This window comes from Oncorhynchus nerka, linkage group LG14 (genome assembly GCF_034236695.1).
Source record: "Oncorhynchus nerka isolate Pitt River linkage group LG14, Oner_Uvic_2.0, whole genome shotgun sequence".
NCBI classification, from domain to species: domain Eukaryota; kingdom Metazoa; phylum Chordata; class Actinopteri; order Salmoniformes; family Salmonidae; genus Oncorhynchus; species Oncorhynchus nerka.
In genome coordinates this window covers 50,258,608-50,330,696 of record NC_088409.1, presented here as the reverse complement: position 1 = coordinate 50,330,696, position 72,089 = coordinate 50,258,608, and the positions used below count along the sequence as shown (strand labels likewise).

Here is a 72,089-nt window from a genome sequence, read left to right as displayed (position 1 = left end):
TAAAAATAATAGGTTTCCCTCCCAAAGGTAGGGAGCTATTTCTAAATATTGGTGTTTGGGTATGCTATTGCACTTTCCAATTACCCAGTTCTTCGATTTGTTGCCAGGTATATATTGTGTGGGAGATTATTGGTCCTAACTGAGTACGGCACAATTTAGGAGATGAGGAAGAGAATAGTATCTCTCAGTCTGACTGGTGACACTATATTTTCCTCAATTTCCAACCAAGAAAGACATTTATCTTGATCAAATGTGTCAAGAGGGCTTCATAAAGAAAAACTAACAGGTCTGTGAGAGCCGTAATTCGTACTGGTTGGTAGGTGATCAAATACTTATGTCATGCAATAAAATGCAAATGATTTACTTAAAAATCATACAATGTGATTTTCTGGATTTTTGTTTTAGATTCCGTCTCTCACAGTTGAAGTGTACCTATGATAAAAATTACAGACCTCTACATGCTTTGTAAGTAGGAAAACCTGCAAAATCGTCAGTGTGTCAAATACTTGTTCTCCCCACTGTAGTTACTCTGTAGAGATGAGAGAACCTTCCAGAAAAACAACCATCTCTGCAGCACTCCACCAATCAGGTATTTATGGTAGAGTGGCCAGACAAAGCCACTCCTCAGTAAAAAAGCACATGACAGCCCACTTGGAGATTACCAAAAGGCACCTAAAGGACTCTCAGACCATGAGAAATAAGATTATCTGGTCTGATGAAACCAAGATTGAACTATTTGGCTTGAATGCCAAGCGTCACGTCTGGAGGAAACCTGGCACCATCCCTACGGTGAAGTATGGTGGTGGCACCATCATGCTGTGAGGATGTTTTTCAGTGGCACGGACTGGAAGACTAGTCAGGATCGAGGGAAAGATGAACAGAGCAAAGTACAGAGAGATCCTTGATGAAAACCTGCTCCAGAGGGCTCAGGACTTCAGACTCGGGCAAAGCTTCACCTTCCAACAGGACAATGACCCTAAGCACACAGCCAAGACTTCCGGATAAGCCTCTGAATGTCCTTGAGTGGCCCAGCCAGAGCTCGGACTTGAACCCGATCTAACATCTCTGGATAGACCTGAAAATAGATGCGCAGCGAAGCTCCCCATCCAACCTGACAGAGCTGGAGAGGATCTTCAGAGAAGAATGGGAGAAACTTACCAAATACGGGTGTGCCAAGCTTGTAGCGTCATATGCAAGAAGACTCAAGGCTGTAATCACATCCAAAGGTGCTTCAACAAAGTACTGAGTAAAGGGTTTAAATGCTTACGTAAATGTGATATTTTTTTATTTATTGTTTTGACCCAAAAATGTAAACCCTGTTTTTGCTTTGTCATTATTGTCACGTCTGCTCCTCTCCTCCCCTCCGGTGTACGACGTCGCCAGAGTACTAACCACCGGTCCTGGGATTCATCATTACGCACAGCTGGCACTCATCATTACGCGCAACTGTGAATCATTATGATTCACACCTGGACTCCATTATCTTCATAATTTCCTCCCCTTTATATGTCACTCTCCCAGGTTCACTCACCAGTTGGTATTGTTCTTGCGTATGTCAGTATCATGTACTTGGTTTTGTTGTTTTATTAAAACGTTTCACCTGCACCTGCTTCCGACTCACCGCCCCATCATTACAATTATGGGGTATTGTGTGTAGATTGATGAGGAAAAAATACAATTTAATCCATTTTAGAATAAGGCTGAAATGTAACAAAGTGTTGAAAAAGTCAAAGGGTCTGAATACTTTCCGAATGCACTGTATGTCATCTGCATATAATGAGATTTGGTGGTCCGTGTCCTCAAATGATATTTTCTCTAAATCTTGAGATTGATCTATTGTTTTAGCTAAAGGCTCCAGTGATGGAGAAAATAGGTGACTAGACGCTGGACAGCCTTGATGAGTTCCCCGTTTGATGTCGAACTGTGAGGAGCATTGGTTGCACAACAAGACCATCGCAATGGGGTTACGATACATATTTATAAATATTTAGCCAAATACCATTCTTTCCATAGAATACCAGAGAAGGACAAAGGCCTGACTGCACAGGGGGATGGTATATTAGGAGTAATGTGCATTATACATATGAGATGTCTCAGACTGGCGTCAGACAATCTATGTTTGATAAAAACCTGTTTGATCAGGATGAACTAGTTTGGGTAAATGGTTTCAAGACATTTGGCTAGAACCTTTTCGTACAATTTCATGTCACTGTTAATGAGGGAGAGAGGCCTATGACTTGAATAGAGAGTTGTGTCTTTATGTAACAGAGAGATAATTGCACTATTAACCTCTCTATTGAAAAATCCCATTTGAATAGATGTTTGTATCATTTCTAATCATATCAAGCCAAGTTCAGACCAAAAGGTTAAATAGAATTCCGGTGGGATGCCATCCCATCCAGGGGATTTACCTCAGTTCATGTCTTTCAATGCATCGTGCAGTTCAATGAGCATTATACTGTAGGTGCATTTAGAGTGTGAATCATCGGAGGAGAGTTGTGCTAGATTCAAGCCCTCGAAAAAGGGTCTCTTGCTCTCTTCTGTATTTTGTACTTCAGAGCTGTATACTTTTTCATATCAATTTTTAAATTGTAAATTGATTGATGGTGAAAAAGAGAACACGTCAGACTGAATGGGAACGACGTCATCAAGACTATCATTATTGCGTAATTTACTAGCTAAGAGGAAGCTAGGTCTATTTACCGTCCACATAATCAGTTTGTCTGACTTTATGAATGAGAAATTCTGCTCTTAATCTGAGTAAGGAATTTAACTCTGATTTGATGATGAATAATTCTCTCTCCTTCTCGGCTGGAAAAATGTTCTGCTGTGGACGAGTTAGCAAGGATAACGTGAGACTGTTGAGACTTGTTCAAACCAGAAGCAAATGCTATTGTATTGTTTCTAATGAACCCTTTAATGGCATCCCACAGGAATTCATTATCATTCACCAATTCTTTGTTGAGGAGGATAAATTCATGTAAATCAGACCTGAATTGATTACAGAAATCCAATTTGTTTAAGAGAGTGAGATTACTTGTGACACAATTTGGAACATTGGTTAAGTTTCTGTCATGATCAGACCACCTTTTGTACTAGATGCAATAACTGTGATGAAAGTAATATGGAATCAATCTATCCTTGAAAATGAACTGTGCCTAGCAGAGTAAAAAGTATATTCTTTCAGGTGTGGATTATGCACTCTCCATATTGTATATCTACCAGTGTAACATCAGAAACCATATTTAACTACGCTATAGTGGCTTGTGGTTCTGTATCTGATTTGTTAAGATTTACACATTGGGTTTATGGTTGTATTCATGTCACCACCTAAGACCATATGGAAATCCGATGTTAGAATTTTGGATAGAGAAACAAAAAAACGAATAATTGTAAGTATTGGGGGCATATGCAGAAACAAAAATATATACAGTACCAGTCAAAGGTTTGGACACACCTACTCATTCAAAGGTTTTTCTTTATTTTTATTATTTTCTACATGGAAGAATAATAGTGAAGACATCAAAACGATGAAATAACACATATTTTGTAACCAAAACAAGTGTTGAAAAATGTCAAATATATTTTGAGGAATGCTTTTCCAACAGTCTTGAAGGAGTTCCCACATATGCTGAGCAGTTTTTGGCTGCTTTTCCGTCACTCTGCGGTCCAACTCATCCCAAACCATCTCAAATGGGTTGAGGTCAGGTGATTGTGGAGGCCAAGTCATCTGATGCAGCACTCCATCACCCTCTAAACAAGTCACTTCTTCTTATTTGTGTCCTTTAGTAATGGTTTCTTTGCAGCAATTTGACCATGAAGGCCTGGTTCACACAGCCTCCGCTGAACAGTTGATGTTGAGATGTGCCCTTTGCTTGAACTCTGTGAAGCATTTATTTGGGCTGCAATCTGAGGTGCAGTTAACTCTAATGAACTTATCCGCCACAGTGGAGGTAACTGTGGGTCTTCCTTTCCTGTGGCCATCCTCATGAGTGCTTGATAGTTTTTGAGACAGCACTTGAAGAAACATTCAAAGTTCTTGAAATGTTCCACATTGACTGACCTTCATGTCTTAAAGTAATGAAGGACTGTCATTTCTCTTTGCTTTTTTGAGCTGTTCTTGCCATAACATGGACTTGGTCTTTTACCAAATAGGGATATCTTTTGTATACCTACATTGTCACAACACAACTGATTTTCTCAAACACATTAAGAAGGAAAGAAATTCAACAAATTAACTTTTAACAAGGCACACCTGTTAATTGAAATGCATTCCAGGTGACTACCTCATGAAGCTGGTTGAGAGAATGCCAAGAGTATTGTTGGGGAATAATCAGAATTGGTTGGTAACATAGGTAAGATGTTTTATATTCATCATATGTTTGTAAGTTACTTCTCATCAGAATGTTATTTTTGTATAATACTGTGGCGGGGTTGCAGTTATCTGTTCTATGTCAAGACTAAGTTGCATGGGCCGCAGACAGGGGAGAGGTCAAGGTATCATCATGTGTAAACATATCTTTTGCTCCACTGTGTCTGTGTGCCAGTCACTCCCTACTTTTCCCATTGGGGAGAGGAGGATGGCAGTGTCTGGAATCATTCTATGCTCTCCGTGAGCTTGTCCAGGATTGGTTGTATTTAGAATTGGTTGTATCTAAATGACAATTTGATATATGCCTGTTGATATGGAGGGTTGGTTTATTTGTTCTAGGGTTTGAGTAAGGAGACAAAGCTGAACGATGTATTATGTCTATGCTGTCTGACTATGTGTGTTCTTTGCTATTAAAGGATCTCAGTTGCAATGTGTAAGGGGGCTCTCAGAGAATTCATGGATAGACACTGAACTGATTTCTCTGAGAGTCACAGGGTTATGATAGAGCTCATATAATTAAAGATGGACTTTGATAACTAACTCTGACTTGTGTGTGGTTTGTGCTCATGATTTGGTAAATAGAGGAAATTTCCACGACAGTATGCAAAGCTGTCATCAAGGCAAAGGGGTGCTACTTTGAAGAATCTCAAATTTAAAATATTTGTAGGTTTGTTTAACACTTTTTTGGTTACTACATGATTCCATATGGGTTATTTCATAGTGTTGATGTCTTCACTATTATTCTACAATGTAAAAATAGTAAAAAATTCATAAAAACCCTTGAATGAGTAGGTGTGTCCAAACTTTTGACTGGTACAGTAAATTTGCCAGAAAATATTTATTTCAAATAGGCAATCCTCCCTTCTTGATCATTGAAACTTGAGATTATGGCGAAACACAACAATTACCACTTTTGTTTTATTATTAACAGAAGAAAAGGCAGCCAACTTCAAGTTGTTGTTTTCTATTTTGCTTATGTCATCATTCTTCATTATATGAGATTCCTGGAGTATGGCAATATCTACTCCTTTCCTATTCATAATATCAAAACAACATTTTCTCTTTTTATGCCCTGTAAATTCCAAGAAAGCACAGTTAGCTTTAACCATTAAAACATCTGGAAGAGACTTTGTTGCAAATGTAATAATGAGTACAATCCCATTTTAAAGTAAATACAAAGTAAATAGATGAGTAATCAATAATCAGCATAGAATACAGTACGTAAAAATAAAAAATAAACAACATTTTCCAAGAGCCCTCCCAGATTGCAACTCATATAAACATCCCCCTTTCCCTCCCCTACCCTCCCATTAAAAAGGGAATACTTGTGATTATATTGCAGTTGTATTAGACTTGTAATATCTACAGCAATGTTTGATTTAATTATGAGACTATTTGCCATATGGACTATTTTGTGTGTGTGTGTGTGTGTGTGTGTGTGTGCATGCATATATATGTGTGTGAACCTGTTGTGTATTCAGTGGAGAGCATTGTCTCTTAGAGCTAGTCAATGGGCAACATCACATATACTCAGAGCACTAAACGAGAGTGACTGGCTATGAGAAGCAGAGGACACTGAGTCTGCACTTTCCAAGATGTCAAAAGATTGCTGACACATGATTGGCCGGGGGTGGGCTTTCCAATCCCCCAATCCCATGATTAAGGGGAGAACATAAATATGCTTTAGTCCCAGACTCAAGGAGGGTGGATTGGGTGGATAGATTTTTCCCTGTGAGGTTTTTCCAAGGTCACTCGTGGTTTTCATATTGATGATGTACAGAAGGAGAAACTATAGCCTTAGGTTACCTAGCTGGCGCAGTATTGGACTATCATCCTGGCAAGCAGACTCTCTTGGCCTAATTGCCACAGACTGATCACCAATGGTTCTTAGGGAGAAAGTGAGGCAAACAAGCCACCTGCTATCAGTGATAATGTAGGCCTGATGCAAATCAGAGGCCTTTGGATTAAATTGATCTGGTGCCTGACATGGGCACCCATGACAAAGATTCTCTTAGGTAGGATTGTATAATCTTTCAAATGCTTACACATAATCGCATACAGGGGTATACACTTAGTATACAAAACATTAAGAATACCTGCTCGTTCCATGACATAGACTGACCAGATGAATCCAGGTGAAAGCTATATGATCCCTATATGATCCCAATCAGTGTAGATGAAGGGGAGGAGACAGGTTAAATAATTATTTAATAAGCCTCGCGACAATTGAAGCATGGATCGTGCACCATTGAGAGGGTAAAGAAGTAAATTCAGCACATTTCCTATGTCGTTGTAAGGCAAAACCTGAAAAAAAATGTGTATCTCCTCACCATCTAACAAAGTGGGGCTCTGATACCAGACACAGCTGACAGACAGTGCCACTCTGCCTCCTATACCCCCTCAAACTGACCAGGTCCCAAGGTACAAGCCTGTGTTAGTAGTAGTGACAACAGGACCTTTGACCTTTTGCATTATGCATTTAGCAACATTGGTGCAGGAATCTATTATTCAGACAGATAGAGGCCCTGATCCAATGCTTTGAAAACATAGCCTGCCTTCCTTCCTTCATTCCTTCCTTCCTTTCTTCTTTGGGGTAATCCCTGATCTAACAAAAATGGCTAGGTGTAATTCATGGTTCTATCCCATAGCTTCCACTATTTCAACCATATCAGATCACTTATTTCTCAAATGAGGGTGGAAGGAAGGATGCAGAGGTAGGAGGCTGATGGCTCTGTTCTGTTCAATGTCCTGGCTCAGAGTTGACTACTTCAGTCTAACTGAGCACAGCAGGCATCAATATTGATCGGTGATGCCTGGCAAGGGGCCTGGATAGTCTGGCTAAAGCAAAACATCATTTGTTTTAGGTCTACATGATGAAAAAATGTATTTCACACAAGCAAATGAAGATGGTGAACCATTACTATTGATGTAATAATATTATAATATGGGTATAGGTATCACCGGAGGTTGATGGCACCTTAATTGAGGAGGATGGGCTCGTGGTAATGGCTGGAGCGGAATGAGTAGACTAGTATCAAATACATGAAACGCATAGTTTGATGACATTCCATTTGCTCCATTATGAGCGTCCTCCCCTTAACAGCCTCCACTGATAGGTATAATATTATTAAATCACAGGAACACACACACACACACACACACACACAAACACAGGCAGGGAACCAGTACTTGTTAGGTGTGTGTAGAGATGGGGAGGCCATACTTACATTCCAGGTGTTTTTTCTTGGGTGCTGTCTGCTCATGAGTGGTGGCTTTGCAAACAGCTCGAGCAACCTCCGATCCCGTTAAGCTGTATTGCGCCGCGGCAATGCGGTCCGTCAGCGTCTGCCCCGACATCTTCTCTCCGTGGCGTCAAACCTCACGAATCAAACGTCAAAAATGGTCCCCCCCAAAGCACAACCAGTCGTGGTATTCCAGACTGCCCTTAAAAATCCACTGGGGAGGTGGATATAGGAAAAAAATACTCTCAGCCTAGATATGGGGAAATGTTCTGAGATCGGAAATGAAACGACAAATTGAAAAGAATGCTTGACATGGATAATGGCAAATAAGGTTGCGTCGTACTTTCCTCTCGAGTCCAATTTACCGATAGCCTATGCCTTACTTAGCCCTGGCCCATGCTATATGAACTCGATTTGATAAATAAGATTGGCCAATAGGCTAACAGAGGTGCAATTTATCATCAATATGCAATACAAAAAGGCAAAGGGAGAGATGAGGTCGATTTATTTTCTATGATACCTTCTCGTTGTAATTGTCTATAAACGGGTATTTATTTTTTGCAATGTTTGATTTGTATAATTCTACATTAGTAATAAATGTTTTACAATTAAATATCCGTTCAATTACTTGTATGTTATTCTATTCTAAAGTCCTTACTGTAACGGTTTGGATGGTCTCCTCCTTATAAAATGATGGTTCGCTGTGGATGATGCTCGACCAACAACGCGTCCTTCTCTCTTCCAGCGAAGGACTATAATTCCTCGCTAAGGACCCCAGTTTTTCAGCAAACTATTTCGTCCCTCAATTTATGGGCCATTAAATAACAGTGTCGTTCTTCCACCCAGTGATCCACCGTTCACCACCGACGATGCTTGAAACTGAGGAGGTGGATGGTGGCGTTTCGGTGGATTTGCCTTGTTTGTTAATTTATGTATTTATTATCTCACTCCTCCCCCTGGTCAGAATCAGATGGCACGTCATTTAAGAACCCAGTAGGCTAGTAGCAGCATCGATATAATCAGCGGGCTGCATCCCAATGGCGAGGCGATTTCTTAAAGGGTTAAAGGGGACTACAGAAGCCAACGGTGCAACTGATAGGCAGATATGCAGAGTAACCAACAGTTGATCTATCCAGTGCTGGAGAAGGGTATGGAAAGCTCCCTGACTCAACTGTATTGTGTTGTATTACGCTGCTTATTATGCTTTCATATGTAATCCCCGTTGGAAGTCTGTTTGTCTTTTCCTCTGGATTCCCTGAGAAGAATGGCTTGTTCACAATTGTATGTTTGCGCATCTATTGGTGATGATAGAGAAACCTTCAAATATTTATATTAGAACCATTTTAGCACCATGGCACTGTCCTCAATTGGTTTCCACCAAAAACACCTTCCACCAAGAAGACCAGCATCCCGGAGTCGCCTCTTCACTGTTGACATTGAGCCTGGTGTTTTGCGGGTACTATTTAATGAAGCTGCCAGTTGAGGACTTGTGAGGCTTCTGTTTCTCAAACTAGACACTCTAATTTACCTGTCCTCTTGCTCAGTTGTGCACCGGGGCCTCTCACTCCTCTTTCTATTCTGTTTAGAGCCAGTTTGCGCTGTTCTGTGAAGGGAGTAGTACACAGTGTTGCACGAGATCTTCAGTTTCTTGCCAATTTCTCGCATGGAATAGCCGTCATTTCTCAGAACAAGAATAGATTGACGAGTTTCAGAAGTTCTTTATTTCTTGCCATTTTGAGCCTATAAACAAATCCACAAATGCTGAAGCTCCATATAATCAACTAGTCTAAAGAAGGCCAGTTTTATTGCTTCTTTAATCAGAACAACAGTTTTCAGCTGTGCAAACATAATTGCATTTTTTTTTTATGATCAATTAGCCTTTTAAAATTATAAACTTGGATTAGCTAACACAACGTGCCATTGGAACACAGGAGTGATGGTTGCTGATAATGGGCCTCTGTACGCCTATGTAGATATTCCATAAAAAATCTGCCGTTTCCAGCTACAATAGTCATTTACAACATTAACAATGTCTACACTGTATTTCTGATCAATTTGATGTTATTTTAATGGACAAAAAAAGCATTCTCTTTCAAAAACAAAGATATTTCCAAGTGACCCAAAACCTTTGAACGGTAGTGTATATATTTTTTATTGTAGGCTATAAGGACTAATAATACTAATAATAGCCTAGTTATAATTGTTTTTAGCTTAAATGTCTAGGCCTAGCCTTCTCTGGTTGCTTGTAAGATCAGGTGCAGGCCTATTATGAGATCATCTTTATGATACCACCAGTTTTATGATGGTCATAAATACCTTGCAGGAACTCTCTCTCCCACTCTGCAGAAATGGAAGTTAAAAATCCCTTTGTTACAACAGAGAGATTTGGCAGTACTGTAACATCAAAAGGTTGGACATTGAAACACTATTTCGAACGTAAATAATGTGGTAAATGGTTCGTGGGACTCTAAACAATAATCATGTCAAATAAGTTTTTGTTTTGTGATATCATTAAGGATTGTATAACCAAATAACGGTAAGTCTACAAATGTGTATGTCCCAGTTATCAGATTTACATCTAAATGTTGTGGAACTTTTTGTGAGAAGATTAAATGTGATTTTAGCCTTCTAAATGAGATAATACTGTAACATCAAAAGACTTTTGCAAAGTCAGTAACCACACCCACGTGAGCACAGACATTGTGGCAATGGTATGGAACTGCCCTCAAAGGCGAGTGCTTAAAAGGACTCGCTGAAGAATTAACATATTAGACCAGCATGACCGACAGCGTGAGCTGAAAGGTACGAAGTGGTTAGAAACTCTGAAACTTTCAACAGAGAAGAAGAAAATCTCTACCAGACCAGACAGCGTGAAGCGGTGGCTACACGGCTAATAAATGGTTTAAAACTAAAGACCAGCCAAAGTACAGCACGAGCTGGATATGGAAAAATGGTTTGAAACTACAATACCAGAAAATTGTAAGACCCTCTGAAACTCTCTCTCTCTCTCAAAGAAGAAGACTACACAGGAACATTCAGTCTGCGGTTGTTTATGTACTGTTAGCCTAGGAAACTCGACCGAAGACGAGAGACAAAGAACAATTTCCTCTCACCACTATAGGTATCTCTAGGGTATGAAGAATAAGGCCCGCTGAACATGGCGTGGCACACCTCTTGAAGATACGTTCTAACAGACACTCCGAGACCAACCTACTACAACTACTTCGGAAATGGTGACCTCTGGTGGACAATCAGAGACTTCTGATGAACTACTCTCCATAGATGGACCGGTTGATTTGACCAGAGACGACAAAGTCATACATAAATATGTACTTTGCATTTCTAAATCCGAATGAGCGGTTGTTAGGTTGCTAAATATCCACATTTACGATGAGCGTATTATTCAACTGTATGCACAATAGTTGAATTCCTTTGTCTCTCCTCCTCCCACTCTTTTGTTCCCCACCCCTTTTCATTGTGTACCAAGCCATCATATCGGGTTAGTCCACTAGGGGCTTTTCATTGCATCATGTTAGTAAACAATGTATAATCTATCCTGTGTGTGTGTTTATTTAATTCTGTGTGATAATTTAGTTATTTAGTAAATAAATAAGCCAATTTGTGTATCGCTGATTCATCATGGAGACTAGGGTTCGTGCAGATTTGAAGTCAACGACATTCAGAATAAGACTGATGAGGTAATAATGATAATTAATGGATAATTGGTATAACGATACATTTATATATTTAGAGTTCATTCAGGAAACGGTAACTCATTAAATAAACTTTTTCCATGGTGCCCCAAGATTGCTAATTAGTTAATTGTTACATGATTAATTTAATCATCATAATAGTTCATTGATTTGATAAAATAATCGTCATCATTATTTATTTTTTTTACCCCTTTTTTCTCCCCAATTTCGTGGTATCCAATTGGTAGTAGTTATGGTATTGTCTCATCTCTGCAACTTCCGTACGGACTAGGGAGAGGCGAAGGTCGAGAGCCAAGCGTCCTCCGAAACACAACCCAACCAAGCCGCACTGCTTCTTGACACAATGCCCATCCAACCCGGAAGCCAGCCGCACCAATGTGTCGGAGGAAACACTGTACACCTGGCGACCGTGTCAGCGTGCACTGCACCCGGCCCGCCACAGGAGTCGCTAGTGCGCGATGAGACAAGGATATCCCTGCCGGCCAAACCCTCCCTAACCCGGACAACGCTGTGCGCCACCCCATGGGCCTCCCGTTCACGGCCGGCTGCGACAGAGTCTGGACTCAAACACAGAATCTCTAGTGACACATCTAAACTGCGAAGAAAGTGCCCCAGATTACTGCGCCACTGGGGAGGCCCTAATCGTCAGCAACGATACAAACCCTAACTATGCCATTAGTGGAATAACAGCAGAAATGGCAAAAGCGCTTGCAAAATCAACCATCGGACGCAGGCATTGTAAAGGTTCTCTCCACTTTAGCCCTTATGTATCGCCATCAGAGATTGGCATCGATCCAGCAGTGCTCAGCAGAAGCATGAGCAAGAAATGGCTGATATGAAGGGACAGGTGGAGAGAACCAAGCAACTAATGACAAAAGCAGGAAGTGAAAACGTTCTGCTAGCCGAGGAACTGCGTTTGAAAACTGAACAATTAAAAGTAATTGCAAATACTTATGATGGTGAACGAGCACAAACTCTTCCACAAAATCATTTTCTACAGGAACAACTCGATTTAGACAAAACTAAAAGCGATGACGTCTACGCTAAACTAGATAAATCTGTCAAGTTATCTATAAACAGGAGCGTGCAATTTGATAACATGCATGCAGTTTTGATGAACGTTACTCGAAGCTGTAATGGCTTTCTTCCTGGGAAGGAGAGGAGGACCAAAACGCAGCGTGGTTATTTATAAACATCTTTAATGAAAGATGAAAATGTGAAAACTACAAAATAAGAAACTGTGGAAAAACTGAAACAGTCCTAACTGGTGCAAAACACAGAGACAGGAACAATCACCCACCAAAATACCTAAAGAATATGGCTGCCTAAATATGGTTCCCAATCAGAGACAACGATAAACACCTGCCTCTGATTGAGAACCACTCCAGGCAACCATAGACTTACCTAGAAAACTCAACTGAACACAACCCCATAGACTACAAAACCCCTAGACAAAACAAGACACATAAATCACCCATGTCACACCCTGGCCTAACCAACATAATAAAGAAAGCACAGAATACTAAGGCCAGGGCGTGACAGAAGCAATAATGTTCTAGTCCAAATGCTGCAAACCTAAGACGATCTGTTAATGAACACAATGACTAAGTTGGATGACAAATCAGCAGAACTAATTGAAGTCACTGACCAAATGAATGATGAGAGAACTCAGGTGATGAAGATGGAAATATTGATTTTTAAGCAAGCAGAGGAGATCTCATCACTGAATCTCTCGCTGCGTACTCAAGACCTCTACCTGCAAACTCGTCAAAACCTTCTGCAACTTTGACCCATTCCAGGTCAGCCAAACGACACTGAGACATTCCTAGCAGACATAGAGGACGCTTTGGATGAGAGGCTTTGCCTAGGATGATAGGCGTTATCTGTTGAAGCGAACGTCGAATAGACACGTGACGAGGTTCAGTCGTTTACAACAGCAACATGTGCAAAACAACTATGCTAAACTTGCCACAGCTTTGAAATTGAAATTCTGTGGTTCCGCATCTCGCAAACACGACAGCTCACTGGCTAACACTGTCAAACAAGCTCAGAATGAACACCCACAAGCTTACTTTGGCCTACTCACTGAAACAGGAATGGAAGAGCTGTTACCATTCAAACAAATGTTTCTGTCGAACATGTTTCCAACCTTCATTACCTACTTGCGCCCTACAGTCCACATTGGCATGCCTATCTTACAGCTCAGAGAGCTTGCCAGGACAGATTTTGAGGCATCATCAATAGCACGCAACCCTAAGAGCCTTGACATCTTGGTTTTGAAGTTTGACCAGGGGCACTCACTCGAGTTAGAGGGTGCATTATCAGGTATTGGAGCTTTGAGAGATGACCCACAACAACAGTATCTACCACAAAACCACGATACCACAGTTCGAAATAACTGCAAAGTACGTCGTCATCGAAATGACTACAGCTACAATCGACCTGATCGCTATGTTTCTGCACCCCAACTCACACAGTGTCAGAGCACAAGAGTAACAAAGAGTTCAAGGATGATCAAAACGTAGACCAATGTTCTCTAGAAGTTCTACTACGTGAATAAGTAAAGCGAGAACAAATAGAGAAAAGGGAAAAAATTAAGTCACTAGGACTAGACGTGGAATTGACGGACACCAGGTCTGCAGGAATTAACACCCTTAGCAAGGACGTTAAAAATCAAATTTCTCCCGTTCTCACTCGAGAACCTATCGAGGGTCCGCTCGACCGAGAAACAAGCCCACAGGCTTTTTCTATAGACTCTGATACAAAAGTTGTGAAGAAAAAGGTCAAAAGCTTCACAAAAGCCAAGTCAACTCAAACCCGAAAAGTCGATCAGACTTGAACAGAAATGACACATCACGTCGTTGCGAAAATCCACTCAACTTTGTGGGGAATATATCCACTAAACGCAACTCCAAACAGGCCATACCTGGAAACAGTCCTGGAGGACTGCTTAACCTCTCATGTGGTAATTGATTCGGGCTCAACAATATTGCTCATCTCTCAAACTGTGTTCAGTGATCTCAAAAGGGCTTTGAAGCCAACTAAATGTTGGTTAAAAAGGGAACAATCCGACACTACACTTTGAGGTTTCACTCAGACTACCTCACCTCTCACATTGAGACTCATGCTGAAACTACACTTCCACAAAGTATCGCCTGTTCACCTTGTGTATGTTGCCAGCCTCGAATCTGAACCCCTGCTCCTCGGAGCAGACTTGGTGGATCGCTTACTCCCACTAATGGATTGGATAATCATTCACGTATGGTCACAGGTCACAGTGCTTTCCCCACTGACCACACTGTCTTCCACTAAAGCTAGCTGCAATGCAATCATCCACAAGGGGTATCTGTCGACAGCACACCAGGAGATTTGGTTGAAAGGTTACAGCCAATCTAATAACAATGCGGCCGCTGACAAAACTTACATAGGGTTCGATCTTTTTGCTTGTGCCAACACCAACCGCTGGTGGGGGGGGGGGTCCCGAGACACAAAGGGGGGAAATACTAGCCCAGATCCATGATGATCCTCATCGAGGCCAGTGAGGGGGTTGAGACTACGTGCAACACTGTACGAGGCCACCAAAGCAGGAAACAAATATAGTTGTAAACTTCCCAATAAGAACAGAGAGCGGACAACCCTCAATGTGGATAACGTGAGAACAAATCTGAGCTATCACAGCAACTAGTAAAATGCTCTACTCATGTGTTCCAGTAGGACAACATTTCAGAATAAATCGGTAGGATAACTGGTCCCCTTGAGTACCAGTACCAATGCCAGCACAGTCAGTCCAGCCACAATCAGTAAGAAGGTTAGAGACCTCACAAGTCAAATTGCTATTGATAACAGTGACAGCGGATTTAGTAGTCACTCAGATTGCAACACATGTAAGGGAATCTCCAGAACACTCTTTTGATGGTTAACACACATGCCACTAATACATACAACTGTCCATTCAGGAGGAAAGTTATTAGAAGTATGACTTGTTCAGTGCTTATAGAATACTTCCGTCGTGAGGGTAGCTCCTCTGTGGATAACATAGATGTGAAATAGACACCGTCATACCTATCACCACTACAATGGTGTAAGACACATTAATGTGTAGTAAAACTACTACAGGTCCCCTTAACATATGTCTTGAGGTCGACATCAATTCTTACTGACCTCCAGGCATTGACATGAAAATGATCTAATGACGTCAGACTCATTCTGAACAGGTTGCAGCCTGTCAGGATAATTGGTTTTCTTTCCCTTGGCATGTGTGCTTATGTAAGCATAAACGCACACGTACAACGGAACATTTAATGAGGATTTATGCTCGGATAACTTAAGGGTTCGAGCAAAATAACAGCCTCAGTAAAGTTGAAAATTTACTCGGAGGCCTTTGACTCTACAGCTACAGTACCCACCAGTTTCACCACAGAGGTCCATCCTGTAGACTGCCCGAAGCTGGTGCCTTACAGCTATAGATGTATCATGTAGTTATCAACTTAGGATAGTGCCCGAAGCAACACACCGCTAATTAGGAACGCCCGAGATATGACATTAGAGACAATGCCATGGTTATTTTGCAAAGACCTGGGACGTATATAGAATACAGTCCAATTTGATGATTAAGGTATGATAACTATATTTTGTATATATTTTGTTTGTGCTTATATTAGTTTTCGCTTCATTTTCTGTAACACTTAGGAAGTGATAGTCATAAACAAGTCCCCCATACAACCATCAGTTAGTGCCACAACGCCATTCATTTCTGTAGAAATGTGATTATATATTTTGTGAGTATTGTTAACATCTGCCCAGATCTACCAGCCTGAACGACCAGACGACGGGTCCGGAACGACGACCCCTATCCGGATATCCGCTGCTCATTCTGGTGGTGGACTGCTCCGTTGGCAGAAAGCCTACCAGGGTAAACCACCAGAGGGGGACCGCAACGGCAATCAACAAACAGGACATCCCCTGGTCATTCTTGTGGTGCTTTCAGAAAGCCTACCCGGGTCAACCACCAGAGGGGGACCGCAACAATTATCCACAACCATGACATCCAGTGGTCATTTTTATGTTGGTTTGCAAATTGCAGGACAATCACAATATTGAACCTACCAGGGGGGGGGTGTCATGACATTCCCTCCAGGGTGAGGATCAGAGAGAGTTCCCTCTCCCACCAGAGAGGAAGGGGGGAGTTGGCCAGTTTTATGACGGTCATAAATACCTTGCAGGAACTCCCTCCCACTCTGCAGAAATGGAAGTTAAAAATCCCTTTGTTACAACAGAGATATTTGTCAGTACTGTAACATCAAAAGGTTGGACATAGAAATAATATTTCTAACGTAAATTGTGGTAAATGGTTTGTGGGGCTCTAAACAATAATCATGTAAAATAAGTTGTTATTTTGTGATATCATTAAGGACAGTATAACCAAATAACGGTAACTCTACAAATGTATACGTCCCAGTTATCAGATTTACATCTAAATGCTGTGGAACTTAAATGATTAAATATGAAACTATTTGTGAGAAGATGAAATGTGATTTTAGCCTTCTAAATGAGCTGATACTGTAACATCAAAATACTTTTGCCAAGTCAGTAACCACGCTAACGTGAGCACATCCCATTGTGGCAATGGGATGGAACCGCCCTCCAAGGCGAGTGCTTAAAAGGACTTGCTGAAGAATTAACATATTAGACCAGCGTGAATGACAGCGTGAGCTGAAAGATACAAAACAGAGAAAAAGAACATCTCTACCAGACCAGACAGCGTGAAGCGGTGACTACACGGCTGAGAAATGGCTAATCGCATTAATGGTACCAACGTCACAACACTGCCTTTCTAGGGAGTTTTTCCTTGCCACAGTGCTTCTACATCTGCATTGCTTGCTGTTTGGGGTTTTAGGCTGGGTTTCTGTATAGCACTTTGTGACATCGGCTGATGTAAAAAGGGCTTAATGAATACATTTGCTTGATTGATTGAAGCATGGTGGTTGTATCGTCATGCTGCGGGGATGTTTTTCAGCGGCAGGGACTGGGAGACTAGTCAGGATCGAGGCAAAGATGAATAGAGCAAAGTACAGAGATCGTTGATGAAAACCTGCTCCGGAGCACTCAGGACCTCAGACTGGGGTGAAGGTTCAGCTTCCAACAGGACAATGACCCTAAGCACACAGCCAAGACAACGCAGGAGTGGCTTCAGGATAAGTCTCTGAATGTCCTGGAGTGGCCCAGCCAGAGCCCGGACTTGAAGGAATAATGGGAGAAACTCCCCGAATACAGGTGTGCCAAGCTTGTAGCGTCATTCCCAAGAAGACTCGAGCCTGTAATCACTGCCAAATGTGATTTAACAAAGTACTGAGTAAAGGGTCTGAATAGTTAAGAAAATGTGATATTTCAGTTATCTTTAATAAATTAGCACAAAAAAAGACAAAAAGTTTTTGCTTTGTCATTATGGGGTATTATGTGTAGATTGATGAGGGAAAAAATTATTTAATCAATTTTAAAATAAGGCTGTAAGCTAACAAAACATGGAAAAAGTGAAGGGGTCTGAATACTTTTCAAAGGCACTGTATATATATATAAAGAACAGCCAGGCCTCAGAGGCAGCACAGGACCAGGCTAAGATTGTCCACGAGGATGACTATTGCATTTGTAAGTCCATACATTAAGACCCTTTTAGTATATGGTTATGTTTAACTGTGTACATAAAATGAAACAAATATTTACAATATATTCTGCCAATCAAGAATGTTTCGGCCTTTAATGTACTTCCAATGCCTCAACATGGACAGTCATTACAGTAAATCTTAAAGTTGAGAGGAAAATGTTTGACAGACAACAAATTCATGTTCATGTCAACCCTCTCTCCTGCCTAGCACCGTTCATACATATTGCCAGAAAATCCACCTCTCAACCACAGGAGAAACCATGCAAGCACTCCCTCTTTGTGAGGATGTTTTCATGCCTGAGGAAGACTTCCAAAAAACCCTCCTACTGCAAGACCTTGTAGAGGAATGTATTAGTCTTATTATACTAATGTTATTGTAGCTTGTCTTTTTTGAATCTATCGAATACCACAAATGTGGCAACATTCTAGTTATTCATTCTATTAGTCATGAAGCCAAAATAAGCACAAATTACAGCTTCTGTCCCCAACCCTATATATGAAATCACACATAAAAATGGCACAAATCAATCACACTATTTATGTACATTTACACATTGGTGCATTCACCTTATGACATCCAGTGGAACAGTAGTGCATCTAAATCTTTTAAGGGGGGGGGGGGGGGGGGATTACTTCATCCTATCCTAGGTATTCCTTAAAGAGGTGGGGTTTCAGGTGTCTCCGGAAGGTGGTGATTGACTCCGCTGTCCTGGCGTCGTGAGGGAGTTTGTTCCACCATTGGGGGGCCAGAGCAGCGAACAGTTTTGACTGGGCTGAGCGGGTACAATATGAGAGAGAACATGTTAAAGGCCCAGTGCAGTAAAAAATGATTTCCCTGTGTTTTATGTGTTTCCACACACTTTCAGCGTGACAGCGGTTTGAAAAGACTGAAATTTCAGCTGGTGGGATAGAGTTTTGGCCTGCCTGGTGAATAGACCAATAAGAAAGAGAGTTCCAAACCTCTCTGCAAATAACAGCTAGCTTTCAGTTTCTCTCTCCACTCAGACGACTTCCAGACAGTCCTAGCAAAAATCTTGCTTGAGAAATTGCTCTTTACCAAGAAGTTATTATTTTTTGACAATTTTAATTGAAAACAATCACAGTAAGGTACTTAATTGCTAAACATAAATGTGATATTGAGATAAAAACAGCTGCACTGGACCTTTAAGAGCTTTCCACTCTATGATGCTTGAAACATTTCAAATAACATGTCTGTCCATGGTGAGGGTGAGACCGAGACACACAGGGCATGTGGATCTCATGATGCCTTTAATTCAGTAAGTCACAACAATATAGAATTGCACAGCATCTTCACATTGTCCCAGAGGGCATACACAAACTGCCAAAGACAGTCTTCACAGCTGCCCTGTATATACAAATAATTAAAAGCCTTTGAAAAGTAAAATACAGTCATAAATACAAAAAGAGAAAAAAAAATGTACAAACTTCATTAATTTTTAGTTCCCATGGTTTATGTCCCTAATATGTTCCATTATATACAACATTAGTTTTATTAATATATATTGCTTGGGAAAATACATTTCCCTCTGTCCCTCATATTCACGTCTTGATAAGGCCCTCTAGAAAGTCTTTCTCCACCATCTCCTCAATGTTCTGCCGTGCCCGGCTCCAGAACACTTTTTGGCTCTCCAGCTTGCCCTCCTTGTTGGGGAAGGAGTTGCCAGAGTGGCTAGGGGCGGTGGTGTGGGTGGGGCCATTGCGGCTGCTGGCCTTACTGTTGAACACTTGACTGAGCAGATTGAAGAAGGGGAGGAGCTGCTCCATGCTGCGGATCATGTAGAGTGTCAGGGTGAGGTGGCCCCGTTCCCAGGACAGAGTACGCAGGGAACAGTCCTCCTCTGGGTTCTTCTATGGACGAATGGATGGAAACAGACGACAGCAGAATGAGCAAAAAGTTGTGACTTTATACAGGTATGAATATACACTGCTCAAAAAATAAAGGGAACACTTAAACAACACAATGTAACTCCAACTCAATTACACTTCTGTGAAATCAAACTGTCCACTTAGGAAGCAACACTGATTGACAATAAATTTCACATGCTGTTGTGCAAATGGAATAGACAACAGGTGGAAATTATAGGCAATTAGCAGGACACCCCCAATAAAGGAGTGGTTCTGCAGGTGGTGACCACAGACCACTTCTCAGTTCCTATGCTTCCTGGCTGATGTTTTGGTCACTTTTGAATGCTGGCGGTGCTTTCACTCTAGTGGTAGCATGAGACGGAGTCTACAACCCACACAAGTGGCTCAGGTAGTGCAGCTCATCCAGGATGGTACCTCAATGCGAGCTGTGGCAAGAAGGTTTGCTGTGTCTGTCAGCGTAGTGTCCAGAGCATAGAGGCAAAACCAGGAGACAGGCCAGTACATCGGGAGACCGTATGAGGGCAACAACTCAGCAGCAGGACCGCTACCTCCGCCTTTGTGCAAGGAGGAGCAGTAGGAGCATTGTCAGAGCCCTGCAAAATTACCTCCAGCAGGCCACAAATGTGCATGTGTCTGCTCAAAAGGTCAGAAACAGACTCCATGAGGGTGGTATGAGGGCCCGAGGAGGACGTTTGGCATTTGCCAGAGAACACCAAGATTGGCAAATTCGCCACTGGCGCCCTGTGCTCTTCACAGATGAAAGCAGGTTCACACTGAGCACGTGACAGACGTGACAGTCTGGAGACGCCGTGGAGAACGTTCTGCTGCCTGCAACATCCTCCAGCATGACCGGTTTGGTGGTGGGTCAGTCATGGTGTGGGGTGGCATTTCTTTGGGAGGCCGCACAGCCCTCCATGTGCTCGCCAGAGGTAGCCTGACTGCCATTAGGTACCGAGATGAGATCCTCAGACCCCTTGTGAGACTATATGCTGGTGCGGTTGGCCCTGGGTTCCTCCTAATGCAAGACAATGCTAGACCTCATGTGGCTGGAGTGTGTCAGCAGTTCCTGCAAGAGGAAGGCATTGATGCTATGGACTGGCCTGCCCGTTCCCCAGACATGAATCAAATTGAGCACATCTGGGACATCATGTCTCGCTCCATCCACCAACGACACATTGCACCACAGACTGTCCAAGAGTTGGCGGATGCTTTAGTCCAGGTCTGGGAGGAGATCCCTCAGGAAACCATCCGCCACCTCATCAGGAGCATGCCCAGGCGTTGTAGGGAGGTCATACAGGCACGTGGAGGCCACACACACTACTGAGCCTCATTTTTACTTGTTTTAAGGACATTACATCAAAGTTGGATCAGCCTGTAGTGTGGTTTTCCACTTTGATTTTGAGTGTGACTCCAAATTCAGACCTCCATGGGTTGATAAATTTGATTTCCATTGATAATTTTTGTGATTTTGTTGTCAGCACATTCAACTGTGTAAAGAAAAAGGTATTTAATAAGAATATTTCATTCATTCAGATCTAGGATGTGCTATTTTAGTGTTCCCTTTATTTTTTTGAGCAGTGTATTATATTTACACTACAGTTCAAAAGTTGGGGTCACTTAGAAATGTCCTTGATTTTGAATGAAAAGCAAATATTTTTGGTCCATTAAAATACCAAATTGATCAGAAATACAGTGTAGACATTGTTAATGTTGTAAATCACTATTGTAGCTGGAAACTAAAAGGACAGCATCCCAGAGTCGCCTCTTCACTGTTGACGTTGAGACTAGTGTTTGTGGGTACTATTTAATGAAGCCAGTTAAGGACTTGTGAGGCGTCTGTTTCTCAAACTAGACACTAATGTACTTGTCCTCTTGCTCACTTGTGCAGCGGGGCCTCCAACTACTCTTTCTATTCTGGTTAAAGCCAGGCTGCGCTGTTCTGTGAAGGGAGTAGTACACAGCGTTGCGCGATATCTTCAGTTCTTGCCAACTTCTCACATGGAATAGCCTTAATTTCTCAGAACAAGAATAGATTGATGAGTTTCAGAAGAAAGTTCTTTATTTCTTGCCATTTTGAGCCTGTAATTGAATCCACAAATGCTGATGCTCCAGATACTCAACTAGTCTAAGTATTATTGCTTCTTTAATCAGGACAACAGTTTGCAACTGTGCTAACAAAATTGCCAAAGGGTTTTCTTATGATAAATTAAATTTTTAAATAAAAAAAACTTGGATTAGCTAATACAATGTGCCATTGGAACACAGGAGTGATGGTTGCTGATAATGGGCCTCTGTACGCCTTTGTACTGTAGATATTCAATTATTTTTTATTTTAAATCTGCGGTTTCCAGCTACAATAGTCAAATACAAATCACTAACCTTGTCTACACTGTATTTCTGATCAATTTGATGTTATTTTAAATGGACATTTTTTTGTGCTTTTCTTTAAAAAACAAGGACATTTCTATGTGACCCCAAACTTTTGAACGGTAGTGTATGTGCTTTGTTGGTGTGCCATTATCTGACTGGATTGTCTGCCAGAATCTTTCTAACATATTCATTTTTAAAATATTTTTTACACAAATTAAGTACAAAACCTGCTGGAACACACTGTTCAGGCTACAGCTGACATTTACATTTCTCAAGTTTCATTTTTGTTGTCACGTGGGGAAAGCGCCCTAGCGCTCTGATTGGCTCATGGGTGTAAAGCTATTCCTGACGCTCCTCCAAGATTCTACATGTTGAATCGTGAAAGACTGCCATCACTCTCGACCACCTGGCAGGTGGCCCCTGGAACACACCGTGTGGGACTGCAGCTGATGTTCGCCCACTGATAGCCTTCAGAAAAGACTTTCAGCCTGCTGTGTCCAGGCTCTTACACTACTGGCCTTAGGGGTACAGTAAGTTGTCCCAAATGTCAGTAATAGCTCAAGTTAACATGGTCATTGGGATTGGTCACTTTTACTAATGTGGGTCTTTGTCCAGCCTTGCATTACGTTGCTCTGAAGGTAGACCAGAGCAGTTACCTTGGCTCGTTTCCTCAGCAGCTTGGCTAGTCGGACAACATAGGGTTTGAACTCTCGCTGGTGGGTCCCCTGTCGTCTCACCTCCAGGCCCGAGTCATCAGATGCCTCGGGGATAAAGGCCCAGCGGTACCTGGGAAAGAACACAGCCAATGCCCAAACATTACACACACAAACCTTTTCACACATCTGAGCAAAAAAGCACACAATTTATGAGGGAAAGGACAAAGTGACAGGAAAATATATGAGCCATCACTGAATGATTTCGTTCAGTACGAGAGTGCGAAAAGTCTTGAGGATCTCATTGGGTAAAAGTGTTGCAACATACTTTAATGCGTTGTGAAACACAATTTATGTGCTTGAACCTTGTATACCTTCCAAAAAATATAAATGAAACAGTACAGTGTGCACTACAGCCTTCAGATAAATGTACTGCATGGGAGTGTATGAACCCAGGCAGGAGTAGTGGGTTAGTACACACATCTGGAACTGGGGCAGGCTCTCTGAGGGCAGTGCCAGGGCCAGGTCCAGAAGTTTGCAGGCAGACAGGTAGAGGTTGAGCCAGCGCTGGCTGTTGTAGGAGGTGGAGAAACCGTTCCCTCCAGAGTAGGTGGTCTCCAGGCCAGCCACCGATGGACCTGACGTCCTACAGGTCAAACCCAGATGGAAACATGACCAATGCATACACACAGCATAGACTCAAGACAGTACGGAGCCGTTTCCTGGACACAGATGAAACCTAGCCCTGGACTCCATTGAACATGAGAATCTCCATTGAACATGATTTTACATTTCAGGTCTATTCTTAATCTGTGTCCAGGAAACCAGCCCTACAAAGTCACCCAGGTTGAAGATACACATTGGTGGTGGATGTTTCCCCCACCATACAATTTAAAGCGCGTTGAGCACCTGAAAACTCGATAAATCCAATCCATCATCATCAAGTCACATTTCTATGGCAGGAAACACACACACTCTCATTGTCATGTATTAATCAATGTCCACTCCCATTTGGTGGACTGACAGTTACCTTGACATGTCCTCGTCTGCAGTAAGCTCCTGCTCCATGAGTAAAAAGACCTGAACCTGAGAGGGAGGAAACACATAGGTAAGTAAATAGGAGAAGGATTATATATAACAATCTATTATCTTGGTCGACGATCTATAGTACAGTAGTTTGAGACAAAGGGGATGACAACCACAACTCGGCAATCGAAAAGTATTGCAAGAATAACAGTGGAGCTTACTTATCCAATCAAGACACTCAATGCTTGATTTAAAAAGCCTACATTATCTTGGAAATTCTATCGAAATATTTATAAACAGCAGGCGTAGGCCTTCATCCGGCTGTTCATCGGCAGTTGTCGCTTGTGTGTGTGTGTGTGTGTGTGTGTGTGTGTGTGTGAGAGAGAGACTAAGTGCGTACAGTTTTTTGTGGTGTATGTTTGTAGCATGCTCTTGTGTCTCTCACCAGTTCAGTGATCATGGTGGGCCACAGTGAGGTGAGGTGTTGAGGAGACATGCGCAGCAGTAGAACTCTGAAGAACAGGAACACCTGGGCATGGAGGATGGGCACCTGGGGCAGACGCAGACTCTCAACCAGCCGCTCTGATAGGGGAAACACACACTCATAAGTCAATACTCCATCGGTGTGTGTGTGTGTGTAAATATTTGAAAACAGAAGGATGTGTGTGTTTATTTCTTAGAGGCGTGTGTGTGTGTTGGTAAGCAGGGGTATGTGTTTGTGTGCATGCCTGTCTGTATGCTGTCTGCATGTGCGCGTTTACCCTGTATGTCAGGTAGGTATTTCTGGTACTGGTCCACCTCGCTGCTGTAGATGGTGAAGGCTAGGCGTTTGAGCAGCATTGCTCTCTGCTCCAGCTCTGCGTCTCGGTTAGAGAACAGATTCAGAGAGCTGCTCTGAGCCACCGCCACACGAGCTGCAGACACACGCACGTTAACTACTATACTATAACAGTTCCAATATAATATCTACCTGTAGAGCTCACATACAACTATACACACAGGAATGCTCATTTAGAAGAATCAGGCTACTCAATTATACTTACTCATAAGATCTCTAAACGTGGTCTTGTCGTGGGTCATAAGATGGTCAATGATGGCTCTCCAACTGGACAATACAGGAGAGGACTTCAGATAGAATCCTATTATATGACAAAACTACACGATCCCCGTCCCCCATCGTTCCCCTCCCCCACACACTCAACAATGCTCAACTCACTGGCTGACACAGGAGGAATCCATCTGGAAAAAGGTGTGGTCCATGAAAAGGTCGAAGGCTTCTTTCTTCCAGGCCCGCCGGGTGTACTGGTACCCACTCAGGCTGCTCAGCAGCTGGATACACGCCCGGTAGCTGGGGGCGTTGTGGGCACTGCCAGGGAAGAGGCCACAGAGACACACTGCACATTAGAGATAGGACCCAGATATGACCTGACCAGGAAATACTAGGCCCTAGTTATACAGCTAGGGAGTGTTTCCTTGGCAGATCCCATGGGCATGTTATTTCGTGTTAACGGAGGACCTGGGCGTGCTCTAGGCTCTAGTGAAAGAGTGTAGTGTATTGGCTGGTCCATCCTTACCTGTGGTTGCGGAGGTAGGGCACAACATAGTGCATAATGTTCACCAGTAGAGGGATCACCCTCTCCTTCTCGTCACTGTAGAACACCATGTCTAGGAGATGGGCCAGCACCTGACAACACACAATCACTACTCTCAATACTCTGCACTGTTCAGATAGGATACATGGCAACAGCGTACTACACTAAAAAGTCATAAGACTTAGCACTACAGGAGACATCAACCGACCAATAAACACCAATGCACTGCAATGAGTAAACGGGTCACATGAGAGTGACATAAGCCTAAACAACGGAGAGGGAGGTCTGTTTATAACACTAAAGCAAGAGAGGCACACTTAGAGCCTCCAGTTTATATCTGGCTTCAGCAGCAACAGTGTCCAGGGAAGAATGTATTGCTTTGCTAATAATGATTGAGGTTGGGCCTGGGGGAGGGAGAGCTGATCGTAAATCAGCTGAGTGAGAGTAGACTGTGTGTGGGTCCTAATAGCAGAAGCAAGGCTGTTGGTAGACGCGAGTGGAGAGGATGCACAGACGGATGGACACAGACCGACAGACAGACGGCCAGACAGTGCGCTGGGTGTTTTACCTCCGCTAGCAGTGTGAGGGCGTGAACGCTGTACACAGATGGCGTAAAACTGGACGCCTCCATCACTGTGAGCATTAGATCTGAAACACACACACCATTAGTGACAGATCATACCCAGCACACACACATGCAGACCCATGCTGTTTGTATGCACGATCAAATATCCACACTAACATAATGTACCCCTTTGAATGCATTCCCAATACATTGGGTCATTCTAAGTGGTATGATAGTGTGGAAACACAGCCATACATTCAGTCACACAAGAAACACCTCTAATCTGCACACTCCCGATTAAGGTTGTGTTCATTAGGGACCAAACGGAAGAAAACGGACTGAAACACTACCCTGGACTTGTCCAATAAGAATCCGGTGCCCCAATGAACACAAAGCTGACATATTGTACACAACTAGCACAGATAGCCAGGGTCCTCGCATCACTCCTACCCTCTACGTCTTGCTCCAGGCTAGTCCCGTCCACCATGATCTGTGGTGAGGCCTTGACCTCCAGGTTCCTCCTCAGCCAGGTGGTCTGCTCCAGAGAGGAGCCTGCGATGGTGCCGATGGCCTCCACCACCTTGTGGGTCACATCCTGTACACACACACACACACACACACACACACACACAGACGGTGAATAATCATACTGGCTTCATTACAATAACCATACTACCATACCACTTAAATCAAATGCATGCCCAATACACTGCTTCAATCTAATCGGGATGCTGGGGTAAATAATGGAACGGAACTCTTGAATTTGATTTATTTGGGTAAAAACATATTCAGCAATAGGTACATTGTATTCCCAGGGGACAGCACTTAAAAGTATTTTTCAAAACACTTGAATCCAATGTGGTCCTCGATGGGGCTTTTACCTCGATTAATATGATCTTATCTAGAAGATAAGAATTGTGAATTATGTCATCTTAAAGACAGAAGAATAGTGAATCCTTTTGCATGGGACTGAGGCTTACCTGCAGCTCCCGCTGGTCCTTCTTGCTCTCTAGGTTTGGGTTCTTGAGGATGAACTCATTCAGAACTCTGGGGAAGAGACAGATGGATAGGTTAGTCTGGTGGCTGCGTATGTAAAGGGTACATAAGGGGAAGAGAGTGATGGTGTAAGTGAGAGAGGGCAGTGTCTCAGAGAGCGTTGTAAAGCGCAGTTATACCAAAAACTACAAAGTAGTAAGGAATCGCAGAGCTCTCCTCCTTTGTGGGTGTAGCTTCCAAGCAACAGGCTCACAACATCACGTTGGATATTGGCATATACAGCACAGTGCCAAAGCTAGCTTGCAAGACTCTCCCTCCTCCTCCGACTTGATTATTAGCTAATTATAAACTGTGTGGGTCGAGCCCAGAATGCTGACTGGCTGACAGCTGTGGTATATCAGCTGCTCTAATTACTTTGGTAAGCAGTTTATAATATCAATAAGGCACCTGGGGGTTTGTGGTATATGGCCAATATACCACGGCTAAGGGGTGTGTCCAGGCACTCCACGTTGTGCACAAGAACAGCCCTTAGCCGCGGTATATTGGCCATATACCCCACCTCCTCTGGCCTTATTGCTTAAATGTATATTTAACTAGGCAAGTCAGTTAAGAACAAATTCTTATTTACAATGACTGCCTACCCAGGCTGTCTGTCTCTGTGTCTGTGTGTGTGGTCTAACCCCAGTATGAGGAACTGTCCAGGAGCAGGCAGCCCCAGCTGTATAGAGTCCTTCAGCAGTGCCAGCAGAGACGGCCAACTGTCCACCAGACTGGACACAGGGATCCTACATAGACAGACAAGAAGGACACAGTCACAAACAATGTTCTAATGATGGGTCAAGTACTCGTTTAAGTAAGAAACCTGTATAGACAGTTTAGTAACAATAATAGTAAAGCTACAGAACTCAATGAATTGGACTAACAAAATTCAGGGGTTTTATCTGAATTGAACTCGATTTTATTCTACATGCTCAACACACTTGACATAACAAAAATGTCAAACTAAACATGACATCACATGAACTAAACTACCAAAGAGGGAAAACTCAGATGGTACACGTCTTCCAGGCATGGATCGTCTTAGGATCACATATATTTGCTACTTATGCTTAACACACTTGACAGACAGGTGGAGGTCTGTTGGTCTCACCTCTGAACGTAGGCATAGAAGAACTGCAGCATGCACACCTCCAGAGACAGATGCTTCTACGGCGAGACGGTGAGAAAGAGGGAAGACGAGTGAGAGAGGGAGAGAGTTAAGGAAGAGGTAACACTGGACAGAACTACATTTAATTAGAAAATAATGAGGCCGTGGCAGGGAAGCTGCCAATTTACTTTGATATACTGTAACAATAAGATGGCATCTGTCCAATGTAACAGTAACAGAGGACCTGCATTAGGGTGAATTAGGACTAATGGAAGCAGGAGGCTAGGAGTCGTGCAGCTTTAAATATAGTCATAAACTGTAACAAGGTTAGAGTAGCACAGTGTGATCTAAGCGTATGTATTGGGAAACTAATTTGCTTTATTGTAATGGTAAAACAGAGCATGTCAGTTTAGATTCCAGGCTATTAGGAGACCGCAGCACCAACCTTCTCTTTGGCGATGGCCGGCGGCTGCTTCAGGACCTCTTTGACCGTCTGCATCACAGTCTCGGTACGCATGGCGCTGACTGACCGCACCAGCTCCACCAACAACAACTGCTCCTCACTGGCAGTGGGGATCACCTACACACACACACACGTGCGCGAACATGGACACAGGCAGGGTAAGAGACCTCTGCGCACCGCCATTAACCACACTAATAACACAAAATGTACGTGTTTCGTAAGGGTTTCTGCCATGTTGATTTCTGGAGCTTACCTTGTAAGCGGCAGTGGTCTTGACCTGCTTCCTCTCGTTCCACACGTAGGCGATAGCTGCCATGAAGTGGGGTCCGTGGTTCATGGAGATGGGGCCTAGCAGCTCCAGGATCTGCTGACGCAAGTTCTGAGGAGAAAGAGGAAAGATTGAGCGCTCTATGCAGTGCCAGAAATAAGACCAAGCCAGTGGCAGTGGACGGTCCATTCTCCTTGAACAATGTGCGAGTCCTGGGGAAACCCACATGTTGTGCAGGCTTTTGTTCCTGTCCAGCGCTAACGGATGCTTAGTCGAATCCTCAAATCAGGAGTACCGGGCTGAAACAAAAGTCTGCACACCCTGTAGGGTCCTTAGGAGCAATATAGTTAAGAGCTTGTAACATAAGCAGTTTGCTGCATCCACTATAACGCATGCTAAACTAAGTACACTTACCCCCCCCAAAAAAAATATATATATATTGAAGAACACTGATCTAGGTATAAACTACAGGTACTCTTTTCACAGTATCGTGTCGACCTAGACCAAACTGATGGCTATTATTACATTGTCCATTTCAGCTCAGTTCTAGCAACTATGGATGGATGAGTGAGTAATCAGATCAGCTCAGTACAGCTTGGTTTAGCTCGCCTTAGTTCGATTCAGTACTGTGAAAAGGCTTAGGGTCAGTGTGTAACCGCAGTACCTTGGTGGATCCCAGGTTGATGTTGGAAGTGGATGCAGCGGAGGCGGCAGCTGGCCGGTCTGTGCTGTCAGCCTGGTACAGGACGCTCCACAGCAGGGTGACGGAGGACATGATGGTGTGGAGGATGGACAGGATCCCTGAGCGAGCCTCCGCCAAGTGCTTCTGGTCCACACTCACCTGCAGCTGAGAGGAGACACGGACATGGAGATACAGTCACTAGTGAAAGTCTACACCCCCCATTGCAGTCTTCACGTTTATCTGCCTTAAAATTACATCTAAAAAGAGATTTACATCCAATTTCTTTCCTCTACCAATATACTCAACCTACCCCACATTTTCAAAGTTAAAGAAATATTATAGAAACATTAACAAATTAATAAAAAAATGTAAAAAGGAAGATGTATTGATTGTGTGTGTCCTCACACCCCAGAGTTAACATTTGGTGGAAGCAACATTGGCAGCCAAATTTTCACAAAATTGCTCAAGCTCAATAAATGTGGTTGGGAGTCATTGTTGGATAGCAATGTTCAAATCTTGACTCTACATTTTCAAGCAGATTTTCAAGTCAGGACTGAGACTGGACTATTTAGGAACACTCACCACCTCTTGGAAAGCCATTCTGGTGTGTCTTTGGCATTAAAGCTTATGTAATTGTCACATTGAAAAATAAAACTCTATCCCAGGGTTTGGTTTTCAGAAGACTACGTTGGGTTTCCCGCTAACTTTTTACCTGGGCTTTGCTTCTTTCATATTTATTTTGATCATGACAAACTCCCAAGTCCCTGCCGGTGACAAGCATACCCATAACTTCATGCTGCTACCACAATAGCCATGATAATAGCAATCACTGTTTGAATATTGCTGTCCATCAATGACTCCCAACCAAATGTACTGAGCTAGAGCAATTTTGTCAATAACAATGGATATATGTTGCCCTAAGTGCAAAGTTGGTAGAATCTTCTTCAAAATGATTTACAGATGTAATGGCTGCCAAAGGTGCTCCACCAAGTATTAACTCTGGGGTGTGAAGACATACGCAATCATGACATCTTAGTTTTTTATTTATTAATTTGGGAAAATGTCCAATCATTTTCTTTCACTTTGAAAATGGTGTAGTAGGTTGTGTAGATTTGTACAGAAAATGCCATCCTTCTTAGATACATGTGTGCAATATAAACAAAGGAGGTCTATCGATGTGTAAATAAGTGACATCGGCATTAAATCAATGCAGATATGACAGTGCGGCTGACTAGCGCCCTCACCTGGTGGTACTGGGAGGATGGGTCCAGTAGACAGTAGTGGATGATAGCTGTCACTCCTTCCAGTACTGTTAGAATCAAATCTGGGGGGATGCACAGGGCCATCCACTGAGGTCTGGAAGAGGGATAGTGGGGAAAGTATAAATTAATAGTCATCATTTGGTATAAAAAACTATTTTGCCATAAACCATTTATGTTGTCATAGAATATACAGTAACAATTTAGAATCCACAAAGGCATTAGTCAAAGGTGGGTAATTGAGGCAACTGCTGGTCAAGAGAGACATCTTGTGGCAGCATCACTCACCTAACTTCTTACAAACATTCTCTCTGCTACAAATCAGCTGTAAATCTATTGCCTTGGATATGCACTTAAATTAACCAATTCATCCTCATACAAAAATGTCACTTTACTAGCTAGGTTCATCCAATTGGAGACAGATTTTCAGATGAATACTCAAAAATCTGCTTAAAAGAATATGCGCATTTACCCACCAGTGGCATTTCCACCAAACTGACTTGTGAATAAAAGCACTACGTGATGAAGTAGAGAACATAAAAAGGTATCTTTTTTTCTTCTTAAAGGGATGGTTTGAGATTTTGTGAATGAAGCCCTTTATCTACTTTCCCAAAGCCAGATGAACTTGTGGATACAATTTTTATGTCTCTGTTTGCAGTTTGAAGGAAGTTGCTAAGTAACATTAGCGCAATGACTGGAAGTCATTGTTCCTGTAGACTTGAAATCATTGCGCTAGTTAGCATTGGCTCATGAAACTACCTCTAACTTCCTCCATACTGGATGCAGAGACAGACATAAAAATGGTATCCACAATTTCATCTGATTTTGGGGAAATATTGAAATATCTGCCAAAATCTTGAAATATCCTTTAAATTTATACCGAATAGAAACCTATAGTTCAATGTGAAATCATCTCATTTTCAACTGTACCAATGGTTTTGTCACAAAAACTGTTGCGTTAAATAGCAAATGTGCCCACTATGGTCTTGGCAGGTGCACTCTGGACAACAATTTGCAAATACAGTGCGGGCTGTATTTAGGCTAGCCTATATGGTGACATTATTATGGATAAGAGCGAGATTCTTTTTTATTTATCAAATGGCAGCCAAGCCTCGATTATCATGTCACCAGAATAAGACCATTGATATTTATTGTAAAGGCGCATCGAGCTCATCCCTGTGCACTTTCAAACTTTTGAAGTTCATCATAACTTATTTCATCTGTCGCCTAATAAACTGCATGCTTTCCCGAAGTCGTAGTGGGAGGACCACACAAAATATAATCGCGTATAATGGCAGGTAGCCGCCCCATGTGCAACCGAAAGGTTGCAAGATGGAATCCCCGAGCTGACAAGGTAAAAATCTGTTGTTCTGCCCCTGAACACTGTTCGTAGGCAGTCATTAAAAATTAAAATGTGTTCCTAACTGACTTGCCTAGTTAAATAAAAGGTACAATAAAAGCGTTTCCACTGCCATTTCTTGCATAATTAGCCAAATTTTACTGACACCATGTCGAATCAACAAATTGTCCCCCGACATTTATGAAATTGTCCCAAAATGTCCTGTTTCCATTAGCCAGGTCGTGCCATTTTTTTGCATCAGGTAATTAATGAAATGGTTGGATGGAAACCTGATTACTGACAATCTGCTTGCAGTTGCCTTCACACCAGATCCTGGAACAACAATTTTCCCAGTTTTACATTTAAGTTATTTAGCAGACACTTTTATTCAGAGTGACTTACAATCAATCAGCGCAATCAAATAAAGTAGGTAGACCTAAAACACACACATTAAATGTAAAAAACCTTCCAATATAGCCACTATCCCATTGTCCTGTGGACTACAAAGGAAGCAGTGGTGTGGTTTTACAATGGCTAACCAGGACTGATGGATGGATGGGTGGATATGGATGTCTCAGTACCGTTTCAAAATGCCTAGCCCATATGGGCTTATAAGAAACTATCCTATAGCAGTTACCTGGTGTCTGTGATGGCGGTCTCATAGCGGTACTGCTGAATGAGGTTGTCCAGGTTCCTACAGAGCTGCAGTGTGACCGAGGCCACCACCCTGCGCAGTACCTTGCCCATGTAGGGCAGCGTGGCCGTGATCAGGCCGATCCACTGCGGGTGCATCTTACACGCGTGGTGCTGGTGCAGCGCCCGGATCACCGCACACAGGAACATGCCCTGCGCGGTGATAGGCTGCCCGTGAAGGTACTGCAGCGACGTCATTGGCTGCTGTGGGTTCATGTGCTCCACCTCACCTCCCAGCAGTTCGAAGCCCGTCCCTGCCCCGCTACCCGTCCCTAATGTTACAACCCCTAATGTTACACCCCCCGGGACGACCACGGGCCCCCCGTCGCCGCCCTCCTCGGCGGGCACTAGGACCCTGTGCTCCAGCACCACCAGGCTCTGGAGAAGCCTCAGCAGCTGGGACTGAACGGCGCTGCAGCCGTCCATCTGATCTTCAGAGAGGTTGATTACGCTGTCCTCTGAGAGACCCTCCTCCTGGGAGGCCACGTTGACGCCGGCCGCCCGCTGCTCGTGCCACTTCTGGGCCGAGAAGATGGAGGAGAGCAGGCAGTGGAGCACCACCTTCTGGACCTTACACTTGGACAGCACGTCGCTGATGAAGCTGGCGAAGCCTTTGGCCGAGCCGCCGGTCACCTTGGACAGCTCGCTGAAGAGAAGGGTGAGGACCTCCAAGCTGGTCAGTTGCATGGCCCGGTTGCCCGCCAGGTCGGTGGCGGCCGTGCCCACGTGGGCAGAGTAGTAGGAGCGCAGGAAGTAGAGGCAGAGGGAGATGATGATCTCTAGGAACATGGCGCTGCGGAACGAGTGGGAGTGGCTGTCCTGGGAGATGGGGCAGTAGAAGTCCTTACCTGGGAGGAGGTGGAGATAGAACATCGCATTATTTTATGTGGTCTTTATCTGTGTTTCTATGCATAAAAAAATAAATGTGACTTGCCCATGACGGAGACGCGGTGGCGTGCCAGCAGGTTCTGCAGCAGTGACAGCTGGGGCGTGTAGGTGTTGTTGATGCTGGTGGTGGAGATGGCGTCCACGAAGTCCGATGGCGCTGCCCGCAGCATGGCGGCGATGGCCGAAAGGGCGTGCAGTGTGCGGGATGAGTCGTACAGCTGCAGGTAGAGCAGCACGTGTTGGTAGAGGGGGTGGATGTTGAACTGAGGCGGCGAGGCGGAAGCTCTACGCTCCACTCTCGCGTTGGGACCATTTCCCCCGCTCACCCCTCCGCCCCCACTCGGCGAGCTGGTGTCACTCTCGATCTCGGACACCTCACCTTCTCCGCAGCTGTACCAATTCTCCAGATCCAGGCTGTCTCCGAAGAAGATGCTGGGCGGCCGGAGCTTCTCGGCCTGCAGGGCCTTCCTCAGCCTCTCCTCCTCCTTCCTCTTGCTCTTCTTCACCTTGGGCTTGGCGCCGGGGGACTTGTCTTGCAGACGCTCCATGATCTTACCCTTGAGGCTGAGCTGGGTGCTGCTGTGGGAGCGCTTACGGGCCCGCAGGTCCACGACGTCCAAGCGGAGGTTCTGGTCGTGAGGAGAGGCCGGCCCCGAGCTGTCCGGCAGGGTCACGATGGAGGGGGACGAGCTGTGGCGAGTGATGCCCTCGCGGTGCCTCTCCCACTCCTCCCCTGTCTGGTCCGGTGGGGTGACATGGAAGAACCCCAGGGTGCCTCCCGCTAACATCTCGAGGCGGTGGGAGGGGGCGTGGGGGCCCGAATCGAGCCGAAGACCAGCCTGCGTGTCTGATGAGGAGCTATCTGAGTCCGTTTGCGCCCACGCTTCAGGGGGGGACGGCGTTTCAGGTGGCCCCTCATCCTCTCCCATACTCACCACCCTGTCTATCAACTCATTTAACACAGACAACACAACCTCTTCTAGTGAATCCTCCTCATCAGGAACCATACTGTCTGACTCTATAAGGACATGGACTTGGTCAGATCGTAATCCGTTCACTGTGCTGCAGGTGCCGTCTGGCTCCTCGAAGCTGCCATTGTCTATGGAGGAGGAGTGGGAGCCGCTAGACTCAGAGCCGTGGAGGTGGGGTTCCCCCTGCTGGTCAGGAGGATGGTAGTCACCGCTCAGCGCCAGGTTCTCACTGCTCAGGCTGAGCAGGGACAGGCTGTCACTCAGAGGGTTGACTGTCAGGCAGAAGGGCTCCATGTCGCTCAACGGCAGCCCTCGGAGCCCTGACTTCAAAGAGTCCCCTGGCATCTGGTTGAAGTCTGAGAGAAGAGGATATGTGACATACTGTTTATGCAAATAAATTACAGAGTCGAAATGAACCTTGAACTAGATTCACTCCAAACCAATGTTCACCAAACTACATTGATCCTTTAGAGCTCTAGACTTTTCTTCCAGCCCAACATTATACAATCATGAGATGAGTGTTGAATCTATTAGTGCTGGGCTGGAACAAAAGCCTGCAGTGCTCTGTATCTCTTCACGACCATGGCTGTCCTGTCTACCACCATTCTAACCCGTGTCTCCCCTATACTCACTGTCAGAGATTCCCGAGTCTCTCATGTAGATGGGTTCTGAGGGGTCCTGTTCGGCCTGGGGGTTGTGGTTAGGGAACGCCTGGGCCCAGTGGCGCTGGGCCTGGACGCGCTGGATGGACACACGGTGGGTCTTGGGGTGCAGCAGCAGCAGCAGGAGGGGCTCCAGGACCCGGGCGATGTCGTGCCTCTGGAGCACCTGGTTGAGCCAGGCCCGGCCCACTGCGCTGGCTGACGCATCCCAGTAACTTAGACTGTCCAGCATGATGAACAGAGACCTGAGAGAGAGAGAGAGAGAGAGTGAGCAAAGAGAGAGAAAGCAAAGAGAGAGAGAGAAAGCAAAGAGAGAGAGAGAAAGCAAAGAGAGAGAGAGAAAGAGAGAGCGAGAGAGAAGCCACACCGGCAGTCATGAGTCATGACCGCAGTCAAAATCCAAGTGACTGCTGAGTCACAGTAATCTCCTCCTATTCTCCGCTCTGTAGTTGATGCATTGGTAGTACCCAACTCGCTAACGGCCTGGTACTCAGCACTCGATTGTCTCTAATCAGTCTGGCATCAATTCAAATGCATCCAAAATTCACATCAAACATTTCAAGACTGAATTATAAGAACCTGAATGATGAGGATAACTGGTGATGGCGGGAGTCCTACATCTTTATCAACGGCAGTCTGATTATTTTGCCGTGGGTGTTTGGGAATATCATGCTTGCGAAACTAGGCATTAGTCCCCATTGGTTAACCTCGCTGATTAATTCAAAGCATTTAAGACGTCACATGCAGAACCCTCATATGCATATTAGAGCTTATGCATATGCATAAGCCTAGCCTATATGAATCCAAGCCAAAAAAAAGACTGAATTAAAATAATAACAATACATACATATAGTTCTGTCTAAACCTATATAAGCCTATCTTAAAGCTTATACATACACTGAGTGTACAAAACATTAAGGACACCTCTTTCCATGACAGACTGACCAAGTAAATCCAGGTGAAAGCTATAATCCCTTATTGATGTCACTTGTTAAATCCACTTCAATCCATGTAGATTAAGGGGAGGCGACAGGTTAAAGAAGGATTTTTAAGCCTCAATATTATAGAGCCATGGATTGTGTATGTGTGCCATTCAGAAGGTGAATGGGCAAGACAAAAGATTTAAGTGCCTTTGAACAGTGTATGGTAGTAGGTGCCAGGCGCATCGGTTTGTGTCAAGAACGGCAACACTGCTGGGGTTTTCACACTCAACAGCTTCCCGTATGGATAGAAAATGGTCCACCACCCAAAGGACATCCAGCAAACTTGACACAAATGTGGGAAGCATTGGAGTCAACATGGGCCAGCTTCCCTGTGGAACACTTTCAACACCTTGTAGAGTCCATACCCCGATGAATTGAGGCTGTTCTGAGGGCAAAGGGGGGTGGGGGTTTACCATCGATGTTTCCGAATAGATTTCACTTGGTTTTCGATGTTGTGGGCTACTGTCCGTTCCCAAATTAAGCACTGGGTAGCTTGCAGGGTTAGGGTGGAGTCATACATGGTTTGAGCTGGTTGATGCGTGGAGTGAAGTAAGTTCTTATAAGCCCATACATTTCTATACGCAATCCCGCTGTAGCCGACCCAGCATGATTGAAAAAGGAAGCACGGGAAAGGGCATCCTCCATTCCCTATTAGAGTGCATACGGATTACTTGTCCCCCCCCATACCCCTGCATAGCTGACAATGGACATTCTAAATTGAAAAACAATCATTCACAGTTAAAGTTAGCTCTAAATCAAGTGCATAGGACCTCCATGTACGCACTCACTCAATAATCGTTTGGAGAAAATATCCTTTCTATATTATTCAACTAAGATCAATTGTATTCATACAACTCTAAAATGATATATTATAAAATAATGGTACGGGAATTATAAGCATTTCTTGTCCGCTCAATGAACTAGTCTACAGCTTAGGCTGCCATTGACATGGCGCATAGCCAGATCTATGCTATCCTGTTCCTCTGAAATATATTTAATACACATCATGTTTCTTAATGGATTTATTGTGATGGTGTATATTAATAATCCACAGAGCGTCAATCTGAGTTACATTTAAAAAATCCCTATCAAAACCGGTCAGTTTACGCTAGAGACATGTTTCTTTTGCACGGGCTGCATCTCAATCTGCGGAGGAAGGTGGCCGAGCTACAGCGGTGTTTGTCGGACCATGAGACATCCCCAAAATCGGTCTTCTCACAAGAAAGTCTGTAGCGCCCAAACGGTATGTGCGTGTGTGTGAGAGAGAGACCGACAGAAAAAGAGTACAAGATATGCATTACATTAATATATTAGCAGCTGTTCTGTCCACCCTTGATAAAACAAGGGATAAAACCAAACTTTTGAGTGGGGTGTCAGTAGAGAGGGAAGGCCTACCTGTCAAAGGTGCGGTTGAAAGGGGAAGACTTGGTGATGTTCAAGTCTCTGGTCAGATGCCAAAGCACAGAGAACTTCACATGGGCCTCAAGACGGATTTTCTGAAAGAAAAAAAAACACAGAAATCGTGTGTGGATGCGTGTGTGTTGGAGCGTATTCCTTCAGGCATACAGAATTCTTACAAGCATACGGTGAAGCTGTGTGTGTTCCTATGTGTCTGACGGCATATGTACTGAGCTGACCAACCTTGTCTCTGTGCATGAGCTGCTGGCTGATGACGTCCTCACAGATGCTGGAGGAGGGCACCAGGTTGTGGAGCTGGTAGAAGAGCTCCACACTGCGCTGGTGGTGTTGAGGGGTCCCCTCCCCCAACTGTCCCCACAGGATAAGGGCCACACTCTGGATGGGTGAGGGGGAGAGAGAGAGTGTGTTAGAGAGAGATATAGAGTGATTTATTAGCATAGCATAGCATTTATCATGCTGAAAAACAGATTTATCAACATATAGTACCATCCAACAGTTTGGACACACCTACTCATTCAAGGGTTTTTCTTTATTTGTACTATTTTCTACATTGTAAAATAATAGTGAAAACTTTGAAATAACACATATGGAATCATGTAGTAACCAAAAAGAAAAAGTTATTTTATATTTGAGATTATTCAAAGTAGCCACTTGATGACAGCTTTGCACACTCTTGGCATTCTCTCAACCAGCTTCATGAGGTAGACACCTGGAATGCATTCCAATTAACAAGTTTGTCTTGTTAAAAGGTTAATTTGTGGAATTTCTTTCCTTCTTATAATGTGTTTGAGCCAATCAGTTGTGTTGTGAAAAGGTAGGGGTGGTATACAGAAGATAGCCCTATTTGGTAAAATACCAAGTCCATATTATGGCAAAAACAGCTCAAATAAGCAAAGAGAAATGACAGTCCATCATTACTTTAAGACACGAAGGTCAGTTAATCCAGAAAATTAAGAACTTTGAATGTTTCTTCAAGTGCAGTTGCAAAAACCATCAAGCACTTTGATGAAACTGGCTCTCATGAGGACTTCCACAGGAAAGGAAGACCCACAGTTACCTCTGCTGCAGAGAATAAGTTCATTAGAGTTACCAGCCTCAGAAGTTGCAACCCAAATAAATGCTTCAGAGTTCAAGTAGCAGACACATCCCAACATCAACTGTTCAGAGAATGGTCAAATTGCTGCAAAGAAACTACTACTAAAGGACACCAATAATAAGAAGAGACTTGCTTGGGCCAAGAAACACAAGCAATGGACATTAGACTGGTGAAAATCTGTCCAAATTTGAGATTTGTGGTTCAAACAGCTGAGTCTGTCAGATGCAGAGTAGGTGAACAGATGATCTCTGCATGTGTGGTTCCCACCTTGAAGCATGGAGGAGGTGTGATAGTGTGGGGGTGCTTTGCTGGTGACAATGTCAGTGATTTATTTAAAAATCACAGCACACTTAACCAGCATGGCTACCACAGCATTCTGCAGCGATACGCCATCCCATCTGGTTTGCGCTTAGTGGGACTATCATTTGTTTTTCAACAGGACAATGACCCAACACACCTACAGGCTGTGTAAGGGCTATTTGACCAAGGAGGAGAGTGATGGAGTGCTACATCAGATGACCTGGCCTCCACAATCACCCAACCTCAACCCAATTGAGATGGTTTGGGATGAGTTGGACCACAGAGTGAAGGAAAAGTAGCCAACAAGTACTCAGCATGTGGGAACTCCTTCAAGACTGTTCAAAACACATTCCAGGTGAAGCTGGTTGAGAATGCCAAGAGTGTGCAAAGCTGTCATCAAGGCAAAAGGGTGGCAACTTTGAAGAAACTAAAATATTAAATATATTTAGATTTATTTAACACTTTTTTGGTTACTACATGATTCCATATGGTTTTATTTCATAGTTTTGATGTCTTCACTATTATTCTACAATGTAGAAAATACATTAAATGAGTAGGTGTGTCCAAACTTTTCACTGGTACTGTAAGTTTGTACTATTCATCATGCTGCAAAACAGATTTATGCATATAAGTTTCTACCATTTATCATGGTGAGCAATGGCAAAGAGATCTCAAAAGTTTCTTCCATTTATCATACTGAGCTACATTCTGTGTTCTCTGTACTGAACCACTTCTAAACATCTCAACAATATCAGATCCAAATAAGCCACAAATCTCTTCCCTGTCACTTACCTTGAAGAAGTCGGTCTTCTCTGCGATGTACTTCAGGATTCCCTGTGTGAGTGGTGGCCTGATCACCACAGCAACACGGCCCTGGCTAGGGCTCATGGGCTGGGTGGAGTCTGCGTTGCCACCAGCGATGCTGCCCTCTGCAGTGACCATGGCGACAGACTGGGTGAGGCCCACCAGGTCCATGACCAGGGAGATGGCCACGCCCTGGACGCTGAAGTCACTGGCCAGGCAGCAGGCGTCCATCAAGGTCTGCAACCACACGGCAGGACACACTTGCTCTCTGTCTGCAGGAGAGAATAGAGACGATACTATATTGAGAGAAGGGGAGAAGACATACAACAGTAAATAGCTGTAGTTCAGATGTGCTCATCTAACACAAAGGGGAGAGAAGAGACCATATGTTTGACATACGGAGAAGGGTATAGGATTATCATATCAAACTGAAATGTAATTAAACACTTCTCCAGCCATAGTGAAGATCTGTTCATCTGAGCAGAGCCTGTACTGTATCTCAAACGTGGTCAGTCAGTCTGTCTTACCAGTCTGCTCCTTAGGCGGGGGCGTGGACTTGAGGTTGCCCTCGGCGATGTAGACGGGGAAGCTGGAGCACTCCAGGAAGAGCTGGCAGGCGGCAGTAAAGGCCGCCAGACACTCCCTTTGCCCCGGCACTTCAACCACATCACGCCCGTTCTGCTGGGCGCCGCCCTCTGGTTCCGTTCGTACCACTTCGCTCCTCTCACCCCCAGATCCTTCTACCATCCCCGGGGTGATGTAAAGGGTGACCAGGCGGGAGAGGAAGTGCTGGAAATGCTCCAGGCAGCACTGCATGACGGGCTTGTCCTGCGGCTTGTTCTGGGAGGCTGGGAGGGAGCCGCTGCAGCCAGTCTTGAGGGAAGGCTGAGTGGGTAGTGCTGGTTCCTCAGAGGCCTGGTACTGGACAAAATCGGTGAAGCCACTCTCGGAGGAGCGACTGCTGTTGGGGTTCTCCCCGTTCTCAAACACCTCGCCGCTGGGGAGCTCCAGAGTAGAGGGCAGGGACTTAGGAGAGAGAAAAGGAAGAAGAGAGGAGAAAAGGTCAAACACAGACAGCATTCAATACATATCAGGAGTGGAAACAAAAGGTGTCCATGTTAAACCAGCTGGAAACCAAAAACTGGACCCTCCAGTGAACAAATTGACCGTGTAACAACAGCACAGTTCCTAATAATTCTAACGGGGCCTGTTTTAGGATTGTCAGTGGGGACCAAAGTGCATCAGGTCAAGAGAAGAGCGCAGGTCTCTCAGGAGACAAGGAGGGAGAGGATTTCTAAGCACAGACACTCCCCCCCCACACACACACACACCTTAGGCACCCACAGCGCAGACAGGGAAGTGGACAGCTGTTGCCCCAAACTGAATGGACTCCTTAACTACACCCTACATACAGCTCCCTCCCTGCATCATGCCAGCCAGCTTAGGACAGATCGACAGACAGCCCCACATTGCACATTGCCATGCCACAAAACAGCCCCAGGGCTTTCCCAGCATGCAGTGCGCCAGGCTGAGGCTACACATTCTGGCGGCAGGACTCAGATGGCAAACTACGTCCTGTAAATGTCCCCAGGAGGGTAGCTGGAGAACAGGAGGAAGGGAGAGGGGGGAGGATGGATAGAGCTGAAGGGAGGGAAGGAAACCTTCCACTCCAATGGAGCAGACATACCCAAGGGGAAACCCTTCCTCTGAGAGAAAGAGGGGCTCAGCTGTTTGTTAGTTACCACTTGTGTGTGTCTCTATGTGCCCCCCCCCTTGCACCTCTCCCTGGCCTCTACCTCTAGCCTAGGAGTCGGTCAACTTTTAGTCAAGCCTTACTGAGCACTGAAACACTCTACCAGACCGCCAGGTAACAGACAGGGGGACAAAGATAGTTGACTGATCCCAGCTTCTAACACCTCTGTCTGGGGAAAGGGGAGGGACAGTTCTCCAGCTCCCCTCCAGTCCTGGAGCGGGGACCACCCAGACAAATTGAGGGGGTAGAGGGGTGGTGGCCAGCACTGGGACCAGGGGACACCATGAGGGACTTGGATGGGTGTTTATGTTTTTGAGGGCTAGGGAATCAGGCCAAACTGCTGTCGTCTCTACTAGGTCAACAACAGAGAAGCCCTGCTCTGATGATTTTATTTGGCAGGAAGTGAAAGAAGTGACATTTGTGTACTATCAAAGGTAGTCAGACATCAGCTAGGAACTGAAAAATTGACAAAGTTTTAATTCTCAAAGTGAGAATCAATGAATGTGGGCGTGTTAGGGGGTTGTATGTTTGCCTTTGAACATCCGCTTGACAATGACAAAAGGCAAAAACGATTTAACACTGTTCAGAGATAAAAGGAACGGTGTTATTTTATGATCAACCAAATGCTCAGGGACAATTTGCTAAAGCAAACCGTGTAAAGGCAAGGTAGAACCTGGAAGACAACAGGATGCTTTCAGACTTGGCAGAGGTGATGACTGAAGGTCATCCATCATCACCAATGCTTTACGGGATCAAATGTAACTGGGTTAAAAGCGTAAATCAGGATAGACAATGTCCAGTTGCGTTTTTCATGAAAAAGTAGCCTACAGATTATCCTTATTACCTGGGAAATGTCTGCACGAAATATTGATTCATCATACATCTAAGCATTTATTTGACATACATTTTACATATGCATAAAAAAAACTCAAACATAAACAACAAAAGCTATAGAATATGCTCTGGCTGTAAGAACCAAGGTTAATCTAACTCATATAGGTGTCCCGGGCTGGAGCACCATCTCAGTACTTCTTACCCGTTTCTCCTCCTTAGCAGAGACTGTGGAGGCGAGGGGGCCCGTGGGCAGGGACAGGGGGGACACCAGGGGGGGCTGCACCTTGCTGAGGATCTTAGAGCAGAGGCGCAGGCAGTGGGTGAGCTCCCCAAGGCCCAGGGCCGGGAGGTGAGAGGTCAGGGCAGAAACCATGCGCAGCAGAAGCTGGGGAAGGTGCTCCGTCTGGATCTCTATGTAGGTCTCCTGAAGGGAGGAGGAAGAGGAGGGTGAGAGGGCTCTGGAGAATAGGGTCGCCACTCGTACCTGGGGATGGACATTAGATTCATCTAGTACAATGCATCACAAAACCTGATTTGTGTTTTAACTGTAAATAGACCCTATCAAATAAACGTAATAAAATAAAAAGGCAGCATCAAGCATATCTGAGAAAGCTCTTTTTGGAGCTTGATGTAATTAAAATCCAATTCCGAATCTATATAGTTATTTATTATTATTAGTTATCAGTACAACGCTTGTGTTTAACCTCTCAATTATTTAAAATAGGTCGACACATTAGAGAAACTGTATACCATTACCATGGCTTTTGTAGGCATTTCCAGAATAATCTGTGGTTGTTTTGGACCCAGAACCGCGTCCAACGATTGGAGGTAAAGGGGGATACCCTGTCAGATGTATAACTGAATGCAATAAACTAAAATGTGTCTGAATACGTCAATGAGATATATTTCTGTATTTCATTTTCAATAAATTTGCAAAACATTCTATAAAACATGTTTCCACTTTGTCATTATGGGGTATTGTGTGTAAATGGGTGAGAGAAAAAAATATTTAACAGCTAAATGTGGAATAAGTCAAGGGGTATAAATACTTTCTGAAGGCACTGTATATCATTCCACCCCCCAAAGAAAAAAAATGAACAAAAAAAATGTTTTTTTTTTTGCCTGCTGCATCTCAGGCTCTGTAGTAGTCACACTGCTTTTCTTCATCAGAATCCAACAGTTCTTACCTTCCGAACTGTACTAAGCATGTGTTTGTAGGACTTACAAATGTACAGTGCCTTCCGAAAGTATTCACACCCCTTTTTCCACATTTTGTTGTGTTACAGCCTGAATTGAGATTGTGTCACTGGCTAGGACTAGAGAGTTTTTTGGTTTGTTAATAAAAAGTACATGGAATATAGCTAGGCACAGACAAAACCATAGAGGAAAGCCTGGCTCAGTCTGCTTTTAGAAATGTTTACAGGTCTAAAAGCAGACTGAACCAGAAAATGTCTTGAGTCAATAAGTATTCAACCCTTTTGTTACAGAAAGCTTAAATACATTTAGGAGTATAAATCTGCTGAATAAGTCACATAAGTTGAATGGACTCACTGTGTGCAATAATAGTGTTTAACATTATTTTAAAACGATTACCTCATCTCTGTACCCTACACATAGAATTATCTGCAAGGTCCCTCAGTCCAGCAGTGAATTTCAAGCACAGAGTCAACCACGAAGACCAGGGAGGTTTTCCTATGGTTCGCAAAGAAAGGCACCTCAAGCTCACATTGAATATCCCTTTGAGAATGGCATCAGTTATTAATTTTACACTTCGGATGGTGGTATCAATATACCCAGTCACTACAAAGACATAGGTGCTCTTCCCAAATCAGTTGCCGGAGAGGAAGGAAACCTCAGGGATTTCACCATGAGGCCAATGGTGATGTTAAAATAGTTTGAGTTGAATGGCTGTGAGAGGAGATAACCGAGTGTGGCTCAACAACACTAACATAAATCCAAAATACTAAAGCTTGTACAAAACATAACTATTCCAAAGCATGCATCCGGTTTTCAATGAGGCACTACTAATACTGCAAGAAATGTGGCAAAGAAATTAACTTTCTGTCCTGAATACAAAGTGTTATGTTGGGGGCAAATCCAACAAAATGCATCATGTTATGGACTAGTGAGTTTCTTGGGGGATAAAAATAAACAGAATATAGCTAGGCACAGGGAAAGTCCTTGAGGAAAACTTGGTGCAGTCTGCTTTTCAACAGACACTGGAAGACAAATTCACCTTTCAGCAAGACAATAAGTTAAAACACAAGGCCATATCTACACTGGAGTTGCTGAACAAGACAACATTGAATGTTCCTGAGTGGCCGAGTTACAGTTGACTGAAATTGGCTTGAAAATCTATGGCAAGACTTGAAAATGGCTGTCTTGCAATGATCAACAAAGTTGACAGAGCTTTTCTTTTTTTTTTTTTAAGAACAAGATGCATATATTGTACAATACAGATGTGCAAAGCTTACCCAGAAAGACACACCACTATAATCGCTGCCAATGGTGATTCCAACATGTATTGACTCAGGGGGTTGAATACTTATCTAATCAAGATATATTCATGTTTTATTTTCCATTAAAAAAGATATTCCACTTTGACATGAGTATTTTGTGTAGATTGTTCACTTAAAATTACAACTAAATAAATTTGTATCACACTTTGTAAAAAAAAATAAACATTTGGGAAAAGTCAAGGGGTGTGAATACTTTCTGAAAGCATTGTATTTTATGAGGGTAGTACACAATACTATGCGTTGTTTAGAAAAAGCCATCAGAGGCCATCAAAGTTTAATAGGTTAGACCCTTTGAAAAATACAACCCTACTAAAATATTTCATCATGAGCAGGCTTCCTCAAATCATTGTCATCTTACATTGTACCTTTTCCTTGAATGTTGTAATGGACATTTTCTTTACAAATTACATATTCAAAAATTATGCTAAAAGAAAACAGAACAATGGACAAATTAAGAATAAACTAGTAGAATAGTGAAATATTCAAAAAGACATAGGCTACTTCTTTAAATATGAGCAATGGGAGCATATTATTCTGTGCATGCAGGATAATGACACACCAGGCTGAAATTTAATTTTCACAACATCCCCCACCAAACTATGAATATATATACAGTATATTACTACATAAAAATCCCAATTATGTTGGACTAGGTAGACATTCCTCCCATATTCCCAACAATACAGGAACAGGAATGTTGCTGGGACGTTGCTAAAATGTTATGCAAGCACAGTAATGCAGGCAGGCAGGATGAAGGGTGAAGAAGCAGGAGACAGCAGTACTTTACCTGGCAGATTACCCTCATGCTTCTAGTAGGCTTCAAGGAAAGAGAGCAGATAGATTGAACAGACAGGAGCAAGCAGAGCATAGGCCAGAGGACACTTTGTATGCAAAACATACTCATGCAGAGAAACATCTGCACGCTCACACACACACACACACGCAAACACACACACACGCACACACGCAAACACCTGCACAAGCAATCACTCACACACACGCTGTGCACGCACACAGACAGTAATAAAGGTGTCAGGGGCTTTCCAACCATTTCAGATTGGAAATGAAGACAAGCATTCTCTCTACTAGAAGATGCAATGACACAAAATACAGGCAGTTCTAGAACCTGTTAATGCATTGCACACACACAGATAGAAAGACCGCACACACCATAAGGGATTGCCATGAGCACTCACATTCAGAAACTGCGACTTATAATTAGTAAATATTCTATTGTATGAGTACTGATATTTCAATGGCTGTTGTTCTGTATAGAGGGACTATAGTATGAGTGAGAAAGGAAGGCAGGGAGAGAAGGGTGTGTGTGTATGGCTCACCAAGGACACAATGTCCAGTAGGAAGTCCACCAGCTGACAGAACTCCACCAATGAGAGCCCTGAGGACTCTGTGCTCCCAGCATTCCCTGGTCCATTATTTGCCTTGCTGCAAGATGGACAGAGTGACCCATTTACAAACACAAAACAGGTGAGTGTTCATTCCGCAAAAAAAAACGGAGTAAAATTTGTCCAATAAGAAATGCCAAACTTTATTTTCTGTTGCGAAACATTTTGCTATGGTGTGGCCTACTGAACACGACTCAGGCTCTATCTCGCTATCTTACCATGTCAGCATTAACACATGGAGCAGCGTATACACACAGACCTGCAGCAGTCCTCGAACCAGTGAGCGATATAGTCCCACATGTAGTACGGCTCAAAAGAGTTGAACAGGAGATTGGCCGTCTTGATAAGCTCTGCAGTTTTCTTGTTTTCTCGCAGTTTGCTGAGGGAAACAATCAATACGACCCTTAGCTTACAATGGTTATTATTAAAGCTTTGGCTTTTTTCATGTGTTTAGTGTTACACACACACACACACACACACACACACACACACACACACACACACACACACACGCTGGCCAACCTGCTGAGATGAGCATGGTCCTTGCTGAATTGGTTGTGGTTCTGCAGGTCCAACTCTGCTCGGCACTGTGTGTGTAATGTCCTGAAGACCTCGATCAAAACGTCCTCCAGGATGGCTGGTCCTGGAACACACAGGGTTACAAATCAGTCACTGATCATTTACAAATGTATCTTGAACAGTCGAAGGGAAATAGGGTCATTAGGCACCAAATGGAAGGAAATGGACTGAAACGGGGACGGACTGCCTGGATTTGTCCAATAAGAAGCGCTCATTTTAATTGTCAGCTGTGAAACGTTTTGCTATGGTGTTCCCTTCTGAAAGCGGCCCAGTAGTGGGTCACTATGACCAAAATGCTGTGTGTGTTCTATTCGGTGTGTAAAAGTGACATGGATGTAGTAATATCCTGTACCGAGTTCAGGTTTGTCCAGCAGACTGATGAGAATGCGGAAAGGCTTGAGGTCATGCATCAGGATGCTCTCCTCCTCCCCGCCTCGGGCCTTCCCTTGCAGGATCCCCACCATTGCCTGCACACACACACGGTCAAAACTTCTGGATCAAACCGCATTCAAAAAATACAGAACGATCAAAGCAACTCCAGAGACAGGCGGCAGAACACGGACTCAGCTGGTTAGCTATCTAGTTTCTGGTTGGGATTACATTTTTGGGTTAGGGCCTGGGGACATTTTCCAAGGCAAGTCTTATTTTTGTCCTTCAGTGTGTGTGTGTGTGTGTTTCACGCCTCGTCTAACACAGAAGCGGATGGGTCCGGGGAACAGACGGTCCCTACAGTAGCCCCGTTTCCCGGCAGGAGGAGACCCAACAAGTGTCCATGAACAGATGGCAGATGAACAAATTAAAGCCCTGGTCTGTCTGTCCCAACCCCTGGAGTAACAGGACACATCACATGTAGGCCCCGCCATCATAAGGGCCAATGCTGTTGGAGCGTGACAGTGCATTAGAAGTGGGAATAGTGTGTGAGTGTGTGATCATGGCCCAGGCACAGAGCAGTATTTCAGAGAGCTTCAAAGGGAAGGCCCCTGGGATTAGGAGGGGTGTGGAAGTTGGGGCTACAGGCATTACAGGCAAACCCCTAAGGGTGTGTGTGTGTAGGTGGGGTGGGGGGTAGTTTAGAGATTAAAAGGGGGCACAGAGGGGGAGCAGTAGTGGTCTGAATTTCACCTGCTGAAAAATGGCATTTACCTTGCTCCCTTTCAGACGAACAACTCAAACTTTGAGGTCTTTGAAAATACTAATTTAAGCAAATAGCTTTGGAACAGTTTGTCTTGTAAGTGTGTGTTAGCAATCTGTATTTAAAGGCTGAGCAAATGCACATGGAACAGCTTGTCTTGTTTTTGTATGCATTTTTATAAAGGCCGTGTGTGTGTGTGTGTGGGGGGGGGGGGGTGCATACAAGGCGTACCTGGACCAGCATGTCCTTGGAGTAGGTATTGAAATACTGGGTAGCATGGTCCTCAGGGTTGCTCTGTCGAGAGCTGCGAGGGCCTGTCCTCACACCATTGTTGTCAAAGCCTAGGAGCAGAGTACACACACACACACACACACAATATGACGAAAGACAAGGGAGAAGGTGGTGGGGTGAGATTGAGTTACCAGTAATTTTGCAGACAAACAAGCTTTTCTGCGTGTAAAAAAATGAGCCCTGCTTAACCAAGCAGACACTTACCAGCATTTTGTTTAAATCCACAGCGAGTAAGACGCAAAATAAGACAAAACAAAGTAGGGAAATAAGCACTGGCATATGACTTGTTACAAGACATGTTACTGCACAAGACATTAATGACCAGATGATCATTCCAACAGGCAAAGTCCAACAGCGCAACTATACTAAGTTGTACAGAACACATGCAGTGGTATGTATTAGAGGTCGACCGATTATGATTTTTCAACACCGATACCGATTATTGGAGGCCCAAAAAAGTCGATGCCGATTAATCGGCCGATTAAATTTGATTTTTAATAATGACAATTACAACCATACTGAATAAACACTTATTTTAACTTAATATAATACATCAATAAAATCAATTTAGCCTCAAATAAATAATGAAACATGTTCAATTTGGTTTAAATAATGCAAAAACAAAGTGTTGGAGAAGAAAGTAAAAGTGCAATATGTGCCATGTAAGAAAGCTAAAGTTGAAGTTCCTTGCTCAGAACATATGAAAGCTGGTGGTTCCTTTTAACATGAGTCTTCAATATTCCCAGGTAAGAAGTTTTAGGTTGTAGTTATTATAGGAATTATAGGACTATTTCTCTCTTTACCATTTGTATTTCATTAACCTTTGACTATTGGATGTTCTTATAGGCACTTTAGTATTGCCAGTGTAACAGTATAGCTTCCGTCTCTCTCCTCGCTCCTCCCTGGGCTCGAACCAGGAACACAACGACAACAACCACCCTCGAAGCAGCATTACCCATGCAGAGCAAGGGGAACAACTACTAGAAGGCTCAGAGCGAGTGAGGTTTGAAACGCTACTAGCGCGCACTAACTAGCTAGCCATTTCACTTCGGTTACACCAGCCTCATCTCGGGAGTTGATATGCTTGAAGTCATAAACAGCGCAATACTTGACGCACAACGAAGAGCTGCTGGCAAAACGCACGAAAGTGCTGTTTGAATGAATGTTTACGCACCTGCTTTTGCCTACCACCGCTCTGTAGGATACTTAGATACTTGTATGCTCAGTCAGATTATACGCAGCGCATGACACGCTAGATAATATCTAATAATATCATCAACCATGTGTAGTTAACTAGTGATTATGATTGATAGATTTTTATAAGATTAGTTTAATGCTAGCTAGCAATTTACCTTGGCTTACTGCATTCGCGTAACAGGCACTCCTTGTGGAGTGCAACAAGAGGCAGGTCATTATTGCGTTGGACGAGTTAACTGTAAGGTTGTAAGATTGAATCCCCCGAGCTGACAACGTGAAAATCTGTTGTTCTGCCTGTCCCCACCGTTCCTAGGCCGTCATTGAAAATAAGAATGTGTTATTAACTGACTTGCCTAGTTTAATAAAGATTAAATAAAGGTGTAAAAATCTGTGTCCAAAAATACCGATTTCCGATTGTTATGAAAACATGAAATCGGCCATTCCGATTAATCTGTCGACCTCTAGTATGTATGTGTGCATGTGCTTGTTTGTGCCTGTATACCAGGGTTTCCATTATGAAAATGTGGCGCCAGACATTTGACCAGCAGCACTTTAATTACCGGAAATATACCGAACCCATAACAGAAATCACATTTAGATTATGGTAATTCATATTAAAAGAACATGCAAGACGAGGAGGCAAGAAAGTTCTTACCAAATTCTGAAGATGTTAGAATAACTGTCCAGATTTACTTTTCCTCAGCCAACAAGACAAGGGAGTAATGAACAGCAAAATCACTAGCCTATGTCAACCTACTATCCCCCATAGAAAAGTTGACCTATTCTATTGGTCATCTTGTCGTTCTGTGCAAGAAAGAAATAGCCTATTCCAAAACAGACTCTGGGACAGTTGTGGCACGATAGATCCTAAATTCATACAACCTGTAGGTCTAGGCTACGTAAAAACATATCCATTTTTTTAAAGCAATGATTCTGATGCAACAGATCAGAACGTTTAGCTTAAAAATGTTGATAAACTATTATTTATTCACATTATAAGCGCAGCAAAGCAGCACAAGGCAGTAGGTTAGGCGTGAATGTTCGTTCCATAATGCAATTAGTGGGAAAACACAGTTGTCAAAAGCACACCCCACATTCTAGTGGTTTCATGTGACAGAGAGAGGGGAGATCTAATATGCAGCCACTAGCATGGGTTGTTAATATGACTAGGATTGTGTCTTTGGCTACTGGACAATGAAAGAAAGTTGAGAACACCTGCTCTTTTCCATGGAAAGCCATGATACACTAACCAGGTGAATCCAGATGAAGGCTAAGATCCCTTATTGATGTCACTTGTTAAATCCACTTCAAATCAGTGTAGGGAAGGAGACAGGTTAAAGAAGGATTTTAACGCCTTGAGACAATTGAGACATGGATTGTGTGTGTGTGCCATTCAGAGGGTGAATGGGCAAGACAAAAAATTGAAGTGCCTTTGAATGGGGTATGGTGGTAGGTGCCAGGCGCACCGGTTGGTGTCAAGAACTGCAACGCTGCTGGGTTTCACGCTCAACAGTTTCCCGTGTGTATCAAGAATGGTCCACCAGCCAAAGAACATCCAGCCAACTTGACACAACTAATTGCAAATTGGTGTGACGCGCTGATGAAGCCCGTTTTCGGTTGCCTAAGCCTTTGCTGTAGCAGCAGCTAGCGCGCTGTCCGACAGATTCTCTGCTAAAACGCTCTGTATGCTGTACGCATGTGATAAATAGGATACATAACAAATATACTGAACACGTACCAATTTAATTTCACTAAATTATGCTAATTATCTTATTGACTGATAAGCATGACCCGTCAAATGTATTTACATATACTGGTATTTCCATCAGTGAATAGGATAAAAAGCATTATTTCACAATGGGTTCATTTTCTTCTTCTCCTAGACAATTTGCCGGTGCCAATTTTATTTATCGGATTTTCCCCAAAAAATTACGCCCAGAACACGGCTAATGAAAACCATTGCATGTGCGTGAGTGTGTCTTTTACCCAGCAGCCAGGCGTACAGTCTGCGGTTGAGTGACATGTCCCTCCTCAGAACCACGTGCAGCGCTGCAGAGAGGATCCGAATCATGTCTGGACGGGTGGCCTGGAACAGCAACACACACACAACAAAAGTAAGGAAATAATAGCTGAGGTCAGACGAGTTCTTAATTAGAAGGATGCCGTAATCTGGGCTGTTTGGTCTCTGAGGCACATTGTGCTTCGATGATTGAATGGTGAGGTGAACAGCCAAACAAGCATCCACTGTGAGTCACTGCATGCTCTCCCTCTAACTGGATGTTGGATAGCCTCATCATCAAGAATGGCCAGTTCCCCAAAGTGCTGTGACTGCTGTCTTGTGTGCTGAGCAGTGCTGACAGAGTAGTGCAGATCTGTCCTTACCTGACTCATGTGAAATGGGAAGCAGAAGAGGATCAGGTCCAGGGTGCTCCTCTGGACCAGAACACTGGAGTCCTGCACTGACGTGCTGACTGCCTCCACCTGCAGGGTTCGACACCACACAGGGTTAAATCAAGCCCCATTTACATCTATCTAATGTACTGCAAATACTTTTGTGATTATGTCGAATTTCAGAACAACCAGACTAGGTTGACTCCTATTGCATTTGTTGCTTGTTCTTGTTCTTCAGGAAAGAAGTAGGGCCCAAAGTTTAAGTTTTTCTTTTATTAGGAAAAACTCCTGGACCTACTCAATACAAGTTCACAGGATTTAATATCTCAGTCTGCATCATGAATACACTACTAATGATTTCTAAATGTTCCCCAAACACAGGCACTACAAGCTCTACTTGGTGTGTGCATCTTGGGGGGGGGATAAAGGAAAAAGACAAGTGTCTCTGAAAATGATTCTTCTTTTTGTGTACCATGAGCTCGATGTCGCTGCCCATGACGTAGAGCTGGTCCTCCATGGAGAGTTTGCGGTTGAGGTGCAGCAGGACAAAGGTGACCCCGGGCAGGCGCACGGCGGGGCTGGTCAGGATGCTGCCCCACAGGGCGCTGTAGAAGGCCGACTGCTCCACCGCCGCAGCCACCTTCTCCAGCAACATGTTGGTCCTGGAGAGGATTGCATTGAATTGAAATAACTGAATTTGGGTTGCAAATCAAACATACCGAATCCCAGATGATTGAATTGTTACTAAGGTTGATTCTGACTGAATATTTTTTTCCCTTCATAATTAGCAATTCACTTCATTCAATTACAGAATTTCTCTTTCTCCAGCCCTCCATCTCTTACCTATCATAGTATTCAGAGCCCTCCTCCAGGCCCGGTAGGACCCCAGTCAGCAGCCCTTGCAGGCCAGGTTTGAGGGTCTTTCCCAGGGGCAGGTAGTATGTCTCATACAGGCCCAGCAGCACCGGCTTCACAGACATAGCAGCATTTGAGAGTAGAGGGAACAGCCCAGAGCTGAAACAGAAAGCAGGGGGCAGGTGTTAGGTGGTGTGGTAATAGAGTAAAGGGGAAAATATAGGGCAGATAGGTCAACTGTAGAAAAATATGCCTTATTTTCATTCTCTTACTAGTTCAAAGGAGATGGATTGAAGGTAAGGCCCTGCGGTAGACTAGCGTTCTGTCCAGGGGGTGTACTTCTACATCATGCTGCCTCACGCTACAGAAACAGGAGAAACAGGCTCCTGGCCTATGGACCATTCTGGCTTGGACAAGGCTTATTTACTTACTTTACTAGTTCAAATTCAGTTTATGTAATGTTCTCCAGTTACAATAAAGCTACTGTACTTCTCCTACTGTCCTGAACAAGTGTTGACATCCAGTAGCCTAGTCGGTACCTGTAGAGGAAGAGGTCTTTGGCCAGCCTCTTGGGCCCTATGATCTTGAAGATGATCTCGTAGGTCTCCAGGGCCTTGCGATGCACCCCGCTGGGCAGAGCTGGGTGGAGGCATTGAGCCAGACGCTTGCCTATCGTAAGCTTCTTGGGCACCACCTGGTACTTGGCATTGCTTTGTAAAACCTGAGAAACAGATTCAAACATCAGACGTGGAGTAACAGTGGCCAATCTACATCTTTCCGCAATAGTGTTGAGTTAAAAAAATATATGCAATTTAGCGCATTAGAGACTATGCAGATCTGGTTTTAATTGCTGATGTGGTCATTGTGTATCCATTCCAAACTAAAATGTACATATGTGAAATATCCAAACACGTAAATGTTTGTGGTCGTTACCTTGTTGAGTTTGCCCAGTGCAGAGATGAGGTCCGCCCATTCGCTAGAGTACTCAAAGTTCTTGAGGGCCTTGTCAACCGCCGCCACATAATTCCTGTACTTGGAGTCACTGAGCAGCTCCACTTCCTCTGCATTCATCCTCCTGGGTGGTTATTCTGCTACTTGTCAACACCAAGCTCACATACACACATCACACCTGTAGTGAATGAGTCAGGGGGATCATAACTCTGAGTCATAGTGAGTGATTAATCAGAACATTGCGTATGGAAGCTTCATTAGTCTCACACTACATATTTGTCCTCATTCTATCAGAATGAGAGCATTACAGAGGAGAAGTACATGGATTGATGATGGTGCACAGATGGAGCTGTTTATTGACCAGTCATATATAAATGACAAATGTTTATTAGGAACCAAGTCTGACAGGGTACAATAAATTGACATGGTTAGTGTTGGTATGTGAAGAGTGCGTAATCATGTGTGTCTTCTTCCAGATGTCTTAGTGAAACAGGCATCTGTTTCACTAAGACATGGAAGAGGTAGATAGATGGGCGGGCTTCAACAGACGATACAGAAGTCAAGTGAACAGAGAGAGAAAGATGTGTGTGAGAGAGTTGGGTTCCAACTACAATCAAATCAAATAACATTTTAATTGTCACATGCTTTGTAGACAACAAGGTGTAGACTAACAGTAAATGCTTACTTATGGGTCCATTTCCAACAGTGCAGAGTTACAGATTTAAAAAAAAAAAACATGGAAATAGTTGCACAGTGAATAGCAAATAAAAATCATGAGTAAAAAAAAAAATAACATGGCTATGTATAGGGAGTTGAAAATAACATGGCTTGATACAGGGAGTACCAGTATCGAATACAATGTCAACCTAGGCAGAAACCTAAATTCCTGCCGCCTGGTAATCAGGGAAGGGACAGACCTACGTGGTACGAGTACGTGCATCACATGACAGCCCTGCCCATTGCCTCACAATAAAATGTGTTATTGGTGGGATGGGCGACACAGGAAACTAAATGACAGCCCTAGTCTTTGTACTTGCTGCAATATGGATCTGTAGTTAGTTGGCAAGAGAGCCTAATTTCATAATGACACCAACTAGATATTGACAAGAACTATATAATGATATCCAAATTATATAACGCAAGCTCAAACTAGCTAGCAAGTCACCTATTTAAAAAGATGGAGACAAGACAACAAGTGTTATTTCGAAGGCAGACGACGTTATACACTTTTCAAGGCAGCTAAAATGAATTGAATGACATGAATTGAATGACATCACCTATCGTAATAAGTTACCTAGTTAACTCAGTCAAGGCATGGAACCAACACCCAGATGGTTACAATAGTACCATGTAACTTAGTTCGCTGTAACGTTACAGCCTGCAACGACTAGCTTTGGGACACATTCTCAGACAGACTAACTCCCGATGTTGTGTCCCAAAGCTAGCAACGACAGTTATTTCTCGGCCGTGACAATCAACGATAAATGCTTACCGTTAGTAGGATATTTGAAAACCTCTATCACTAAATTATTTATCCAGCTTGATGAATGGAAGAAAAAAAAACAGTCTGCGCTATTGGCACAGTGGGAAATGTATCCTTGCTTGCTAACGGTATGTGATAGCAATGCCCGTATTGATGTTGCTGCTGCCGGGCCCCCGTCGTCGACTCAGTTAAACCGTGGCACTTGTCAAGTAAGCACACAACGCTCACGGGTCAGATAATAACGTGTATCCTACATATTCTGAGATAGCGATGTCTTTACCTTTATTATTGAATAACAAACTACCATCAAAACCACACCTGCCTTACGTTCAGGTTCACAAAGCCCAAACAATCCCGTTTACAGCTGTCCCAGACTGCATTGCAGATTGTTGCACGTCTACTTCATTTGTCCGACTGCAATCCATCCTAGCGATATAGAAGTTCCGGCTCTTGTTGATAGCTCGTCAAATATATGCCTTAGAAGTCTTCAAGGTTTTAAATTGGTAGGCTGATGATTTTTATTGCTACATGTACTTTAATTCACCATACTGACAATCAGATGTACACAGCCATTTCGTTATCTCTGTTAAAGCAAAAAGTAAACTGCACGTGTCTTTGTTATTAAATGTTAGCCATTGCGAGTACCAGAAGTACATAGAAGAAAAAGACAGACACACCATGGGAGAAAATACCAAAGGAGCTGGGGACCCCAGTGGGGTGTTCATCGAACTAAGGAAGCGGTTGCAAAGTGGTCTTCTTTTTCTCCGGTAATTATTTGCGAAATAGTTAGCAAGCTCTAGCTAGGTAACGTTAGCTAGTTGTGCTAACGTTCGCAGGACAGGACAGAGTTCGTGCCGTGCACAAATTCTCGCAGAACAAACGCAAAGAAAGGGATTCAACATCTCAAGCAAGGACCACACACTTATGGGATATTTATAACATCAACTCCGGGCCCTACATCACAGGAACTTAACCAGGACCTGGCTTTAGTCCCGATTGATTTTGGGTCAACCCCGAATCTTTTTCATCCAACGGTTATAATCAGGGGTGTAGTGTGGCTGGTGACACTTCTCAGAATAGTGATATTTCTCGCAAGATCACTTAATGATTCATTAGTATTCTACATAACACACCAACCATAATAGCATAGATAATGTCAGGCTACTGTTATACCAAAAACACCACGTAATTGTTTATGTCAATTTAGGATGATTGTGCTGAAGTTGTTGCATTTTTGTTCTCATGCTGTGGCTGTGTTTAACTCCATCTGCTAGAAAATTCGATTAGACAGTAGTTAGGCCGGTTACCCACCTTTACATCATTCAAGATTGAAATGCATATTGCCATGAAACTGATTGGATCAAATGGTTGGCATGCATGCAGCATGTACGTACGTTTCACATGTAAAACGTGAATAATTATCATTCACAATTGACAGTGATGACGGCCTAATTTATAATAAAGTAGGCATAATGTGGAGTTTTAGGATTTAAAAAAATATAACATTTTCCTTGAGCTACTTACAGTATGTGTAGGCAATCGTGCAATTTGGATTATGCATTGTATGTATATTATAAAATGATCTTATACAATGTCGGTACATACTTTCATTCAGAAATGATGACGTAATAATAATGCAAAATTGTGGTCCTGTGGGCAAGCTAAAAAAAATATCACTACTCCGCTGGTTATAATAAATGTAACGCAATTGCCATGTGTGGTCAACTGATAATACCAGCACCGTTTTGATTGAGAACAGAGTCGTTGCGCTGTTTTGAGACACGCATGGGAACTCATCTTGATAAATCAATCAATGTCCGATTTTTGTTTTCAGTGAATCTCCGTTTGGATATTTGGTTACATTTATGCTTGGAAATATTAGCTAAAATGAGGTGAGTGCACATGATCTTTAGTCTAGCAATTGAAAGCAATCCAGAACTATTCTACACACACATTAGGCCTATAGCCCAACTTTCCAAGACTTTTCTGATGCATTTCAGTCACATAGCCTACTTGATGCAAATACACGTGTACACTTTTCCCATAGGCTATTCAAATCATTTGACATCTTTTCTTATGGGTAAAAAGGTCATAAGGCCTTCTATAACAGTGTAGCTGAAACCACTATTGGCTTCATTGACTTTCTGAATTTATTATCTTGTAATAGGCTAGGCTACTTGCTGATATATCATTGTTACAGTAGGCCTACCTTCACAATAACCTCATAGGATTATTGACCACGATCAATTGAATTAATAAGAAGAAGTGTTCATTATTTGCCCTGGGGGATTACAGCGCGCTGCAGGAAGGGGCGCTCGAAGTGCTGCAGTTAAATTGAAATGAATGTGCCAATTATGTAACTACTCTCGTCTCTAAAGAAATAAATGAAATCGTTGAAAATACTACACCAGAGAGCATAATATAGCCATAGATGATCAATATCTCTCTTCTTTTTTTATGCTGTTGATTGTGTTTTGTCACATGAGCGCCAAGGCTGAGCCCAGGCGCCAAATATCAAACCGCCGACTGTTGTAGCTATCAATGAACAACATTTTTATAAATATATATTTCAAAATACAATTGCGGGAAAAATCTGTTTGGATAAGTGAGTGCCACCAGAAAGTTGGTGTACTTTAATTTCCTCATATTGTAGGCCTAAAATATGTGTATCCTCTCTTTTCACAGGCCTATGCTATTGGTTGCGTTTAAGACATGGGCAGTTCGTTTTATTGATCTCGGTAGGCCTATTTCAACATCAGAGTAACTTGCCATTTTGATCATTTGTGTGGTATAAAAAATATGATTCATATCTCCAGTCATATAAAATCACATAGAATTGCAGGAAGTTATATTAGAAAAGGGCCTCTTTTTCTCCTCTGACCTACAACCCTCTCACTTAATGCTGCTTTTCGACTGTAACACCAGTGTTATACAAGTGTATACACCCTTCTGTGATACTTGGGAAATTGTGTTTCCACTGTTCCACAGGGCTGACAGTGAGGACTTGTGAAGAGCAGAATCAACAACCTCTGCATAGGTTATCAAAACAGTTGCTTTGTGAGAAGGTGTTAAAGTTCACAGTTAGCCATTGTTATGTAAACACAATCTGAAAAGTACCAGTGGCCTGGCTGTTGCCCTAAGTGAAAGCAGGCCTGCTGGAGCCATGGCCCATTGAGACACGGTAGATGGACACATAAAAGTCCCCTAAATGTGTTACAGTTTATTGGTGTGGCCTGTAGGTTAGGCCTATAGCCTAGTCGGTAGGTTAGGCCTATAGCCTTGTCGGTGCTTCGCTGCATAGCCTAATTGTTCTATAGTTGGATAATATCTTGTAAAAAAAGAGCAGGTTTTACTGGTTAGAGACCCTTGTTTTGCCAATCGCTTGTGTATTGTCTGGTGAGGCAGTAGTAGCCTAAATATCTAATTGTAGACCGAATAATTTAGAGCAAATCTGATGATGGTTCCTTCCAGTTGTTTGTTGTTGCTTCCTCCACTCGATTGGAAGTGAGAAAATCCAATGCAGCTGACCCAAGTCTTTAAAGCGGTCTTCGATGGGAAATATGTTTTTCTTCCTGGGGGACAGCAGTTGTGTCAAGCATGGACAGAGACGCATTGCATGGCTAGTGAAAATAATTGCATCGAACCAAGAGATTGAGCAGAGGGCAACATATCATCCATGCATGAGTGCATCAGGGGTGTCGCTTCGAGGAGGGGGGGGGACTTTTTCTCTATTAGACAAACATTGTACATGCGCTTTCCCCTACCCACCACTCTTTATTTCTTCCTTCATTTCTCTTTCTTACACACACACACAATATAAATCTCTTTATTTCTCTCTCCCTTCAGTTGGCCTACAGCTCGTTTCCCTTCTTCCTTCAGAGCAGTGAGTGCATCCTCTCTCTTTGCACGTTTTCCTCTAACTTATTAGACTTCTACTTTGAGCTGAGACGGCAACAGGCAGGAGGTAGAGAGGGATAAGGACAGGTTGGAAGGTTATGATAAATGACTTCAGTACTGTCACACACACACACTGGTCTACCATTCACTTGTTTATCATCCACTTGTCAAGGAACGTGGTCTCATTTGTCTCTTAGCCATTGTGCAGAAGTCTACCATTATGCTGAGTCATTAATCCAATTGTATATGTTTTGTTACCAGGTTTACCTGTGCTTAGAAAAATTAAGACACTCTCTGTCTGTCCCTCCCCCAGGAGAGATGTGGCTAAGAGCTATGCAGAGGTGAGCGTTACAGGAGGAGATTTGTCCCTCCACATCCGGACTCCTCGGGTCCTGCTAATCGTGGAGCTGCCAGCAGGGGTCAGCCTCGTGGAGGGCTCCTGCAGGGAGGCACCTGGAGCAGGAGACGAGATACATTTCAGAATGCGCCTCAATGTGGACCAGCACACAGATGACACAGTTAATGGTGAGGCTAGCTGTATGGACGACACTCAAAAATAAATGTGTGCACGTACGCACACACACAGAGACAGAGAATTACCACCATGTCAATGTGTGTTTCTCACATAGCCTAATTACCACCTCCACTTCAGGCAAGATGGAACGGTATCAGCAGATAATTTGTTATTTATATAATTTATTCTCATCTGGCTTGAGTCGGTTAGTCCGTGGCTGTGAAGCCTTCCCTCAAACTGAAACAGTGGAGTAGTCCTCCTGTGTGCTCTCTGAAGCCTGATCAGCCCACACAGTACTGATCTATAAAGGACTGAGTCATCGGCTCAGTAATTGGCCCATCATGTCTGGTGCATAAAGCTACACACACTGATAGATATACAGACAATGTGAATATTTGACCTGAATCAGCTGGAACTTGATGTTCCTAATAGTCTGGGTAGCCATTTGATTAGATGCTCAGGAGTCTTATGGCTTGGGGGTAGAAGCTGTTTGGAAGCCTCTTGGACCTAGATGTGGCGCACCGGTACCGCTTGCCGTGCAGTAGCAGAGAGAACAGTCTATGACTAGGGTGGCTGTAGTCTTTTGACAATTTATAGGGCCTTCCTCTGACACCGCCTGGTATAGAGAGAGGTCCTGGATGGCAGGAAGCTTGGCCCCAGTGATGTACTGGGTCGTACGCACTATCCACTGTAGTGCCTTGCGGACGGAGTGCGGTCGGAGGCCGAGCAGTTGCCATACCAGGCAGTGATGCAGAACCTTTTGAGGATCTGAGGACCATGCCAAATATTCTCCTCAGGGGGAATAGGTATTGCCGTGCCCTCTTCACGACTGTCTTGGTGTGCTTGGACCATGTTAGTTTGTTGGTGATGCGGACACCAAGTAACTTGAAGCTCTCAACCTGCTCTACTACAGCCCCATCGATGAGAATGGGGGCATGCTCGGTCCTCCTCTTCTTTTTTTTCTTCTTTTTTTTGTGTGTAAATTTTACCCCCTTTTCTCCCCAATTTCATGGTATCCAATTGTTAGTCGCTACTATCTTGTCTCATCGCTACAACTCCCTTACGGGCTCGGGAGAGACGAAGGTTGAGAGTCATGCGTCCTCCGATACACAACCCAACCAAGCCGCACTGCTTCTTAACACAGCGCGCATCCAACCCGGAAGCCAGCCACACCAATATGTCGGAGGAAACACCGTGCACCTGGCACTGCGCCCGGCCCGCCACGGGAGTCGCTGGTGCGCGATGAGACAAGGATATCCCTACCGGCCAAGCCCTCCCTAACCCGCACGACGCTAGGCCAATTGTGCGTCAGCCCACGGACCTCCTGGTCGCGGCCGGTTACGACAGAGCATGGGAGCGAACCCAGAGTCTCTGCTGGCTCTGCAGTACAGCGCCCTTAACCACTGCACCACCCGGGAGGCCCGGTCCTCCTTTTCTTGTAGTCTGCAATAATCTCCTTTGTCTTGATCACGTTGAGGGAGAGGTTGTTGTCCTGGCACCAGTCTGTTTTCTTCCGTTTGGTGTCCACCCCAGGTTTACTTTGTCTCACTCATCAGATCTGGCTTATATTAACTGTAGTCATTGCAGCACTAACCTGGGAACCAGAGGAGATTGCTCCCATGTCTCTCTCCCTGAGAGAACAGGGGTCATATCCATATACACAAAAAGTCTGATCTAGGGGGCAAAAGTCGATAAACACTGCGGTGGTGGCGGAATGGCGGTGGTGAAATCAGCTTGGCAGAAAGCTGGCAATTAATCTGTTTTTGAGCACTCCTTCTCTGAAATCCTTTTTGGATATGGGCCCAGACCCCAGGCCTTCATCTCCCTGCCTTTGTTCCGTGTGTGTGTTTTATGGTGTGAGGGAGTAATTTAGCGCCCCACCCAACGGCTCAGCCGACACAACACAAGGACAGCTGGGGGGTAATTCATTGACAAATCCAATCAGAAACAGATTGATTGGCAGCTTTCTTCCCAGCTTCTTTTACCACCGCCAGTCCTCCACCACCCTGGTGTTTATCGACTTTTGCTCCGTCTCTAGGTGAAGCTCTATTCCGCCGATAGAGTTGTTTATGTTTTCTGTGGCTACTCTCTCCTGACAGGGGCCCTGGGGAGTGTGATGGAGAGGCTGCTGGTCCAAGAGAGTTATTGCTTCCACTGCCAGTCCTGTGGGACCAGGGTGCTGGAGGAGAGGTGAGACGACCACGGGAAGGAAGTTGGTTTGTTGGTTAATTTACGTCCTCCGTTCAGACACAGGAAGTGATGCCGCTCACAGTAGTGGAGAGGATGGGTTCAGTGAGGGAGATGGATGGCTGTTTGAGCTAGAGGACAGTGCTGTGTTCTGTCTCAGCTCATCTCCCAGATGTCATGGAGACATTGGATAGGGGGATACATGCACACCTGCTTAGGGAATACATATGTTTGTGACATTATGTCATGGAAAATGGGTAGAACTGGAATATTGCCCTGCTTTCCCTGTTAATGCAAATATGTTTTTGATTGATTCATGCAAATATGTTTTTGATTGATGTTATCGATTAATTTCATCACAGTACAAATAGTCTCCATGTGTAACAATGTAATGTCATAAATTTTTCTCAGTGTTCAAGCGAGTGCTCCCTCTCCCCAACGGCAACTGGAGCTCCCTGGTGGATGACTGGTGTTGCCATCCGGACCCCTTTGCCAACCTGAAGCTGCTGCCCCGAGCGGAGGACTGTTTACTGGGCGACACTCACCTCCTTGTGCCCCGGGATAGAGGCTGTGAGGAGACTCTCACACAGGAGCTCAGCCCCAGACCCATCACCAACAAAATGGCTGATGGTCAAAATCAGGACACACCGGTGAGAGGAGGCAAGGAAGGAAGGAACCTCTGAGGCAGAAGATCAATGCTGTTTTAGCATTGCTCATCACTTTGATGTTCGTTAGATACATCATTTTGACGTTTCACCTCGCTCTCACTCCCTACCAAAACGTAAAGCTACATTGGAAAGTGTACTGTAGTTACATGAGCAGTGCATGTGCTTCAGGCTCATTGTTAGTGGGAGACTGTATCTGTATACCCCCATCCCACTGGGCCCGAGACTGGCAGGAGGAGATGGACACATTCTACTTCACTACCAGCAGCAGCTAGCAGCACTCCCTTTTAGAGAGGAAACTTGGGGAGGCGGGCAGACAGGCAGCACATCAACACTTATCGTGAGCCACTTTAGCCCGAGCTTACAGCCAGGCCTCTCTCTCTCTCTCTCCATCACTATCTGGAGTGGGATTGATTTCCCTCTCCATCTATTAGTCACTATCTGTGGCTCAGCCTGGGCCTTTTAGTGTGGTTGAGTGGATGGGAAGTGGAAAGAGAGATGAGGAGAGGAATTCTGCCTGCCCATTGCTCTCTCCTCTTTTTAGGCTGTTTGATTGCAGTTATCGATTTCCGTTTTGGAGGAACTTAAATTAGAACTGTGTGTTCTTGTCTTTAGCTTTATTTTGTATTTTTCTGTTCTTTTTTGTAGAAACCCAACCGCAGGCGTACACTTGTCTCCTGTAAGAGTTGTACAGCCGGCCTGGGAGAGGCTGTGGCACCAGGTACATAACAGTCATTATAGAATAGATACAGTATATTGTCCATTTTTTCAACGGGAATTTATTGATTTGATGTCATAATACCCAATGTCACACACACACACGCACACACACACACACACACACACACTGGTTGGGAGCAGCACAGCGTCTGCCTCAGAGCGGCACGACCAGAGCAATTTTAGTGCTTAAGTTCCTTGCTCACGGGCACAAAGGCAGTAAATGGCATGAGATCAGCAGCCCTTCGTTTGCCAGTTCAATTACCAACTTTTATCATCTACCTCGGGGCTTGAACCATAATGAAGTTACATTGCATTAGGAAAGATGCCCAGGCCAGGTTCTGTCTGCATGAGGGTTCGCTCAATAGTAACAGTTTCTGGAAATGTTGCAGGGACCCTGAAACTCTACATCACAGAGGTGACGGTGAGACCCAGTGTGGGAGACAGCCAGTTTGATACCTCTCTAGACAGGTAACTATGCTGATGCTTCTCAGACTGGTGCATGTTGCTGTAACATCTGTGGATACTCATCATCATACGGATACTCAGCTTCTCAAAGTGCAAATCAATGGAAATGTATCGTTCGTCATGATGCAGATGCCGGATATGACCTTTTGTTACTACAATGCCAATGAGATGTAAGAATATTATTTTAGACACAGGAAGGTAGAATTCATAATGATGGTTAACCATGCCCTACTCTTCCACAGGTCACTGTTCCTGGAACAGACCATAGCTGCCAGACTGGTGGAGCTGTCCTCCTCCCAGAGCATGTTTCGTTTCTCTATCCAGACCCCAGATGGAAAAGCCTTCATATTGGTAAGAGGTGTGAGCGAGAGCGCTTGAAATATGTGAGGTAGAGACGGCATTTGCATTGGTGAAATATGTGTGTGGCTTTAACAGAGCGGATGTGAAGTGTTCAATGACTTCTTCTGATCCTCAGCTCTGGCTCCTGAACAGTGACTCCCTCATCGTCTCTCTCTCTGCCACTATGTCATCGGCTGTCAGAGGTGATTGCTGTCACCTCTCCCGGCCACCGCCAGTGTTCTGAGCGTCAATCACCCACTAAGGCTGGCAGCGCCGTCAAAGCACTGGCAGCACACACCAAGAGTGAGATTATAGCCTACATACCAATCTCCTGCTGAATGTCAGCCTGACAGCCTCTGCATTTCTGCTAGAGTATGTTTTTATTTATTCTAAAATTGTGTTTTGCAACTGAGAACAGAAATGAGTCACAGATAGATGTGGTGGCTGCTCCATGTTCCTCCATGCCGAGTTCCCCGCAGGAGGATTCTTCACTTCGGTTACGATTTCCTTCTTCACCTGAGAGAAGTCTGGTTTTGCTTTGTAGGATGTGACGGCCCCTCCAGCAGACTGGCAGCCGAGCTGTAATTAACAAACTGTAGATGAAAGGAGAGGACTCCACTCCTATCCGCACGGCACTACAGTACAGTGTAACTCAGCGCATCACATCGGTGCTGTTAACTGCATGTAGGATGGGAAATTGCCTGCTGTTTTAAGTATGACAGGAGGTATTCAGGGGTATTCAAATCTGGACCTTGGAGCCAGTTCCACTGCTGATTTTCATTCTTCCCATCTAATCAGGGACTGGTTTAGACCTGGGACACCAGGTGGGTGGAATTAAATATCAGGTAAGAACAGAAAGCCTGCAATACTCTGGAAATCCAGGCTTGGATTTGAATACACAAACACCCTACGCCAAGGCTCTCCAACCCTGTTCCTGGAGAGCTAGCATCACTGTGTAGGTTTTTTCTCCAACCTTAGCACGCAGGTTGATAATTAGTAGGTTGATAAGCTAAATCAGGTTAGTTACAACTGGGGTTGGAGCGAAAACCTACAGGAGGTTAGCTCTCCAGGAACAGGGTTGGAGAGCCCTGACCTACACTAGCTTAAAACGGATCACTCCTCCAACATTTCGGGAAGAAAACAGCGTGGCTATTGGCTGACACAGCTTATATGAAGGTGGGGAAGTGGTAGAGAAACATCTGTTTCATCTAGGCCTAACGTTACATACTGTGACATATGAGACATTTATCCCTGACCATGTTTTAATTCAGCCGTGTAAGTCACGGAGCACCATCTGTCTTGGTTGAACGTACTGGAGGTGACGTGGTGTTTGTTGGAGCTGCACGCCAGTAATGTGTCTCTAATTGGTGGGAGAATCGGTGAGCCTCTGCTTAATTTAATTGTGGCTGTCACTGAGGGCAATAACTTGATTAGTGTAGAGTTGACGACTGCAGAACTAATCTAATTTATTACCAGGGGTGTACTCATTAGTACAAACTGTCGAAAAACATTTTTTGCAATGAATACGAGGGTTTCTTATTGGACAAGTTCAGGTTAGTCCCTCCCTGTTTCAGCCATTTGCTTCTGTTTGAACAATGGCTCCTCAACACTACACCCCGGGTGGACTTGGGTGACCGTTGATGTGTTATGACCAGCGCTGCATGTGTTATGCTTTTCTTTACTGTAAAAGCAGTTGTATTCACTGTATACTAAGTGAGTGTTACTTTCGATACTAAGGGCTTATCAGCATTTTAACTCAGTGTCTCTCACAGGGCTACTGCACAGATGGCCAAATGTAATGAAAAAACCTGGATTGCTTCCACAACCTGTGACAGGGAATCAATCTCTCCCTCACTTTCTCATTCCTCCATCCCTTTCAAACTCTCGCTGTTCAACATTACCCAGTGGTATATTCAAATTATTTGATTAACATCATAACACTTCAAACTGGGATTTATATGTCCCCTTGCCTAGAAGATGTGAACCTCTGAGAGATATTTGACGTATGTATTACTCTGACTGATGCAGTGCTGTACAATTTTTCTTCATGTCTTTCTCTCGGTCTCGTTATTTTTTTTTACATTTCTTTGTCTCTTTCTCTCGCTAATCCCTTATCTCTGTGTGTGTCCAGTGTTGTAGACACCTGGGAGAAGGACATCGGTGTCCACCCCCTAGACCTGCCTCAGACCACGTGCCAGGAGCTTTTGTCGGTGCTGACAGCCAGTACTTCCTGTCTCCCTCTGTCGCTGCATTCCATGAACTCCTACCAGGTAACAGGGCCTCTGGGTAATGTAGGCAGAGCTTCTCCCCTTGGCAGGAGGAGTATGACACTGTTTGATTCCATATTGCTGCTATCCATTATTTACAGCCTCTGCCTAGTAGCTCATTTTCTAAAAGAGAAGACGCTGGAGCCCCGCCAATACTGTTGGGCAGTCTAACTTATTAGTGCACACAAAAACAGTCTCCTCTACAGTACAAAAGGGAGAGTTTTCTTGCACCAAGGCAAGACTAGGAGGTGTGAACTTTGCTGACCTCACCAGGGACTCTCCAAAGACTTTCCAGACAGTTGCACAGTAATTACCAGCATTGTCTCATCCCTGCCTCTTTACCTGTCACAGCAGCACTCACCTGAGAGCAAGACGTATAGTTGAAGAAGTTGAAGTAGCCCAACATCCACAAAACATATGAAACATAACAAACATTTGAGCTCCTGCATATTCAGTGTGGCTGTAAATAAGGCCTCAGGCTCCTGTCTCATTATATAGTTATCATGACTCTGGGTCCTTTTGATTCAAATGCTTTCTACTTACTGTTCTCGCTTCCCACCACTACTACAGTACCAAACCTCTACGAGACTGCTCTCTCTCTCAGGCTCTCTCTCTCAGGCTCTCTCTCTCTCTCTGCAATCTCATATTTTGTGTTCCTTCCCTCTTTCACAAAACTCTTGTTACTTGGCCTCTGGGTCTGTACAGGGGAGGAGTAACTCAATTTTGACTCTGGAAGAAGCTATCAATTCCATTTAGAGGGAGGGGAGAGAGAAAATGGAAAAAGTAAGGAAAGAAGTTCTCTTCAGTTCGTCGTATTTCAGTCTGATAGGCGTGCAGGGTGTTAAGAGTTAGTAATTCCGTACATTCCAGATGTCGCAATAAGTATTTTTAGTTTACATACATATTTTCCATAGAAACCATCAATTGTCTATAGTTGCAATGCCATACACCCCCCCCCCCCCCCGTTACCATATTCCCATGTCCCGTTCATCACTCAGCTGGAAAGCTTGGAAATGGAGGATATCAATGTCTTGTCCTGACCGTGAGTGATTATCCTACGAGGGACTTGTTTTAGGACGGGAGAAGAGACAAGAGGGGACTGATGAAGAGTGTCTGATTTTAGTCACTTAAATACCTCTACTCGAGAGATGGAGTCACTGCTCTGCTGTAGGCCTAGTAGTACCAGAAAGTAGTGCGATCACATAGTCAGACAGAGTTACAGCAGATGAGGGCTGACAACTCCCAAATTGATAGTGTAGCCTTAATAGTGTGTGTGTGTGTTTTTTGTTTGTGTGCATGATGTGCGGGCATGTGAAATGGTGAGTGTGCCAGTCTATTGTGTTAGCCTTTCTAACCAGATCTAGCCTCTCATTTATTGGAGGAGGAATGGTGTGTTGTCTGGGATGTTGTGTTCCACCTCTGAGCTGTGCTGAGGTGTAATGGGGTGTAAAGTAGTTCCAGTGCAGAGTGCCACCCCTGCATCAGGGAACAGACAGACCCCCCCCCGCCAGCTCATTAATCTCCCACGCAGAGAGGCACACTGGAAGTTAAAACTGGACAGGAAAAGGTAAGGGGCAGAATGCAGGAAAAATTTGATCTATATCAAGTCTCACCCTAACGATGTCTTGAACACTAGTGTGGCGCATTGTTGAAATCAATTACCTCCCTCAGATACACGCGCCTCGTTTCATTACTTCTGTGCCAGGGGATGCATGAAAAAAGGGATTTCGGAATTCTCTGCTAACCCGCACTTTATTGTATTAGAATGAGTGACTTGTGAAACTCAGTCAGTGTGGCTGGTCCCCATAATTTAGATTACTCAGTCAGTTGCTGTGGCTCTCAATCAGAATTGGAAACCTCCCTCAGTCAGTAGCCTTTTTTAATTTTTTTGCCTTTATTTAACTTGGCAAGTCAGATAAGAATAAATTCTTATTTACAATTGACGGCCTACACCGGCCAAACCCGAACGACGCTGGGGCAATTGTGCGCCGCCCTATGGGACTCCCAATCAGGGCCGGTTGTGATACAGCCTGGATTCGAACCAGGGTGTCTGTAGTGGCGCCTCTAGCACTGAGATGCAGTGCCTTAGACCGCTGCGCCACTCGCCACTAGATCAAATAAACAAACAAAAGGATATCCCGAGGACGTTGGGGGGGAATAGACGTTAATAAAGGAGGCGGTCTAAAATTGTATTTCCATTATTCGAATTTGTAACTTGTGAGCTCACGACGAAGCTGGGATGAGAAACTGTTTCACCCCTGGTAAGAACATTAGCATATCACAACTATTCTTGGAATGCAGCAGGACCTTATGTCAATAATAATTCATTTAATTTGTAACGTGTTTTTCTCACACCCAAGGCGCCTTCTTTTTTCAAATATATATAATAAAAACAATCCACAAAACAGAACATAGACAGACAAGAAGCAAAGCTATATACAGGTATCATCAACTCTGGAGGTCATGAGAACAGAATTAGCTGAGGTCCTTGAAAGCTTTTCTGAACAGCACGGTCTTGAGCTGTACCTTAAAAGGAGGACAGAGACACTGCACTAATAATGTCTGGAAGTGTGTTCCACAGCTGCGGAGCCACACAACTGAAAGCCCTGTCACCTGTCGTTTTTAGTCTGCTGCAGGGCTGCTGAAGGAAGCTGGACCTGGAGGAGCGAAGGGTGCGTTTGAGGCAGGAGGATAGAACCAGGTCAGACAGGTACTTGGGTCCAGAGTTGTGGAAAGCTCAGTAGGTGTGAACCAGGATTTTGTAGTCGATGCGTGAGCATATGGATTGATGTGCTCACGGGGGGAGGTGTGGGTGAGGACACGTCCAGCACCGTTCTGGACAAATTGTAGCCTGTTTAGGCACTTGGCAGATAAGGCAACAAACGAGAGCTGACTGTCAAATATCACACCCAGGTTGTGAACCTCTCTGGAGGGGAGGACCTTGACACCATCAATTTTGAGGTTGTAGCTGCTGATTTAGTCAATGCTGATGCGAGTGCCAATCAGGAAGACCTCTGTCTTCACTGCATCCATGCTTTGATGTCCTGCAGGCAGCTGACCAGGAGTGCAGTGGCATTGTCAGTGTCAGTGTTTGTGGAGACATACAGCTGAGTGTCGTCAGCATAGAAGTGAAAGCCCAGTCCGTGTTTCCTCAAGATGTTTCTCAGTGGCAACATGTAGATACAAAACAGTAGTGGCCCCAGAACCGAGCCTTGAGGGGGACCCCCTGTCGGACCACAACTGCCTCACCTACTAGGACCCATGCCTACAAACGTAGCGAGCATTGGGATAGGACCGGAACCAGAACAGTGTCTGACAGGCCCAGGTGCTTCTCCATGCGGTCCAGCAGGATGGTGTGTTGAGTTATGAGGACGATGGCAGCCCCAGAGTTAGCATTCATGAGGTTGTCATTGGTGACCCCTACCGGGGCAGTCTTGGTGCTGTGTCTAGCTCTGAAAACCAACTGGAGGTGCTCAAGTAGGTTGTGAGTGGCCAGGTGGTTTTGTAGTTGGTTAGAAACAGCACGTTTGAGGGAGGAGCTTACTCTGGAAGGGCAGATTGGAAATAGGCTGGAGGTTGTCAGGCTTTTTAAGTACTGGTGTGACTGTGGACAGTTTGAGCTGAGGAGGGACACATCCGGTGATGAGGGACTTGTTGATACTTTCTGTGAAGAAAGGCTCCAGAGCAGGTAAGCAGGTCTTGACAAGGGAGGTGGGGATAGTCTAGAACTCTGTCAGTGATGATGTCATTCAGTAGTTAGCCTTTGTTGCTTATGAATGTTGCATTTGAAAGCCTCAGTTGAATTACTTTGGAAGTTGCCTGAGGGGAAACCTGCAGAACTGGCCAGTGTCTTTTATGATCCACATCCGGTGTGCACGATCTACTGCTCGCATTGCGAGTGCACACAACAGATTTAAGTTGGTTCATTTAGTCTCCTACCGCGCCGTCCTCCTTGCCGTCTGAATTTTGTTCCGGAGGATCCCGTATTGCATAAGATTGTTCTCTCAGCTCCCTGCACAGGGTTGTTTTAATATGTTCAAAACATCTGAGGAAACCTTGTGTGTAGTGAGTTATAGTTGCTGCCATTTCTGTATCCTTTTGTCCAGCCTTTGGTGCAGTAGATATGAGACAAGAAGAGATGAGATCTAAGGATCTGTGCTGGTATTTGAATCCAAATAATTAGCTTGGAGTCAAATATGTCAACTAATTTTAACACTGTTGATTAAAAAAGAAAAATTAGATACATTAAAAAAACACTTAAAACAAATAATTCAGAATGACTTTGCAGGAGTAAACTACCACGTCTGCCACTAGGCGCCATTGCAACCATCTATCAATGACCGCAGCTGGTTCAAAGGTACATCCTTGAAAGCATTAACGTTAGAGGTTGAGGTTCACTCTCTTCAGTCAAAGGAAATAAATAGTAGCTTGTTTCTTGCTTAGTTTTTCTTGTATTCTTTGGGGGCTTAGCTATTTTGTAGCACATTCACCTTTGAGCTTAACAAATTAGTCTGTGACAGCAAATTATAATTTGTCTTGATGCGGTGTACAGGCTGAGTCATGAGTTTCGGGAGGGAGCCTTGAGTGAAGCCAATGCCCTCGTGCATCATCCCAATATAGCGTTCTCACTGGAGATACAGTCAGGCATAGCTGTGACCCTCTTCCAGGCAAACAACCAGGACTAGGATATGGCTTTGAGTTTTGTGTATGTGCAAGACCTGTGTTTTTGAATTATTCTTAATGTACTGTTGTGTCAGCCATCTGACCATGAAAAAGGACAGGACATGCCACGAGCCAACAAATACCCTCATTTTATCTGAGCACATTGTTTACCTAAATGTCACTGTTTTCACCATTGTTTTTAAAACAATCCATACAGTATACTCATCATAAGTCAGTTTCCTTGTATGTAATGAAGATTATATTTTGCTGGCTGTATATCTGAATGTACATAAACAGGTGAGAAAAGTAATACTGTATCTCTTATTGTTACACTTTAGAGATCTAACCCGATCTATCTGAATTCTCTACAGGTGGCGTACATGAGACTGTAATGTCAGAGGTCAAGAGCCATGGATCCACTCATCTTTCCTAGAGGGAGGACCAGCAGAAGAAGCACTGGAACACTAAGAGTACAGTGACTTATGTCTTAGGCTGTGTTCAAGAGGCACGTAATGGAAAACCAAGTTTCGAGCATTTTCCAAACAGAACGCTCATTCCATGATACGTTTTGAATAGGTTCATTCATTTTGGTCCTACTGAACATGACCCTGATAGCTGCTGTAATGCAGACCATGTAAAAAGACTTGTATCATTCCATTCCATTGGAATGTCTGAGTTATTGATGACCTGCCCAGATTAAATAGTGAATCTGACTAACATGCCTATGTTGAAGTGCATGTTTATTAGAGGGGGGGGGGTCACTTTTATTGTAAATAAGAATAGAATATGTTTCTAAACACTTCTGCATGAATGTGGATGCTACCATGATTACAGATAATCCTGACTGAATCGTGAATAATGATGAGTGACAAAGTTACAGATGCCCAAATATCATACCCCTCAATGGCTTGTAGGTATATTTGTGCATCTAACT

The 72,089-nt window shown here is 44.0% G+C and overlaps 2 protein-coding genes and 1 pseudogene across 6 annotated transcripts in view; 1 reads left to right on the top strand and 2 right to left on the bottom strand.

The window, feature by feature from the left end:
* The window catches only part of LOC115141393 (clathrin coat assembly protein AP180-like), a 60,760-nt gene extending 52,246 nt beyond the window's left edge, over window positions 1-8,514 (bottom strand). Inside the window, exons 1-2 of the mRNA XM_029680199.2 lie at window positions 8,273-8,514; window positions 7,600-7,828 (exon numbers count right to left, since the gene is read on the bottom strand). Of these exons, the coding sequence (XP_029536059.2) occupies window positions 7,600-7,729 (130 nt within the window). The 5' untranslated portion in view covers window positions 7,730-7,828; window positions 8,273-8,514. The remainder of the gene's footprint in view (window positions 1-7,599; window positions 7,829-8,272) is intronic.
* A 10,726-nt stretch (window positions 8,515-19,240) lies between these two features.
* On the bottom strand, window positions 19,241-55,834 carry LOC115141392 (protein dopey-1-like). 5 transcript variants are annotated; one of them, XM_029680192.2, is made up of 39 exons: window positions 55,449-55,831; window positions 53,939-54,134; window positions 53,545-53,726; window positions 52,994-53,164; window positions 52,623-52,812; window positions 52,142-52,240; window positions 51,746-51,845; window positions 48,503-48,612; window positions 47,492-47,606; window positions 47,083-47,203; window positions 46,820-46,939; window positions 46,495-46,600; window positions 45,945-45,974; window positions 42,841-43,062; window positions 40,579-41,077; window positions 40,040-40,347; window positions 38,074-38,226; window positions 37,828-37,928; window positions 35,420-35,694; window positions 33,863-35,143; window positions 32,873-33,776; window positions 30,882-30,993; window positions 29,620-29,802; window positions 28,941-29,066; window positions 28,670-28,804; window positions 28,228-28,283; window positions 27,758-27,862; window positions 27,062-27,128; window positions 26,532-26,676; window positions 26,085-26,164; window positions 25,499-25,608; window positions 25,141-25,290; window positions 24,968-25,029; window positions 24,686-24,838; window positions 24,370-24,506; window positions 23,929-23,984; window positions 23,380-23,544; window positions 22,902-23,031; window positions 19,241-19,857 (listed from the first exon to the last, which is right to left on the bottom strand). In XM_029680192.2, the coding sequence occupies exons 2-39, from the start codon at window positions 54,074-54,076 to the stop codon at window positions 19,549-19,551; spliced, it is 7,506 nt and encodes a 2,501-aa protein (XP_029536052.2). In that variant the 5' UTR covers window positions 54,077-54,134; window positions 55,449-55,831; the 3' UTR covers window positions 19,241-19,548. The 5 variants fall into 5 exon arrangements, 4 of the variants coding, with proteins under 4 accessions (XP_029536052.2, XP_029536053.2, XP_029536055.2 ...); XM_029680193.2 differs by having other exon boundaries at window positions 40,040-40,323; XM_029680195.2 differs by lacking the exon at window positions 45,945-45,974.
* A 29-nt stretch (window positions 55,835-55,863) lies between these two features.
* On the top strand, window positions 55,864-71,874 carry LOC115142256 (E3 ubiquitin-protein ligase E3D-like; annotated as a pseudogene).
* Window positions 71,875-72,089: the final 215 nt, after the last annotated feature.

What these genes read in the sequence shown, in the direction of transcription:
- LOC115141392 (XM_029680192.2), bottom strand. Translation starts at nt 54,076, where the DNA reads ATGAATGCAGAGGAAGTGGAGCTGCTCAGTGACTCCAAGTACAGGAAT. An exon ending in TTCTATGCCTACGTTCAGAG is followed by an intron (nt 27,863 to 28,227) that starts GTGAGACCAACA and finishes CTGTCTATGTAG; the next exon opens with GATCCCTGTGTCCAGTCTGG. An exon ending in CCCTACCTCCGCAACCACAG is followed by an intron (nt 25,291 to 25,498) that starts GTAAGGATGGAC and finishes CTTCCCTGGCAG; the next exon opens with TGCCCACAACGCCCCCAGCT.